This window comes from Procambarus clarkii, chromosome 17, assembly GCF_040958095.1.
Source record: "Procambarus clarkii isolate CNS0578487 chromosome 17, FALCON_Pclarkii_2.0, whole genome shotgun sequence".
Taxonomy (NCBI): Eukaryota; Metazoa; Arthropoda; class Malacostraca; order Decapoda; family Cambaridae; genus Procambarus; species Procambarus clarkii.
This window is the reverse complement of record NC_091166.1, coordinates 13214784-13286872: the sequence shown is the minus strand read 5'-3', so window position 1 is coordinate 13286872 and position 72089 is coordinate 13214784. Positions and strand designations below refer to the sequence as shown.

At 45.6% G+C, this 72089-nt stretch overlaps 1 protein-coding gene across 1 annotated transcript; it reads left to right on the top strand.

Annotated features, from left to right (window-relative positions):
* The first annotated feature begins 21497 nt into the window (after nucleotides 1-21497).
* Nucleotides 21498-49714, top strand: LOC138365739 (hematopoietic prostaglandin D synthase-like). The gene is made up of 3 exons (XM_069326218.1): nucleotides 21498-21647; nucleotides 46395-46587; nucleotides 49489-49714. Exons 1-3 carry the CDS (start codon nucleotides 21515-21517, stop codon nucleotides 49697-49699), a joined length of 537 nt encoding a protein of 178 aa, XP_069182319.1. The 5' UTR covers nucleotides 21498-21514; the 3' UTR covers nucleotides 49700-49714.
* Nucleotides 49715-72089: the final 22375 nt, after the last annotated feature.

Below are 72089 nucleotides of genomic sequence, written 5' to 3'. Positions count from 1 at the left end.
ATTCTGATGCTCACTGAAGGTGGCATCTCTGAGAGAGTCTTTGAAAGCCTTAAGGGGAGTACGGCACTTACGGCCGTAGAGCATCTCATAAGGAGATACTCCTAGGGACTCATTGGGGAGACTTCTGAAAATACACATTATTAGGTCAATCTGCTTTATCCCAATCCTTTGAGGTTTCACTACAAAACTTTTTCAAGAGTGCTTTGATGGTCTGATGACTACGTTCAAGAGAACCCTGTGAAGCAGGATGATAGGGCTGGACAATACCTGTTTGATGTTGAACTCCTCCAGTGTCCTTTTGAAGAGATCACTGGTGAAGTTGGTGCCACAGTCACTTTGAATCTCCCTGGGAAAATCCGTATTGAGTAAAGATCTTCAATAGATGTTTGATAACCGTAGCAGCCGTGATGTTCTTCACTGGAACTGCTATGGGAAATCTGGTGGTAGGACACAGGATGGTTAGGATGTAGGCGTTACCTGAACTGGTCCGAGGTAAAGGACCGACACAGTCTATTATGAGTCTGTGGAAAGGTTCCGCAGGCACCTGTATGGGAATCAGTGGTGCTCTGGGAATGGAGACGTTCGGTTTGCCTGCCATCTGACATGTATGACACTGTTTTACGTACTGTTTGACGTTATTTAACCATACCTGGCCAGTAGTAGTCTTGGCGAATCCCATGGTAAGTCTTGTTGAAGCCGTAGTGGGAGAATGCTCCATGGGCCAGGTGTAGAATAGTGGGCCGCAGGCTGGTGGGAATCACAGTTGTTCGGTGTTGGCCCAATCGTCCTCCTCCTTCAGTTTACTGGGTCTATATCGGCGGTAGAGCAAGTCGTTCTCTAGGAAGAACCCAGGAATACTGTCGGGTGAGTCTCAGCCTGGAAAAACAATGGTGTTAAAGTAAGATCTTCCCTCTGCAACTTACGGAACTCCAACTTGGTCAGATGCGGGGGTAGTTTCTGAGGGTCTTGAGGGACAGCGGTAGCAGTAGAGTCAGCTGGCTGTGGACGTGCGGCTTGTGCACGGGTGGTCACGAGAACCGGAGGAGAAACTTCACTCTCTTGAACCTCTGCTGGAACATACTCAAGAATAGGGTTACTTGGCACAGAGTTACACACCTGGGGTTTGTCCATGACGATCAGGTTGGTTGGTTGCAGGTCTTCTGCCAAGTCGTTGCCTAGGAGAAGTTGCACTCCAGGCATGGGAAAAGGCTTTCCCTGACGGCGACTTGGACTTCCCCGTTTCACGTAGGGGACAATCCAGGTGGACTCTGGCGAGAGGGTATGGAGTAGTAGCAGTGAGGTCAGTGATGAAGACCGTTTCCCCGGTGTAGACTATGTTGGGCACAGCCGACTTCAAGATGATCGATTGTAGAGCCGCTGTGTCCCTCAAGATCTTCAATTTGAAACGTCCCTCCGGATTTGAACCGTTGGCAGAGACAGTTCCAGTATACAGGTGGTTACTGAAAAGAGAAAGATCATTAACATCAACACCAACATTCATCACAGGCTTACCGGACTTAGGATGAGTTGGTTTGGGTCGTTGTTGGTCAGTGGATCCCTTGTATTGAGACTTACCACACTTGTCTATGGTATGTCCATAGAGTCTACAATACTTGCAGTACAGTTGTGAACCAGCTTGATCGGGGCTCACCTTCTCGTAACTGTACCACGACTTCTTACTGGAGGATGGTTCAGGTGTCAGCCGGTGGATGAGGCTGTAAGTGTCAGCCGACTTAGCACACTTCAGGTAGTCGGTTTCTTCTTTATCTGCTAAGTAGAGGCGGACAGGAGGCGGCACACGTCTCAAGAATTCTTCAACAAGCATCAGGTTCACGAGTTCTGTAAAAGTAGAGACATGTGCTGCTTCCAGCCATTTCATGAAATACCTCCGTTTCGTGTTAGCAAACTCGAGGAAGGTAGTGGTACTTGCCTTCAGGTGGTCACGGAATTTCCTTCTATAACTTTCGGTGGAAAGTAGGTAGGCGTCTAACACTGCTTGTTTCAGAGTGTAGTAGTCATTCTCAGACGCCAAAGTACTGAGTGTGACTGCAGCTCTACCTGTAAGATGGACTCTGAGAAGTGTTGCCCATTGGTCGACAGGCCAACTGAGTTGATTAGCAAGGGTTTCAAAGGTGGTAAAAAACACATCAACTTCTGCTTCTACAAAGGATGGCATTAACTTACTTGCATGTGATATATTAAAACTGACGGGAAGATTGGCAGTAGCTTGTTGGCGTTGAGTGAAGTGTGAAGTTTCCAAGGCGATTTCACGTTGACGACACTCTAGAGCCAGAGTTGCTTGTTGCTTGTCATGTTCGCGTTGTATTTCCAACTCGCGTTGTTTTGTTTCAAGCTGTACTCTCTCACGTTCATGGAGCAAGGCGACCTCACGTTCGTGTTCTTCTCTCCTCAAAGCGGCTTCGCGTTCGTGTTCTTCCCTTCGTATGGCAGCTGCTTCTCTTTGCTGCTCACGTTCAATCTTGGCCAGCTCTAGTTTAAGTTTCATCGCTGCCAAGTCAGTTTTCTCTGCAATATAGTAAGTTTCATGTGTTTCAGAGTCTATCTTACCTTGCTCTAAATAGTAATCCAGCAACAGGTTGTGTAGGTCATTTTTGTTGGCTTGGTAGGGAACTTCTAGTTGATACTCATGTGCAAGAGTTTGTAGTTCAGTCCTCTTGGCACGACTTAAAGTTCCTATTTCACCTGCTGGATTTGCACGGAAAGTTTGGAGACGAAACATGGTGAAATTAGCAAATAAAGGTACACGAATGTTCAATAATGAAATGTCAGAAACAGGACAACGTGGCAACTGGTACCTATCCTGTGTGATCTTTAACAATTAACGTTAAATGAAAGATATTAAATGATTAAATGAAATCAAGGGCGCAGGAAATCTTGTACCCGGTACTCATGTAAGAGAATAAGGGCAAGAAAATCCTACTAACAAATGAAACAAAGTTTCGAAAACAAATGAAACAGTTAAATGCTTCAAAAGTAAAATTGGTAGTCCAAGGATGTAGGCATACCTTGCCAAGTCTCTAAAGGACATAAAGCAAGTTTTTCCCACTGAATTTAATATGATACTTACAGAATTAGCGAACTTTTGTGCTCTGAAAAAATAAGCTAATTCCCTACCGTTGTATGTATCATCATCTCTGACTGACGTGTAGGGGTGCGAGGTGTCAACTGGTGACGAGAACTGCTGCTGAGGTCCCAATTCAGCAACTAAAGTTCGAGCTAGAGGAACTATGGCCCTCTTTGTCCTCCTACAGTCAGATTGCAGAAGATTGGGTACTCTTGACCCGGGGCAGACCACAGTACCAGGGTACCAATATGATGATCTGTCAGAATGAGAAATATTCAAGGGACATAGATGGTAAATACGAGTAATAACAAGGAGGGAGAGATGACCAATTAAGAGTATGACTGCGGCCTACAGTCACCACGTAATCCAAAGTTGTCTCACCTTCACTATATGTTACTCTCGTAATGCACAATACACCGCACCTTATAAAAAATGAAATTGAATGAAAAATAGTAAAGCTACGTTAACAAAGTTAAATACGCTTACCATAAATTACCACATGGCACCAGTACCTGAGTGAAGCTCCTAGGACAGGCCCCCATAAAACTTGTGACGGTAACGCGTTGGTGTTCGGCTGTTTAAGGCTAGGGGTATGGCCTCGTCACATAGTTATAAAAAAAAAATAGAAAAACTGGAACTTCGTCTGTGGTAAGGTAAGGAGAAGACACACCAAACACAAGTAAACTTTAACAATGAAATTTTAATTACGTTAAATAAATCAAAACATGAAAATAATGCACAAACAAATTCTTATAATAAAATCAATGAATCAAAATAATAAGAATACTTAAATGACAAAATGAAAAGTTACGTTAAGGCAAAATAACAAGAAGTGCAATACAACAGTAAGTGGGAGGTGCTGGAATATTGGCTTAAAGCCACCACCTCTCTCAGTACACTCTAGAGTCTAGCTGGGAGGTGTGCTGGCTACGAAAGCACGGAACATTCTGAAGACTGATGTTGGGGCGACCCCAGACATCGGGTAGTATTGGGGGGCGAGTGCAGGTGCAGCCAGACCGGCGACCAATCAGCGGAGCCGTAGCGATCAACGGGTAGTTTGGTGATTTGGGTCCGAACAGGTGGCGGGCTGCATACGTTTCTGCTCACCCTTGCAAGCCTTGCTGGTGTTTGTTGTCGTTGTTGGACATTCTTCCATAGTCTTTTATATAGTTGTGAAGACGTAATTTTGGAGGGAAGAGCAGGCTCAATCTCTTGAAGGAGATTATCGTCACAATATATAAAAGGCTAAACTATAATGCCAATCCTGATCTCAAAAGCTTCATAGAAGGTTGTAACAGAACCCATGAGCACCACACCAGAAATAAATACAGTTTTGATATTCCTAGAGTACGACTAAATCAAACCAGAAATGCTCTACAAATCAAGGGGCCCAGAATGTGGAATGACCTTCCCAACCATGTTAAAGACTGTACCTCTCTCAACCAGTTTAAGTTAAAAACGAAGCAATACCTAATAAATTCCATGTAACCCACCTTACCCCCCTGTTGTCAACCCATGTATATTTTTTGTTTTTTTGTTTTTCAAATCAACGCTGTTTGAATGTAATTTTCTGTAATAATTTGTAATTGTATTTGTGCTGCTTTTTCAACAATGTTCCCCCCTCTTTTACCTCTATTTTTTATATGTACTCATCACATCTTTTCTTTTTACCCATTAGTTTTAAGCTGTAGTCATTAATGTTTTTCCTGCCCGAAACGCTTTGCGTAATAGTGGCTTTAGGCATTGTATGTACTAGCTCTATCTATAAAGCCAACAAACTTTGTAAATCTCTTTATGTATGTACCTTACCTAAATAAAGATTATTATTATTATTATTATTAAGTTTGCTGACACCGTATGTGTACTCACCTATTTTTACTCACCTGTTTTAAATAATAATAGGGGTGTGTACCACCTCTGGTGCAATTGTAGGGACCCACAGCCTTGAAGAAAATAAAGAGTATTCAGAGAAGACCTTGTGGATTCTCACTGAACACTAATCTTTTCTTCTCCTACCACCCCTCTTATTTTGTTTTATGCTGTATTCTATTATATATCATATAAATACATAGCCAAATGGCAATATTTATTATGTCTATACAAAAAGAAGACATCCACTTTATTTTTTTTCTCTCCTTTGTTTCTATGTGGATTTTGTTGTGACTAATGATTCTCCTCCTTTCCCATCAACAGGTCTTCCTCACTGGGCTTGCTCGGCTTTTGTGTTACTGTGAGGGTGCCATCATCGTTTACCCTTCAAGACTGACTCATGCTGGCATTGCATTTGTGGACTTCCCTTCACAGTAAACAGTCCTTCTCCATATGGTGATTGTCCAGGGCAAGCAGGGTGTGACTGCCATCTTGGAGAAGCAGGGTCTTTTAATATGAAGAATCTTCCGTCTTCTCTACTTACGCCAGCTTGTGCCAGCCTTGCATTCTTGTTACTTCATGGCCCTTGGGCCATTTTTATTTATTTTACATAATAAATTTTGTTATTAATACCCGTGTTTCACAAGAGATCCTTAACATTTTTAGCACCAATTGTATTGACTAATGTACGTCTTGTAACCTTTAAGACAAAAATAGACAAGACATAGATAAATGAGTGAATAATACTGAGTGACTAGGTTAGGGCGAGGAACATAGTACAGTGTCTGACTTTGGAAGAATGCCTACTGTTTTAGAAACCTTATTGCCATGATCATAATCGTATGGGTTAAAAAGCATTTGTTGTCACTCCTACACTGTGGCTTGTTGAGCTTTAAACCTTTGCTCCTTGTTCGTGTTACATCTGACCTTTTGAAGAAATTGTATGAATCAATATCCTCCAAATTGTTCAGTATTTTAAAGGTTTCGCTCTATTACTCTCTCATTTGCATATATCTAAGCATATAGATTAGATATAGATTTAGATTAGATTTTTTATTCAGGTAAAGGTACATACATTGCAGATGAGTTACAAAGGGAAAGACAATGACTAGAGTTCACTAGCTCTATTGGAAGAGAAACGTCTGCAAGACAAGTGTGGGCAAAAATTCAGGTAGCAGCGGCTCACAACGACCCCCAACGGCTTCATTTTGTATCTTCTCCAACTTGCCCATCCTACCTTTACCAAAACAAGAAATGACAGGTGCAGCATAATCAATAAGAAATCTTACAGTACTCAAGTACATCATTCGTAGCACTTGGACTCCCACTCCTTTCCACAGCATGCCAAGGCCTTCAGAGGTTGTAATCTCTTCCGACATTGACTCAACAGTCTGTTCATCTCAGTTTCCAAACTCTCATGGGTATATCCAACATATATGCCTTAATATTTATATATATTAACTCTCTATATTTTTACCGTTTATTTCCAATATAATGGGCCTCCGACTTCTACATTCAAACTTTAGTTTTGTCTTCATTAACCACTAGTCCCATGTGGTGACACTGGTTTCCGAAATTGTCCAACACTGTTTGAACCTTTGAAATATCTTTGCCCTGAAACAAAATATCATCGGCATATATGATTGGAGTTACCCAATTTGAGTATTTCTCAGATGCTATCTTATTCATTAGTACATTAAACAGGGTGAGACTCAACATTCCTCCCTGAGGTGTGCAGAGTTCTTGACCTTGATACCTTGAACCTTGAACCATACAACCTTGATACCACACCTGAGCCTTCCTTTCCTGAAGATAATCCCCTATCCAGCGCAATAATCTCCCTTCAACACCAAGACCAGATAATTCATATAAAATAACCTCTTTGTTGGCTTTATCAAAAGCTCCTTATAAATCAATAAAAATTCTATAATAATCATTACCATAATAATAATAATAATAATAATAATAATTTTTATTTAGGTAAGGTACATACATAAAGAGATTTTACAAAGTTTGTTGGCTTTATAGATAGAGCTAGTACATACAATGCCTAAAGCCACTATTACGCAAAGCGTTTCGGGCAGAAACGCCCGAAACCATTAGCTAGACATTTAATAATACAGTCAGAGGTACTTTTTCCTCTGAGGAACCTGAAAAATTATTAGACAGCTGATCACCTATTATATACAAAAGTTTATTTAACATGATCCTCTCCATCATTTTACAAAAACACGAGGTTAAAGACACAGGTCTGTACTCTCCATTGGTTTTAGGGATAAGGATGATCATAGTTCTTTTTCATTTACTGGGAATTCTGCCCTCTTTATAACTAATATTAAAGAGGTCTAACAGCGGGCTTTTCGTCATAATGGCAAGTTCATTAAGTATTTCATAAGTTACTCCATCCTCCCCAGGGGCGGTAGATTTCCCAACTTTAATCGCCGTTATTAGTTCTTCTCTGGTAATACCTGTGCAAGTGACATCACCACTGTTACCTGCTGTAAGTATAAAATCCTTTCTTAGATCTTTCCAAGAATCAAACGACTCTCTCGTTACAGCGGGTAATTAAATGAACTAAGTTTGGCAGCTTCCGCCCATTTATTTACGGGACCTTTTGCAATTCCTTACGGGTCAGGATGTGCAACAAAATTATGCTTTTTACCCCTTATTTCATTTATGTCTTGCCAGATTTTCTTCAAGATTGTTACTCCTAACTTTCTCTGCAAACTCCTGCCAATACTTGCTCCAAATTTCCTTTCTCTTCTCCGCACACTTTTATGGGGGGGATGCTTTTCTATACCAGATGTTTTCCGGTTCAATGTTGCATTAAATACATCTACCTCCTTAATTAAATCTTAATAAAATGCTTCTGCCGAAACTGGCTTATAAGTATCATACCAAGACTTAATATGACCAACAAGGCCCCTTAATTCTCCCTTATTAAACTTTAAGCTTTTCCTCTGAAGGCAGGCATGCTTTTTATCTAGTTTAAGCTGTATTTGTAATGCAAAATTTCTTAGCATTTCATCCACAGTAAGACAATTCTCCTCTATGCCCTCAGCATTTATCAAACAAGCATAATCTAATCTCCCTCCCCTCAGATGAGTAGGAGAGGGCTCGCCCAGCAGTTGAACATCTTCATGTTCAACATGTTCATCTTCATGTTCAGAATGTTACCATCCCTATCCCCAGTTTCCTGGAGTGCTGCTATGTTAATATTCTCTCTAAGAGTATAATAGTGTACATCCACCACTCTAGTTTTTAATCCATTAACGTTCCAAGATAATATTATCAATCTACTTTCATCCATGATTAATAATAAAACTACCTTTGCCCTGTCCGTCACATTCCATGAGATACGAGAGTACCTTAGAAACTTCCTTCCAACTCCGTAATATTTTTTCTTTCTCCTCACTTGCACAACTACTCCTAACATCGAAGGTAATAGTATTCATATCTATTTTCTTTGTTATTTCTGTATACCTTTTTCCTTTAACGAAGGTACCCCCCAGGTGTAGGGAGGAATGATCTTTTCCAGGTATATTTTGAAAATCAGCATCGTTTTGCCACGTACCGCTTCGGTGGGTAGGCGGTTCCATGAGTTAATAACTCTGTGGGTGAAAAAGTATCTCCTGTAACTGGTAACTGGCTATTCAGACGAAGGACTTCGGGTAGATGTAGTTTACATGGACCTAAACAACGGTCGTAGTCTGCTGTCTGCTCTGTGTCGAGGCTGTAGCGTCTTGGGTCGATTAGAACTGTACACGCCGAGTGCTACATTCTTGACTGGAGATTGTACTGTGTGCTATTCGATTGATTGATGAAGATTAAGCCACCCAAGAGGTGACACGGGCATGAATACCCCGTAAGTGGTGGTCCTTTTGAGCCATTACCAGTATCAAAAGATGATACTGGAGATCTGTGGAGGCGCAACTGCACCCTGCGTGACGGGAGATGGCTCCCGGACCAAATGGTGTGTGCTATTCTGATTTATTTATAAAGATTAAGCCACCCAAGAGGTGGCACGGGCATGAATAGCCCGTAATGTGCTATTCTCAAGTCGCTTGCTTATGTACGGTGACGACACCTCACAGTAAGATATAGAAGGGTGGAAAACCGTTACCTGTAAATAGGGATAGGATTAATGCTTGTGTAATTAGTTATGCCATTATGATGATGAGATAATGGAGTATAAGGATTACTCGATCACTACATCACCTTCAACTATTACTAGGGGGAACTATTACATGGTCCAGCGATTTTCTGAAAAGGAGTTTCACTGGCAAGCATAGTGAATTGAGAGCATAAGAATAAAGGTAGCTGCAGAAGGCCTATTGGCCCATACGAGGCAGCTCCTATTCTATAACCACCCAAACCCACTCATATACATGTCCAACCCACGCTTGAAACAATCGAGGGACCCCACCTCCACCACGTTACGCGGTAATTGGTTCCACAAATCAACAACCCTGTTGCCAAACCAGTATTTACCCAAGTCTTTCCTAAATCTAAACTTATCCAATTTATACCCATTGTTTTGTGTTCTGTCTTGTGTTGATAGTTTTAATACCCTACTAATATCCCTTTTGTTATGTCCATTCATCCACTTGTAAACCTGTATCATATCACCCCTAACTCTTCGCTTTTCCAGTGAATGCAATTTAAGGTTTGTTAATCTTTCTTCATATAAAAGATTTCTATTTTTGGGAATTAACTTAGTCATCCTACTCTATACACGTTCAAGTGAATTTATATCCATTCTATAATATGGCGACCAAAACTGAACTGCATAATGTAAATGGGGCCTAACCAGAGCAAGATATAGCTTAAGAACCACACCAGGTGTCTTGTTACTAACGCTTCGATTAATAAATCCCAGTGTCCTATTTGCCTTATTACGAGCATTTATGCATTGATCCTTTTGTTTTAAATTCTTACTAATCATAACTCCCAGATCCATTTCACAATCCGACTTCGCAATCTCAACACCATCTAGCTCGTATCTTGTAACTATCATCATTACCTAGTCTCAAAACTTTACATTTATCAGCATTAAACTGCATCTATCAATCTTTTGACCATTTCAAAACCCTATTTAGATCAACTTGAAGTGATAGTGAGTCTTCTTCCGTGGTAATTTCCCTGCCTATTTTTGTATCATCTGCAAATTTGCAAATGTTGCTACTCAACATAAGAACACAAGAACACAAGAACAAAGGCAACTGCAGAAGGCCCACCGGCCCATACGAGGCAGCTCCTACCTACAACCACCCAATTAATTTGCCAGTTCCTTTACGACTTGGGACTTAAATCCATTTACACTTTGGGCTTCTGAGTCTTTTAGTTTGTCAATGCTCTTCCTGATTGTGTCGCGTGTAATTGGTATTTCTCTTAATTCATTCTCCTTACCTCCGACAAACATTTGTGTTGGTGATGGGATGTCATTCAAGCTTTCTAGTGTGAACACTGATGTTAGGTATTCATTGAGAGTGTTTGCCGCCCTTTTATGATACAACTTAAAATTGTTAGTCTCATCTTTTATGGGTCCTACGGAGTCAGTTCTTTGTTTGGGTTTTACTTCGTATATATTTGTCCGAAACGCTATGCGTATTAGTGGCTTTAGGTATTGTATTTTAAATTTTAAAATTTTGCCCCGAGGAGCGAGTTTATTGGGAGTACTTAGCTGTATAATTAGCAAGGTAATTAACTATAGTTTGCTGTGCTCCGTCCTTTAACAAATCCATTGACCCCTCCCCTAACCTGCCTATTTTGTGTAATAGTCGGTTTAGGATGATCCTTTCAAGCATCTTCCAAGTGCATTACATGAGACTGATAGGTCTGTAATTGCCAGGGTCATTGGGTTTCGGTATTGGGACCATTATTGCATGTTTCCATTGTGTGGGCAACACTCCACATAGGAATGACTTGTTAAACAGGTGGAGTAGTGGATTGCCAGACACTTCACACAGTGCATTGAGTATGTCGTAGGTGATGCCATCTTCACCAGGTGCTGTACTTTTACCCTTTTCATAGCCCCCTTTACTTCCTTGGCTGTGATTGGTTCCTCATACTCGTCATCACTAGATTGTGCTCTTGTTATCCTAATCCTTCTGTCATTATGTCGGAGGAGCTGTTCCCTGCTTACTTCTGCAGGGAGGGAGGAGGATGATGCTGCATCACTCCACTTGTGTATTAGTTCTTCAGCCTTACCCTGGGGGTCGTTGTGAGCCGCAGGCCAGGCTCTGCTCCCCTTAGCTACCTTAATTTTTGCCCACACTTGTCTTGCATACGTTTCTCTTCCAATAGAGCTAGTGAACTCTAGTCATTGTCTTTCCCTTTGTAACTCATCTGCAATGTATGTACTTTTACCTGAATAAAAAATCTAATCTAAATCTATATCTAATCTATATGCTTAGATATATGCAAATGAGAGAGTAATAGAGCGAAACCTTTAAAATACTGAACAATTTGGAGGATATTGATTCATACAATTTCTTCAAAAGGTCAGATGTAACACGAACAAGGAGCAAAGGTTTAAAGCTCAACAAGCCACAGTGTAGGAGTGACAACAAATGCTTTTTAACCCATACGATTATGATCATGGCAATAAGGTTTCTAAAACAGTAGGCATTCTTCCAAAGTCAGACACTGTACTATGTTCCTCGCCCTAACCTAGTCACTCAGTATTATTCACTCATTTATCTATGTCTTGTCTATTTTTGTCTTAAAGGTTACAAGACGTACATTAGTCAATACAATTGGTGCTAAAAATGTTAAGGATCTCTTGTGAAACACGGGTATTAATAAAAAAATTTATTATGTAAAATAAATAAAAATGGCCCAAGGGCCATGAAGTAACAAGAATGCAAGGCTGGCACAAGCTGGCGTAAGTAGAGAAGACGGAAGATTCTTCATATTAAAAGACCCTGCTTCTCCAAGATGGCAGTCACACCCTGCTTGCCCTGGACAATCACCATATGGAGAAGGACTGTTTACTGTGAAGGGAAGTCCACAAATGCAATGCCAGCATGAGTCAGTCTTGAAGGGTAAACGATGATGGCACCCTCACAGTAACACAAAAGCCGAGCAGGCCCAGTGAGGAAGACCTGTTGATGGGAAAGGAGGAGAATCATTAGTCACAACAAAATCCACATAGAAACAAAGGAGAGAAAAAAAATAAAGTGGATGTCTTCTTTTTGTATAGACAAAATAAATATTGCCATTTGGCTATGTATTTATATGATATATAATAGAATACAGCATAAAACAAAATAAGAGGGGTGATAGGAGAAGAAAAGATTAGTGTTCAGTGAGAATCCACAAGGTCTTCTCTGAATACTCTTTATTTTCTTCAAGGCTGTGGGTCCCTACAATTGCACCAGAGGTGGTACACACCCCTATTATTATTTAAACAGGTGAGTAAAAATAGGTGAGTACACATACGGTGTCAGCAAACTTAGCCTCCAAACACACACACACACATGGTATCAGCAAGCTTAGCCTCCAAACACACACACACACACATGGTATCAGCAAGCTTAATCTCCAAACACACACACACACATGGTATAAGCACGCTTAGCCTCCAAACACACACACACACACATGGTGTCAGCAAACTTAGCCTCCAAACACACACACACACACACACGGTATCAGCAAGCTTAGCCTCCAAACACACACACACACACATGGTATCAGCAAGCTTAGACTCCAAACACACACACACACACACACACGGTATCAGCAAGCTTAGCCTCCAAACACACACACACACACACACACACACGGTATCAACAAGCTTAGCCTCCAAACACACACACACACATGGTATCAGCAAGCTTAGCCTCCAAACACACACACACACATGGTATCAGCAAACTTAGCCTCCAAACACACACATACAGATGGAATCAGCAAGCTTAGCCTCCAAACACACACACACACATGGTATCAGCAAGCGTAGCCTCCAAATACACACACACACATGGTGTCAGCAAACTTAGCCTCCAAACACACACACACACACACACATGGTATCAGCAAGCGTAGCCTCCAAATACACACACACATGGTATCAGCAAGCTTAGCCTCCAAACACACACACACACACACATGGTATCAGCAAGCTTAGCCTCCAAATACACACACACATGGTATCAGCAAGCTTAGCCTCTAAACACACACACACACAAACGGTATCAGCAAGCTTAGCCTCCAAACACACACACACACACACACATGGAATCAGCAAGCTTAGCCTCCAAACACACACACACATGGTATCAGCAAGCGTAGCCTCCAAATACACACACACACACATGGTGTCAGCAAACTTAGCCTCCAAACACACACACACACACATGGTATCAGCAAGCGTAGCCTCCAAATACACACACACATGGTATCAGCAAGCTTAGCCTCCAAACACACACACACACACACATGGTATCAGCAAGCTTAGCCTCCAAACACACACACACACACACATGGTATCAGCAAGCTTAGCCTCCAAATACACACACACATGGTATCAGCAAGCTTAGCCTCTAAACACACACACACACACAAACGGTATCAGCAAGCTTAGCCTCCAAACACACACACACACACAAACGGTATCAGCAAGCTTAGCCTCCAAACACACACACATGGTGTCAGCAAACTTAGCCTCCAAACACACACACACACACACACATGGTGTCAGCAAACTTAGCCTCCAAACACACACACACACACATGGTATCAGCAAGCTTAGCCTCCAAACACACACACACACACACATGGTATCAGCAAGCTTAGCCTCCAAACACACACACACATGGTATCAGCAAGCTTAGCCTCCAAACACACACACACACAGAAAATGGGGACATTGAAACAGTTGATAAACTTGATTTCAAGAGAGAGAGACGTCACTATGGGGGAACTTCAAAATTTTTTTAATAAGTAATTAGGCAGACTTGTTGCTAGACAGGGAAGTAAATTAAATGTATGCCAAATTTTTCAAAATATACAATGAAGGCACACAAACATTCATACCAAAACAGAGATGCAGGGCCAGAAAACAGGATTGGTTCAACAGAAATTGAGAGAGGGCCACAGACCAAAAGACACAAAAATGGAATGAAAGACATTGAAAAACTACAAGCAGATGTCAACAAAGTTTTCGATTGGGCAGCAGAAAATAACATGATGTTTAACAGTGATAAATTTTAGGTATGGCAAAAATGAGGATCTGAAACATAATACAGGGTACAAAACACAATCAAATCTTCCCATAGTAGAAAAACAGCATGTCAAGGATTTGGGAATAATGATGTCCGACGATCTAATGTTTAGGGAGCATAACCAAGCAAATATTGCGTCGGCCAGAAAAATGATCGGATGGATTATGAGAACTTTCAAATCCAGGGATCCCATCACAATGGTTGTACTCTTCAAGTCACTTATGTTGTCCCGTCTCGAGTACTGCTCAGTATTCACTTCCTCCTTCAGAGCAGGAGAGATTGCTGAAATAGAGGGAATACAGAGAACATATACGGCACGCATAGACGAGATAAAACACCTAAATTATTGAGATCATCTCAAAGCTCTCCAAATGTACTCTCTAGAAAGGAGACGAGAGAGATACCAAATAATATACACATGGAAGATACTGGAGGGCCAGGTCCCAAATCTACACAGTAAAATAACAACGTACTGGAGTGAACAATATGGAAAAAAATGCAAGATTGAACCAGTGAAGAGCAGAGGTGCCACAGGCACAATCAGAGAGCACTGTATAAACATCAGAGGTCCGCGGTTGTTCAACGTCCTCCCAGCGACTATAAGAAATATTGCCGGAACAACCGTGGACATCTTCAGGAGAAAACTGGACTGTTTTCTAAGAGAAGTTCCGGATCAGCCGGGATGTGGTGGGTATGTGGCCCTGTGGGCCGCTCCAAGCAACAGCCTGGTGGACCAAACTCTCACAAGTCGAGCCTGGCCTCGGGCCGGGCTTGGGGAGTAGAAGAGCAGAACCCCATCAAGCAGGTATCAATATAGAAAGTAGCCAAACCCCCAATCATACCAGCGATACAAAGATGCGAGAAACAACTATACAGCAGTAAGGGAAGAGGCAGAAAGAAATTTTTAAAAAGGGATAATGGATAAATGTAAAACAGAACTGGGCCTATTCTACAAATTCATAAACAACAAATTGCAGGTAAAGGATAATATCCAGAGGTTGAAAATAGGAAACAGATTCACAGAAAATGATAATGCAATGTGTGAAACATTAAACCAAAAGTTCCAAAGTGTGTTTATACAAAATGAAATCTTAAGAGAACCAGACACAATAAGAATTTCTGAGAACATCATAGAGCGTATAGAGGTGTCTACAGATGAAGTGGAAAATATGCTAAAGGAGCTAAGTAAGAACAAAGCAGTTGGTCCAGATGGAGTTTCACCATGGGTTCTGAGAGAATGTGCATCTGAGCTCAGCCTTCCACTTCGCCTGATCTTTCAGGCATCCCTGTGTACAGGAGTCATAGCAAACATGTGGAAAAGGCTAACATAGTTCCAATCTACAAAAGTGGCAACAGGGAAGACCCCACCTCTCTCAGTTATAGACCTGAATCATTGACAAGTGTAACAGTGAAAAGATTGAAAAAAAAATAATAAAAACTAAATGGGTAGAACACCTGGAGAGAAATTATATGATATCACACAGACAGTATTGTTTTCGATCTGGAAGATCCTGTGTATCGAATTTACTCAGTTTCTATGATTGAGCCACAGAGATTTTAAAGGAAAAAGGTAGTTGGGTTGACTGCATCTATCTAGACATAAAAAAGGCTTTCGACAGAGTTCCACATAAGAGGTTGTTCTGGAAACTAGAAAATTTTGGATGGGTGACAGGTAAGCTTCTAACATGGATGAAAAATTTTCTGACTGATAGAAAAATGAGGGCAGTAATCAGAGGCAATCGGACTGGAGAAGTGTCACAAGTGGAGTACCACAGTACATGCACCAGAAATGTTCATTGTCTACATAAATGATCTACCAGTTGGAATACAGAATTATATAAACATGTTTGCTGATGATGCTAAGATAATGGGATGGATAAGAAATTTAGATGATTGTCATGCCCTTCAAGAAGACCTGGACAAAATAAGTATATGGAGCACCACTTGGCAAATGAAATTTAATGTGAATAAATGCCATGTTATGGAATGTGGAATAGAACACAGATCCCACACAACCTACAAATTATGTGAGAAATCTTTATATAATGCTTGCAAAATGTTCATTTTTAAAGCAGAAGATTAATTTCCTAGGTCATACAGTTACACCTTGAGGTATTACATTGAATGAATAAAAAATTATTGCTGCCCGTGATTTTCCAACACCTCGTACCGCAGAAGCCGTAAGACAGTTCACAGGTCTTGTAGGATTTTATCGTTCGTTTATTGCTGGATTCTCTATTATAGCCGCTCCGCTTTACAAGTTGCAAAGAAAAGATGAACCCTTTGTTTGGGAAGAGGCCCAGGATCAGTCATTCAAAAAACTCAAAGCAGCCTTGATTTCGTCACCTGTCCTTAGGTACCCAGATTTTTCTAAACCTTTTACGTTGGTTACAGATGCTAGTGACATAGGTCTAGGTGCTGCATTACTTCAAACAGAAGGTCACAGAGATCACGCAATAGCTTATGCTAGCCGCACATTATCTAAAGAAGAGAAAAATTATAGCGCAACAGAACGAGAAGCCTTGGCAGTTGTCTGGGCACTTAAACATTTCAAGGATACAATTTATAATTACCCAGTTCATGTTCTTACAGATCACCAACCATTAATTCCCTTGTTCAAAAATAAGAATCCAGTTGGAAAGTTTGCGAGATATTTGCTCACAATTCAAGAATTCAATCCCACATTTGGATATATTCCAGGGAAGCAAAATGTTGTAGCCGATGCGTTTTCTCGACACGTAGCTGCGATTCAGTTAAATTACCCAGCATTAGATGCTACAGTAGTAGAAACGGAACAAAGACAAGACCCCATATGGGCACCCGTCATTAAATTTTTGACTAAGCAAGACACTCGCCCGATTCATAAACCGCCAGTACCATTGAAAGAACTAGTTATGTTGGACAATTTACTGTGTAGAGTAGTAAAGCTAGGGACAGCCCCGAGGAAATGTTGTCAGTTAGTTGTTCCAGCTGTCTTGGTACCAACTGTGTTAAAAATTATCCATGATGCTCCTGCAAGTGCACATCCAGGAAAGGATCGTACACTCCAACAAGGTCAATTGAAGTATTTTTGGCCAAAAATGGCTAAGGAGATTGCTCATTATGTTGACAGATTTTTAACTTGTTTACAGCACAAAGGACATGTTTCAGGACCTAATCCAATTCAGGTGTACCCAGCAACTAAAGCTCCTTGGGAACGAATATCGATGGATTTATTGACAAATTTTGCGGAAACAGAGAAAGGGAACAAACATTTGCTTGTAATGGTCGATAATTTGTCACGGTTTTGCGAACTAGTTCCTATCCCGAACAAAACAGCAGAAACTATAGCCAGTGCATTCCATGACCAAATAATTTGTAGATATAGTATGCCTAAAGTAATCCTTTCAGATAATGGTCCAGAATTCAGTAATAGTATTTTAACTAGCTTGTGTGATTTATATAACATCAAAAAATGTAGCATCATGCCTTATAATCCAGCAAGTAATGGACTAGCCGAACGTACTAACAGGAAAGTGTTAGATGCCTTGAGAGTCACGTTGAATTTTGATAACAACAATTGGGATGATTTTATACCCTTAATTCAGTGTGCTATAAATTCTTCAATTAATGTTTCTACAGGTGACACACCTCACGCTATTCTTTATGGTACAGATAAGATCCTCCCTAATGAATTGATTAACGTACCTCCTACTCCCTTATATAACGTAGATGATTTTGTTCAGGTGAAGCGTAGACAGATGCAATTAGTATTCAAGAACAACGTGAACAACTGTCCAAAGCTACAGCCGAGTTCACTCTAGCAAGGAATGCACGAACTAAACCCAGTAAAATAACTATTGGATCTGTAGTAATGATACTTAACCAACACAGGTCTGGTCCTATGTATAAGTTAACTAAGAAATTTTTGGGTCCATATAAGGTAATCGAGCTTATTAAAGGTAACAAATACAGACTTAAGAACTTGTTAACAGGAGAGTATATAAATGAACATTTAGACCACATGAAGTTAGCTAAAATGACTGTTGACGAGACTGATGAGGAAGATGACAATGAACTTACCCAGACAGATCCTCCTATTGGGACACCACCTTCTGTGGTTGACAGACCACTTGATGTTCAGCAACCCCATACTAGCACTTATAATCTTAGATCTAGACCTCTCGTTTCAACCGTGCACTCACCACATGTCCATTGGCTAGATGTTAACGAGGATATCTCTCAAGATGATAGTTTGTCACATGAAGTTTCATCTGTTCCAGACCTTCAGTCAGAGCCAGAGTTGTATAGTGCTCTGGATGAGCTAGGTGTAGATATCCGCAGAATTTATAATTGAGTGCACTCTGCAGTTATTCTGTTTGTTTTGGAAAAAAAAAACTCATTTGCAGTATTTCTACCACATGTGTCTTATTATTACCAATACATATAAATATAGTATGATGTTTCTCAACTTTATTTTGATATAAATTAGATGCCATTGTTAAGTCTACTACCATTTGTATTTTTACAGTGCTTGTCATAAGAGTTATTATTGTTCTAGCAACCACATTGTGGCCAGTGAATCCTGACTGCTATCACGCAGATGTTAGTCTTCTTGTTCCAGGTCTTGTATATAGCTTGTAAATATATGGCACATTAGTCTTGTAAATATATTGTATATTTCAGTGTCAAAGAAAAAAAAGAAAAAAAATCATTATCTATCTTGAAATTCATTTGTGGTTGTTAGGTCAGAACTTTGTTCCATTAATGTAATAATTGTTTAATTTTGTATGGTTTTCAAGCACATGCCATTGACACATGTTAATAATTTTGTTTAGGCAATACCTTGAGTTGTATTGTTCATATCTGATCTGTAGACATACACATGTTCTTAATACTCTGGTTTAATCAAAGCATTGTTACCATGATTTTCACCTATTATGATGAATTTTTTTTTAGTGCATATATGCCGAGTTGTTTGTATTACGCACACCTGATCTTCTTTCAATGTTTTATTATGCAAAATTCACATGTAAGCCATTATTGAATGCCACCGAGGTCCTTCAGTATCATTGTAACTATATAGCTAGCCAGAGCTTGTCGACAAGGGACGTCGACTTGGTAGCGTGTCCGAGCGGTGTTATACTCAAATTCTATGGCAGTTGAAATGTAACCAATCACAGGCAAGTAGGCCTCTGACGTCATGCCAGACAGAGGAGCATCAGCCATTGCTCCCAGCAGCCTCAGTTCTCCTCACAGACTCAGAGTAGGTGGACCTCGGCTGGCTAGTTATACACCTGTTTGCCTCACTCAATAAATATACAGAAGCGACTACTGTGTCTACCTTCAACCCGAACAAGGCAAATGAATACTAGGTAACAGGGGCATAGGGTGGAAGAAACTCTGCCCATTGTTTCTCGCCGGCGCCCTGGATCGAACCCGGGACCACAGGAACACAAGTCCAGCGTGCTGTCCGTTCGGCCGACCGGCTCCCTCAAACCTGCACACCACCACGGGCTGATGTGCACATCACCACTGGCTGACGTGCACATCACCCCACAACCATCACGGGCTGACGTGCACCCCCCCCGCGCCCACAACCACCACGGGCTGACGTGCACACACCCCCCCCCGCGCCCACAACAACCACGGGCTGACGTGCACACACCCCCCCCACAACCACGGGCTGATGTGCACACACCCCCCCCCCCGCGCCCACAACAACCACGGGCTGACGTGCACACAACCCCCCCCCACAACCACGGGCTGATGTGCACCCCCCCCACCCACAACCACCACGGGCTGACGTGCACACACCCCCCCCCCCGCGCCCACAACCACCACGGGCTGACGTGCAGACCCCCCCCACCCACAACCACCACGAGCTGACGTGCACACCCCCCCCACCCACAACCACCACGGTCTGACGTGCACACCCCCCCCCACCCACAACCACCACGGTCTGACGTGCACACCCCCCCCCACCCACAACCACCACGGTCTGACGTGCACACCCCCCCCCCCCACCCACAACCACCACGGTCTGACGTGCACACCCCCCCCCACCCACAACCACCACGGTCTGACGTGCACACCCCCCCCCCACCCACAACCACCACGGTCTGACGTGCACACCCCCCCCCACCCACAACCACCACGGGCTGACGTGCAGACCCCCCCCCCCCCCACCCACAACCACCACGGTCTGACGTGCACACCCCCCCCCCCACCCACAACCACCACGGTCTGACGTGCACACCCCCCCCCCCACCCACAACCACCACGGTCTGACGTGCACACCCCCCCCCCCCACAACCACCACGGGCTGACGTGCACACAACCCCCCCAACCCACAACCACCATGGGCTGACGTGCAGACCCCCCCCCACCCACAATCACCACGGGCTGACGTGCAGACCCCCCCACCCACAACCACCACGGGCTGACGTGCACACCCCCCCCCACAACCACCACGGGCTGACGTGCACACCCCCCCCCCCCCACAACCACCACGGGCTGACGTGCAGACCCCCCCCACCCACAACCACCACGGGCTGACGTGCACACAACCCCCCCCCCCACCCACAACCACCATGGGCTGACGTGCACACCCCCCCCCCACCCACAACCACCACGGGCTGACGTACACCCCCCCACCCACAACCACCATGGGCTGACGTGCACACCCCCCCCCCCCACCCACAACCACCACGGGCTGACGTGCACCCCCCCCACCCACAACCACCACGGGCTGACGTGCACAACCCCCCCCCACAACCACCACGGGCTGACGTGCAGACCCCCCCCCCACCCACAACCACCATGGTCTGACGTGCACACCCCCCCCACAACCACCACGGGCTGACGTGCACACCCCCCCACCCACAACCACCATGGGCTGACGTGCACACCCCCCCACCCACAACCACCACGGGCTGACGTGCACACAACCCCCCCCCACCCACAACCACCATGGGCTGACGTGCACACCCCCCCCCACCCACAACCACCACGGGCTGACGTGCAGACCCCTCCACCCACAACCACCATGGGCTGACGTGCACACCCCCCCCACCCACAACCACCATGGGCTGACGTGCAGACCCCCCCCACCCACAACCACCACGGGCTGACGTGCAGACCCCCCCCACCCACAACCACCACGGGCTGACGTGCAGACCCCCCCCCACCCACAACCACCACGGTCTGACGTGCACCCCCCCCCCCCCCACAACCACCACGGGCTGACGTGCACCCCCCCCCCCCCCCCCCCACCCACAACCACCACGGGCTGACGTACAGACCCTCAACTGTTGTTCTCTCCCGTTAACAGGACCACAACAACACCACCATGCCAGAGTACAAACTGGTCTACTTCAACACCGCGGGCCGCGCCGAGCTGGTCAGGTGGAACTTCGCCTATGGCGGCATCCCCTTCACTGACGAGCGCATCGAGAAGGAGGACTGGCCGGAGAGGAAGAAAAGTAAGTTTTAATTTAGTATTTGTCATTAGTTTAGCAGCATTTAACTGAACTATGACAAACAAAATATATCCAACAAAAAGTTGAATTAAATATCTGAAAAGTTAGATGTTCCAGTACTATAAGACTCATGTTGAGTTCATTATGTTCATTTCAACCCTGTATCACAACCCTTTTATTTACCTTAAAATGATATTGACACTTTCTATATCCTGTGATCTATAACTCTGGATAATGAGCATGATCTAGAGAATTGTCAAACGTTATATCGAGAGCTGAACATGCATTTCCCAATCCTAGAATATCCATGAATTAAGTATACAGTTTAAATTTTTCCCTGTGGGGCGAATTTATTGGGCAGAGGCACTCATCCTGTGAGTGGACATTCAGTCATAGCAGCATGTTCAATACCCCCCAACTGCAAGAAAACTTGTTGGGTTGTCCATCCTGTCACTTGAACCAAGACTGGCACGAGCTTAAATATCTCAAGTGAACAGCTTCTCAAACAAGAAGATTGACATTGTCAACCTTTAAAAATCTTTCGTTATTGTGCTGGTACAAAAGGGGGGGAATCTCTTAGAACAGTTGCTATATTTGACAAATAGTGTTTTTCTAACTCAAACAATGTGGGGTTTATTATTATACCCATATTTCTGGGGTTTATTATTCTACCCATATTTCAAATGACTCTTAGATGTTCACATTCTCTCAGGTAGTGGTCAATGCGGTGTCCATCACTCTCGCTACAGATTCTGCAACTGCTCTGCTCAACTGTTGTTTCTATTCTGAATCTCCACGGATATTTGTATCCAAGACGAGTTCTTAATATTACTGATTCTCTCCCGTGGCCACCTCCTCTTCGTCCAAATAGATTGGAATTGCCAGCAGCAACCATATTGTTCCAGCGTACAGATTCACTGACTTGTTCTTCTATACTCCTTTCCTCAGTTACCTTGTCACGATGATATTGCCTGATAATACCTCTAATTAGTAGAAGAGTCTTGAATATGTAGTATTCCATATGGTCTCCTTTAGCGCCTACAGCAGCCAGCACATCTGCTCGTTCATTTCCACAGATTCCAACATGGGAGGGAATCCACAGAAATTCTACGCCTTTTCCCTGATTGGTTAGTACTCTCACAACTCTCTTGATTTCAGCGACTATCGCAAAATTTTGTGCCCGTTTTTACTAAGGCTCTGTAGCGCTGCTTGTGTATCAGTGTAGATCACTGCATCATTAGTTCTTCGTTCAAGAAATACGAACGCCATAACAATGGCAGTTAGCTTCGCTTGCATTGAAGAGGCATAGTTCTCAATGCGAGCTTTTTCTTCGTTTTTGCGTTGGAAGACATTATTCCTATTTACATTGTATGCGGCACCAGCCATTCCATTTACAGGATTAGATGACCCATCAGTGTATATTAGATCTAATTCATTTCCGGCTTAATAAATTCTTTATAAATTCCCTTAAGATACCTGTGCCACATTTCCTTTGGTATCATGTTAGACTTTTTCGTTATCATTTAATTGATGATAATCCTACATGGGTCATTCTCCCAGGGAGGTAATCTCTCTCAAGCATAAGCTCACGGGCTTGCTCAAACAGGTAAAGTTCTTCGAGGCAGCAGACTGATCTGTGATGCCAGTTTTTTTATTTTCCTGTTTCCTTCTAAATAGCAAAGAACTCAGTTTTTTCTTGGCAATATCTTTGTAAGGGGGATCTCTGGCTATCTTAATGGCAAGCTCCGCATTCATTTCCTTAATTGTGCTTTTTAACAGTCGAGAGAGAGAGAACTCCTCCCGTAGATTAGATGTTTTGGCAGTTCTTGGGACTTCAAGAATGAGTGTCATGGCTTCCTTTTGGTTGCTTTCAAATTTGTTCATCACACTTTGGGAACGAGTCCACAAAACTGGTGTGCCATAGTTTACGAAGGAGCACACATTTCGTACATCATTTAAAAAACGGCAATAGATGCTCCATGGCCATTCCAGGTCACAGCTTTCAGTGCCCTAAGTCGAATTTTACATGTTACTATAAATTGGTTGAGGTGCTCTTTCTTCCCCTTGTTAGAGCCGACAGTGACACTAAGGCACCGATAATAGTCAACCCACTCAAGTTTTACATCATTAACTTGTAGTTCTTCATTATCTCCGCGCTTGTGATGAGACTATGCTTTTGTCTTGTTTATGAAGAGAGAGTGAAACCAAGTTCAACACATTTCCTTACAAGGAGATCAATGGACTGTTTAATTTTTCCCAAGGTTTGGCCTGTATTAGGACATCATCTGCATACCCCACTTGTTGTGTTCCTTCCGGAATTTCAATATTTGCAATGGAGTTCATAAGTATGTCAAATAGTGTGGAGCTTAAGACTCCTTCTTGAGGGGGTCCAGAGTGCCACACTCTCTGTGGCTCATTTGGGTACTCAGCTTCATCCTGTGTCCCCTTGTGCGTGTGCCACCCGTGTTAAATAATCCATCCTTGTCCACCCTGTCAATTCCCCTGAGAATTTTGTATGTGGTGATCATGTCTCCCCTAGCTCTTCTGTCTTCTAGCGACGTGAGGTGCAGTTTACGTAGTCTGTTCTCATATCTCATGCCTCTTAGTTCTGGGACTAGCCTAGTGGCATACCTCTGAACTTTTTCCAGCTTCGTCTTGTGCTTGACTAGATACGGGCTCCATGCTGGGGGACACATACTCCAGGATTGGCCTTACATATGTGGTATACAAGGTTCTGAAGGATTCCTTACTCAGGTTTCTGAAAGCAGTTCTGATGTTAGCCAGCCTCGCATAGGCCACTGATGTTATTCTTTTGATGTGGGCTTCGGGAGACAGGTTTGGTGTGATATCAACTCCCAGATCTTTCTCTCTGTCCGTTTCGTGAAGGACTTCATCTCCCATTCGGTATCCAGTGACTGGCCTCTTAGTTCCTCCTCCTAGTTTCATTACCTTACATTTACTTGGGTTGAACTTTAGTAGCCATTTGTCGGACCATTCCTTCAGTTCGTCTAGGTCATCTTGTAACCTAATACTATCCTCCTCTGTCCTGATCCTCCTCATAATTTTTGCATCATCAGCAAACATCGAGAGGAAGGAGTCAATTCCTTCTGGGAGATCATTTACATATATCAGAAACAGTATTGGTCCAAGGACTGATCCCTGTGGGACTCCACTGGTGACTCCCCGCCACTCCGAGACCTCACCCCTCACGGTGACTCGCTGTGTCCTGTTGCTTAGGTACTCTCTTACCCAGTGGAATACCTTCCCTTTCACTCCTGCCTGCATCTCTAGTTTGTGCACTAGTCTCTTATGTGGTACTGTGTCAAAAGCTTTCTGGCAGTCCAGAAATATGCAGTCTGCCCAGCCCTCTCTCTCTTGCCTGATCTTTGTTGCCTGGTCATAAAACTCAATTATTCCTGTTAGGCATGATTTGCCATCTCTGAACCCATGCTCATGTTGTGTTACAAAGTTCCTTTGCTCCAGATGTTCCACTAGCTTTTTTCGCACAATCTTTTCCATCATCTTGCATGGAATGCAAGTTAGGGACACTGGCCTGTAGCTCAGTGCCTCCTGCCTATCACCTTTCTTGTATATTGGGACCACATTGGCCGTCTTCCAAATTTTTGGCAGTTCACCTGTTACCAGTGACTTCTTGTACACTATGGAGAGTGGTAGGCACAGAGCTTCTGCTCCTTCCTTTAGAATCCATTGTGAGATTCCATCCGGGCCTATAGCCTTTGTCACGTCCAAATCTAGCAGGTGCTTCCTCACCTCCTCACTGGTAATCACAAACTCCTCTAGTGGTGTCTGGGTTGATGTTCCCTTCCTTATCTCTGAGACTTCTCCTTGCTCAGGTGTGAAGACTTCCTGGAATTTCTTATTGAGTTCCTCACACACTTCCTTGTCATTTGCAGTGAATCTTTCTGCCCCTATCCTCAGTTTCATTACCTGTTCCTTCACTGTTGTTTTCCTCCTGATGTGGCTATGCAGCAGTTTGGGTTGATTCTTTGCCCTGCTTGCTAAGTCATTTTCATATTGCCTCTCTACCTCTCTTCTCACCCTGATGTATTCATTCCTGGCGCTCTGGTATCTTTCTCTGCTCTCTAGTGTTCTGTTGTTTCTATAGTTTCTCCATGCCCTTTTACTCAGCTGCTTTGCTAGCTTGCAACTCTGATTAAACCATGGGCTTCTCATCTCCATTTCGTGTTTTTCCTTTTGGACTGGGACGAACTTGTCTGCTGCCTCCATACACTTCTGTGTGATGTAGTCCATCATGTCTTGAACCGTTTTTCCTCTGAGCTCTGTTTCCCAAGCTATTTCAGTTAGGAATTTTCTCATCTCTTCATAGTTTCCCTTCCGGAATGCCGGCCTCTTGCTTTCTGATCCCTTCCTTGAGTATATTAACCCTTCTTCGACCTGATACTCAGAAAACAGTACACTGTGATCACTCATACCCACGGGGGCTTCAAGATCAATTTTCCTTATGTTTGAATCGTTCAGAGTGAATACTAAGTCGAGTCTTGCTGGTTCATCATTGCCTCTCATTCTCGTGAGACCCTTGACATGCTGACTTAAAAAGTTTCTAGTCGTCACCTCCAGCAGTTTCGCTCTCCATGTTTCCTCACCTCCATGTGGTTCTTTGTTTTTCCCAGTCTATCCTTCCATGATTAAAGTCCCCCATGATGAGCAGATGGGATCGATTTCTACAGGCAGCAGCGGCTACTCTCTCAATGATAATGTTAACTGCTATGTTGTTTCTGTCATACTCTTGCCTGGGTCTTCTTTCATTTGGTGGTGGGTTATATATCACTGCTACTACTACTCTTGGTCCTCCCATCGTCATGGTGCCTGTGATGAAGTCTCTGAACCCTTCGCAGCCTGGAATAATCATCTCCTCGAAACTCCATTCCTTTCTCATCAGTAGAGCCACTCCGCCTCCTCCCCTTCATTCCCTCTCTTTTCTTATTACAGTGTAGTCCTGGTGAAACCCCCCCCCCCCTTCGTTATGATTTCTGAGAGTTTTGTTTCTGTGAGTCTAATTACATCTGGGTTTACATCTTGTGTTCTTTCCCTAAGTTCACTGGCCTTGTTTGTAATCCCATCTATGTTCGAGTACATGACCTTCAAGCTGACTTTCTTCTGTCCATACTCAGTTTCTGTTGATTCCACTGGAGTTGGGGGGCAAGGGATGTCTGGGATGGGTGAACCTAGGAAGGAGAACCTGGGGGGTCTGGGGTGTGAGGGGGGCTGGGAGGATCTGGAACAGGGGGGAATAGGGGGGTCTGACGTGATGTGGCTAAGGGGATCCAGGGTTGGGGGTTAGTTGGGGCATGGGATGGGGGACCTGGAGGGGCATGTGGTGGGTTGTCACGGGTTGGGGTATGCAGAGTAGACTGGGGTGGGTTGACAGGGAGGTTAGGGGTTGGGGAGGGGAGGGAGGGGGTGGGGTAGGGAGGAGAGCTTGTGGTGGGGAAACTGGGAAGGGCACAGGTTGGAGAAACAGGGAAGGGCATGAGGTGTAGGAACAGCGAGGGTCTGCGGTAGGGGTTGGAGAAGAAAAGGGGTATGGGGGGGGGGAACATGGGGGGTCTGCTGTCAGGGAACTTGGGGGCATGGTCTGAAGGGGGACTTTACTGTCTGCGGAGGTGCAGGTGGTTGGTGGGGGATGGCTGAGGGGTTTGTTGGTGGGAGGCTTCTGTTACAATCTTCCCTGGGGGTGCTGGCCTGCTGGTGGGGGGATTCCCACTCCCTTCTGAGGTTCCTTGAGACACTGAGCTGAGTCCTGTGGCTCCCATATCCCCACCCCTTTCTCTGCATCTCCTTCTTGCTTCTGCAGCTTTCCTTCTCTCCTCCCTTGTCATGTCCATTTGCAGAAAGACGTCCTCGTATCCCCCCCTAGCCTCACAAGTCTGCTCTTCCTGGATAGGATTTTCTCCTTTGTTGCCTCGTTCGTGAGCACTACCTTTATCAATCGTTTCCTTTCCTTCTTGTTGATGCCCAGCCTGAAAACCTTCTCTATGTTGCCATTTGGATCTTCCATATCCAGTCCCTCCAAGATCTCTGTCATAGTTGTTCGGTCCCTCCTTCTCCACTCCTCCCGCTTGGATCCCTCTGGTTCCTGTACTCCTACAACTATAATTGCTCGTTTCCTTTCCAGCATTTGTTCAGTGCATTTTGCAGCTTCCTGTGAGGTAGCTGCTATCATAGCTGCTGCATCTAAAGCGGCCTTGGCACTTGGGCTGTTCTACAGTATTCTGCAAAAGAGAGTCCCCCCTGGAAGGAGCCTTCCATCAGCTTCGTTCCCTGTTTCCAGGAGGTTGCATACCCTATACTGGTTTGAATTCTGATTTTCCCTGAGTCCCTTTATCTTCTCTCTGGCTTCCTCTAACTCACTCCTTTGGATCTGTATTAATAATTGCATTTATGCAGGTCTCTGCCGAATCCCCCTAATGTCTGGTTGAGCCATTTAAAGGTAGTATCCACCATTCTCCCCTGTCCATGTGTGTAGTGATGTCCCTCCATCATTTTCCCTGGCTGAGGAAAAAAAACGTCCTGATTTTTCTTGTGCGTTTGTTTGTTTATATGTAAGTGTGTTTGCTGTATGTGTACTCACCTGTTTGTGCTTGCGGGGGTTGAGCTTTGGCTCTTTGGTCCTGCCCCTCAACAGTCAATCAATTGGTGTACAGATTCCTGAGCCTACTGGGCTCTATCATATCTACATTTGAAACTGTGTATAGAGTCAGCCTCCACCACATCACTGACTAATGCATTCCATGCGTTAACAACTCTGACACTGAAAAAGTTCCTTCTAACGTCCCTGTGGCTCGTGTGGGTACTCAGTTTCCACCTGTGTCCCCTTATTCGCGTACCACGAGTGTTGAATAGTGTATCCTTGTTTACCCGGTCGATTCCCCTGAGGATTTTGTAGGTTGTGATCATGTCTCCCCTTACTCTTCTGTCTTCCAGTGTCGTAAAGTGCATTTCCCGCAGCCTTTCCTCGTAACCCATGCCTTTTAGTTCTGGGACTAGTCTAGTAGCATACCTCTGAACTTTTTCCAGCTTTGTCGTGTGCTTGACAAGGTACGGGCTCCATGCTGGGGCCGCATGCTCTAGGATTCGTCTTACATATGTGGTGTACAAGATTCTGAATAATTCCTTACACAGGTTCCTGAACGCTGTTCTGATGTTAGCCAGCCCCGCATATGCCGCAGACGTTATTCTTTTTATGTGGGCTTCAGGAGACAGGTTTGGTGTGATATCAACTCCTAGATCTTTCTCTCTGTCCGTTTCATTAAGTACTTCATCTCCTATTCTGTATCCTGTGTCTGGCCTCCTGTTTCCACTGCCTAGTTTCATTACTTTGCATTTACTCGGGTTGAACTTCAACAGCCATTTGTTGGACCATTCACTCAGTCTATCTAGGTCATCTTGTAGCCTCCTACTATCATTCTTTGTTTCAATCCTCCTCATAATTTTTGTATCATCAGCAAACATTGAGAGAAACGAGTCTATACCCTCTGGGAGATCATTTACATATATCAGAAACAGTATAGGTCCAAGGACTGACCCCTGCGGGACTCCACTTGTAACGTCTCGCTAATCTGAGACCTCACCCCTCACACTGACTCGTTGTCTCCTGTTGCTTAGGTAGTCCATTATCAAATGGAGTACCTTCCCTTTCACTCCAGCCTGCATCTCCAACTTTTTTACTAGCCTCTTGTGTGGCACTGTATCAAAGGCTTTCTGACAATCCAAAAATATGCAATCTGCCCACCCTTCTATTTCTTGCCTGGTCGTAGAATTCAAGTAACCCTGTGAGGCAGGACCTGCCATTCTTGAACCCATGTTGATGCTGTGTTACAAAGTTCTTTCGCTCCAGATGTTCCACTAGCTTCCTTCGCACAAACTTCTCCATCAGCTTGCATGGTATGCAGGTTAGGAACACTGGCCTGTAGTTCAGTGCCTCCTGTCTATCCCCTTTCTTGTCTATCGGGACTACGTTAGCTGCTTTAAAAATTTCTGCCAGTTCCCCTGTTGCTAGTGATTTGTTATACACTATGGAGAGTGGCAGGCACAGTTCTTCTGCTCCTTCCTTTAGTATCCAAGGAGAGATTCCATCTGGACTTATATCCTTTGTCACATCCAACTCTAGTAAACACTTCCGTACTTCCCCGCTGGTAATCTCAAACTCATACAGTGGTTCCTGGTTAACTATTCCCTCTCTTATCTCTGGAATTTCTCCTTGCTCTAAGGTGAAGACCTGGAAATTCTTATTCAGTTCCTCACACACTTCCTTGTCGTTTGTAGTGAATCCTTCTGCCCCTATCCTTAATTTCATAACCTGTTCCTTTACTGTTGTTTTTCTCCTGATGTGGCTATGCAGCAATTTAGGCTGAGTCTTTGCCTTGCTTGCGATGTCATTTTCGTATTGTCTTTCTGCCTCTCTTCTCATCCTGACATATTCATTCCTTGCACTCTGGTATCTTTCTCTGCTCTCCAGTGTCCTGTTATTCCTATAGTTTCTCCATGCACTTTTACTTTGCTGCTTAGCTAGCCTACATCTCTGATTAAACCATGGGTTTCTCATCTTCATCTCACTGTTTTCCTTTTGGACTGGGACAAACTTGTTTGCTGCTTCCTTGCATTTCTGCGTGATGTAGTCCATCATGCCTTGGGCCATCTTTCCCCTGAGCTCTGTTTCCCATGCTATATCTGTTAGGAATTTTCTTATCCCGTCATAGTTTCCCTTTCGGTATGGCAACCTTTTGTTTTCGGTATCCCTCCTCGAGTTCAATAATCCTTCTTCAATCAGGTACTCAAACACCAGGACACTGTGGTCGCTCATTCCTACTGGGTCCTCAAAACCGATTTCTCTTATAATGGAGTCGTTCAGAGTGAAGACTAGGTCGAGTCTCGCTGGTTCGTCATTTCCTCTCATCCTTGTGGGTTCTCTGATATGCTGGGTTAAAAAGTTTCTAGTCACCACCTCCAATAGTTTGGCTCTCCATGTATCCTTGCCTCCATGCGGTTCCTTGTTCTCCCAGTCAATCATTCCGTGATTTAAGTCGCCCATGATGAGCAGGTGGGATCAATTTCTACATGCAGCAGAGGCTGCCTTCTCAATTATAGTGTTAACTGCCATGTTGTTGTTTTCATACTCTTGACTGGGTCTTCTGTCATTTGGTGGAGGGTTGTATATTACTGCTACTACTATTCTTGGTCCTCCCATTGTTATGGTGCCTGCTATGTAGTCTCTGAAATCCTCACAGCCAAGGATAGCTATCTTCTTAAAACTGCATTCCTGTCTCATGAGTAGGGCCACTCTGCCTCCTCCCCTACCTTCCCTCTCCTTATTACTGTGTACTCCTGGGGAAACACGGCATTCGTTATGATTCCTGCGAGTTTGGTTTCAGCGAGTCCGATTACATCTGGGTTCACTTCCTGTGCTCTTTCTCTTAGTTCACTTGCCTAGCTTGTGATCCCATCTATGTTCGAGTACATTACCTTGAAACTGACTCTCTTCTGTATCTCCTCAGGGGTGGGGGGATATCTGTGGGATCTAGGGTGATCGGGAGCTGGGAGGATGTGGTGCAGGGAGACTGGTGGAGGAGGAAGGGCTTGGGGGGTGGGTAAAAGGGGGAGGGTAGGGGGGTGAGAGGGGGAAAGTAGGGGGGGTGAGAGGGGGAGAGTAAGAGGGGGAGAGTTGGGGGGAGAGTGAGAAGGGGAGGGTTTGGGGGGGGGGTGAGAGGGGGAGGGTTGGGGGAGCATGGGGGAAGGAGAGGCTTGGGGGGATCGGGGAGAAAGGGGGGCTTGGGGAGGCAGAAAAAGGGGAAAGGCTTGGGGGGCGTTGGGGGGGGGGAAGGGAAGGCTGAGGTGGGTGAGCAAGAGGGGAGGGTTTAGGGGAGTGGTGGAGAGGGGAAGGCTTAGGTGGGGTAGGGGAAAGTGGGGGGCTTAGGGGGGTGGGGGAGAACGGAGAGCTTGGAGGTGGGAGAGACGGGAGGGCATGTGGAAGAAGGGAGGGCTTGGGTGATGGGGGAGAATTGAGGTCCTGGGGAGAGGGGTGAGTTGGAGGAGGGGGTGATTGGGAGTAGGGGGTTGGGTGGGGGGGAGGGTGCCCTATGAGGGCACTTAGTGGGGGGGCTGACAGGGGATGGGGCAGGTTGGGTGTCTGTTGGGTAGAATGTGGGGGTGGTGCTCCGGCTGTTGCACTGTTTGAGGAGGGTTCCCCACTCTCCTCTGGGATTGTAGGGTTTGGGGTTGTGGTTCTCTGATCCCTTTCTCTCTCCCTGCGCTCTTTCCTTGTATCTGCTGCCTGCCTTCTCTCTTCCTTTGTCATATCCCTCTGCAGGAATACTTTTTTGAACTTCTGTACATTTACTAGACTGCTCTTCCTTGCTAACAGTTCCTCTTTTGTGATCTCGTTCATGAATACCACCTTTATCATTCGGTCTCTGTCCTTGTTGTACTTTCCAAACCTGGAAACCTTTTCAACATTTTGGTCAGTTCCCTCCATCCTTACCTCTTTAAGGATCTCGGTAACTATGTTTTTGTCCTAGTCTCTCCACTCCTTTGGGCTGGTCACTGTTTGCTCTTTAATGCCTGCTACTACTACTGCTCTTTTTCTCTCTATCAGCCGACTAGTACATCTTGCTGCTTCCTGAGAGGAAGCCACTTCCATGGCAACTTCCCTAACTGCGGACCTAGCTTCAGGGATCTTTTTAAGAGCCCTGAAGCATTTCAGCAAATGAGAGCTGTGTTGTGGAGGTCCCTTCCACAGTAGCATTCCCATCTCCCTGAGATACGGTTTGTGCCTGGTATTGCGGAGGAGTCTCCTTCAGGCATCTTATCTCCTCCTTTGCTGCCCTTAGATCATCTTGCAGGTTGGCTACTGTCTCCCTCATGTGACGGAGTTCCCCCCCTTGTAATTCTCCCACGCCTGCAGTAAGAGTCATGTCTACTTTTCCCAAACGTTCTCTACGTTGCAGGCTACAATTTGATATATGGGAGAGAGTGAAGTGTTCTCGAAGAGCCGAGAAATTTGTGAAATAGTGATATTTTGGCCTGTGGTTTAGGCCCTTTAGGGAGCCAAAATGGCGCTGGCTTCCCTGATCTCCCGCCAAAACCGTGTGACGTCAGTGGCACCGGATTGGTCACCGACAGCAATGTGGCACCGGGAGCCAATGAAAACTTCCCGTAGCGAAAGTGACGTCACGAAGGAAGGGGGTCCGGCCAGCGCGCCGGGCTGGCGCGAGAGTCAGACACGACACGTCATAGAGGTCGGACGTGCGACGAGTGGTCCTGTCTGTCGGACAGCTGTTTCCCACTACCGTGGATTTACGCGTCACCTGAAGTCCGCCAGTACTCTGAGAAGTCTTCCCTAGTTCATGTGTTGAACCAGAAGAGGGAATTGACGGTTATTTGAGCAACAAGTGCTCCAGTCAGGTACTGTGCCAGTAGCAGTGAAGCCGTGCAGTGACGTATGTTGACGCCTGTGGCAATTCACCAGTTCGTGACAGCGTAGTGGCTGACAGAGCCACTGGGTAGCTGAGGAAGAGAGGACTATTTGGGGAAACCGAACGACTGTAGCTGAGACGTAGGCGACAGCCGTTGCTGGGAGAAGACGACGGCCAGGAGACCGACTCCAACCTTCAAGAAGTCAAGGAGGAGGACGGACCTGCAGTGAGGAGGCACGGAGACGACGCGCTAAACGGTGGGACGACGAGAGGCTCTGGTAGGACACGACGACGCGTAGTGTGGGGGCGTTCCCGACACGAGGACCAGGAGCTACATCTCGACTCTCATCGGAGGATAGGGTGAAGTAGGTGGTTCTAGTTCCCTCCCCATTCCCCTTTAGTTAGCTGTGTTATTTGGCTATATTATCTAGCCTGAAGATTTTATATGTCGTGAGCAAGTCTCACCTATGTCACGGTAAAGCACCAGGGTGCTAGACAGTACTATCAAGAGTACTTGTATTATTTATGTTGATTATTGGTGTGTACAGGCACCAGGAACCAGTGATAAATTTACTGTGTTGTGTATATCTTTCTATAGATTTTGATATGAACATATAGTGGTAAAATATATATAAGATTATGCCAGTATGTGGAGGTTAGGCTATGTGCCCAGAAACTATTTATTTTCCATGTATTGATGATTGATTTATATACCATATATATGTCTATGTCCATTCAGTGAATAATCATTTGTGAGTACAGTGAATCATTGCGTTATCGCCCACGAGAGAAAGTACTGAAAACTCCCGTGTTAATATTTCATTATATATTGTTGGATAAATAACAGTGTAAGACCATTACAGTGAATCATTGTAGAATTGATTGTAGAAAAGACGGTTTGAGCCTGAGTACAGTGTAACTAAGTAATTCGGTTTATTTGTGCCAATATAGAGTGTGCGAGTTTCTAGTAATATTGGAGAATTTAAAGAAACCGCGCGCGTGAATCTAGCAAACAAGCAAATTTCGCGCGGAGTGACCATTGCGATCAGCTGTTCTTGACACTTGATGAGGAGGGGGAGATTGTTGCCCTCTAGTGATCGCATAATATCCGTGGGAATTACCGGCCGAGTCAGGATCAGTTGATTTATCGATTATTGTGTGGCCTTGTGACATCTTTCATACATTTTAAGTAAAATACAAAACTATCTTAGTGTTTTTATCATCCCCTCCATTGATCTTGTGGCTATATGATACTGGTAAACATAGAGTGATAACAATAAGTACCTGCCTGATTCCTGATCTTTGAGTATGACCTTGCCAAGGCTACCACTGAATACACCAGTCCACTGATGGTGTTACTGGCCACCTTAAACACCAGTTGGCGATCTTGTGAATAACCGTAGAGCCCTATTGTTGGGGAGGGCACACGACAGTCGATGTGATCGAGTCGTGTTCTCACTCTTTCTTAATAAGAGGCCGTTAAGATTGACTGGGAGACTCTCCTGGCGTGCAGTGGCGCCGTGAGGATCGAGGGAAGACCCGCAGGGCTACGGTGAGTTACCTTGAGCATAACTATTGCTCACCCCAGACTAGAGAGAAGAGAGGTGAAACCCTCCAACATTGGCGACCTTGCCAGGATTTCGATCGGAGTAAAGGTTGCAGTGGTACTTGGCAGTGGTGTTAGAGATCAGGTGCAGGTTAACACTCGTAGCACAAGATGGAGGATGATAAAGTAGCGAGGTTTATTGACTCTAGAGACGAACAGGTGCTGGAAGAGTGCACCAAGGCACAGTTACAGGCTATAGCGGATCATTTTGGAATAAAGCTGAAATCTGCCCGAGTTGGTGAAAGAAGACTAGAGATAATGGCTCAGCTAAAGGCTCGAGACGAAGCTTTGGGGGAGGAACGGCCCCAAACACCTGCCAGTGAGGGTGAGCACCTGAGTATTGGTGGAAGCAGCAGGGGATCCAGCGGCAGCAGGCACAGCATTAAGCTGGAAATAATGAAGCTGCAGCTAGAGGCACAGCAGCGTAAAGAAGAGCGAGAGGCACAGCAGTGTAAAGAAGAGCGAGAAGCACAGCAGCGTAAAGAAGAGCGAGAAGCACAGCAGCGCAAAGAAGAGCGAGAAGCAGAAGCACAGCAGCGCAAAGAAGAGCGAGAAGCAGAAGCGCAGCTGAGGAGAGAAGAGGCACAACAGCGCAAAGAAGAGCAAGAGCGAGAAGCACAGCTGCGCCGGGAGGAACAGGAGCGAGAAGCACAGACGAAGCGTGAGGAACGAGAAGCACAGCTGCGCCGGGAAGAGCAAGAACGAGAAGCACAGCTGCGCAGGGAAGAACGAGAGCAAGAAGTTAGGCTGAGACAAATGGAAATAGAAGCCAACCAGGAGGTGGAGCTGAAGCGAGCTGAACTGGGACTAGGTGCCCCTGCCCCGCCACAGGAAGACCGACGAGTGAGGGAACGAGACCTGCCGGTCTTTGTGCCTAGTGAAGCCGAAAGTTTCTTCGATCACTTTGAGAGAGTTGCTGCTATGAAGAGGTGGCCGAGGGCGGAGTGGGCGGAGTTGGTCCAAGGAAGGCTCACAGGGGAAGCTCGCCAAGCCTTCACTATGCTCGACTTCCAAGAATGCACTAACTACGATGCGGTAAAACGAGCTGTGCTCCGTTCCTTTAAACTCACGCCGGAGTGTTACAGAAAGAGGTTTAGAGAATGTACCCGGTTGCCAGGAAAATCGTATGCGGAGACGGCGAGGGACATTGAAAGAAAGCTCCTTAAGTGGCTGGACTCTGAAGAAGCAAGGTCGGTCGAAGAGGTCAAGGAACTAATGGCCATGGAAAAGTTTATGTCCGTGCTCTCTCCTGAGATCAGGATGAGGATAAAGGAGGCGAACATAAAGGACCTGAGGGCCGCAGCCGACCGGGCCGACATGTTAGAAGAAGCCCTACGCCCACGCCGAGAGGGACAGAACCGACCACCCGCATACGTCGGAAACGATCGGAGTTATAGAAGGACGGATGGATGGAGGGCAGGAACGAGTTCTCCCAAGTCCCATTTCTCAAGTTGGAACACCCGAGGAACAAAAGGTGCTGTAGACCCGATAGAGGAGAACCAAGCTGAGAGCTCGGGAACTGTTACTGCAGGGAAAGAAACGACAAGTGAGGCGGGAAAGACACAGGGTGTGACGGTCTCTGGAGGCAGTGCTAAGACGAGCGGTGGTGGATGGTCTCCGCCGAAGGGCCGCTGCTACAACTGCGGAATACCCGGACACGTCGCGCGGGAATGCAGACGCCCTAAGCAGCGGGGACACGTCGCTTTAGCGATGTTCGAGGACCAGAGGGCCGAGGGAGTGCGGGATGAACCCGTGCTGAATGGGGAGAAGAAAGTTCACCCATTCATGTGTCAAGGAACCGTAAGGATGGGGGTCGCAGACCCCATCCCCGTGAAGATGCTAAGAGACACCGGGGCTGACTTTACCCTGGTAAGTGAAACCCTGTTCCCCGAGGGTTACGAAAGTACCAGTGTGGGGGTGGCACGGGTGGCCACTGTGGGAGGCCCAGTGAGGATGCCCCTACACCAGGTAACTTTAAATTCCGAATATGGCTGCCAGACCCTAGTGGTGGGAGTCTGTACATCAATGCCCAAGATGGAGGCACAGGTCATTTTGGGGAATGACGCATGTGGAGGATACGTCCTCCCGCATCTCGTGAAAGGCGAAGAGTGCCCAGAACAACACGAGGAGACAGGCGAAGATTTGAACGTCTGTGGGGACGAGAAGGGAATCGCACCGGTGGCGATCCCAGTTTGTACTGAGACACCGAGACAACGCGAAGAACCAGGAGGTTGTGGATCTGATGGGGCTGAGGAGTCGATTGACAGCCTGGGAACAGATCACCTCTGCGTAGGACCCGGAGGACGAGCGGAGGGCGAAAGTAGCCCGAATGGTGAGTTGCAGGTGACACTCACCAGTTCTCCAGGGGTAAACCGCACTCGTCTCGGAGAGTTACAGCAAGAGGAGTTCCCCGAATTGGTTAGTAAGGCCGAAGGAGGCCGTGTGGGTCCTGAGAAGGCTTACTTTCCGTTTATCTATATTATATGTGCCATGCTATTCATGATGAAGGAACGATGGACGCCAGGAGCGACCGTGAGAACGGTGAATAAATATGTCCAAAAGTTCAAAGAACGTCTCACTAGAGCGAAGGGACTGGCTAGGAAACTCCTGAAGAAGGCGCAACGTAAGATGTCGGAGTGGTGCGACAGGAGAGCTGCGCAGAGGGATTTTCAGGCCGGATCACAAGTAATGGTTGTGCTGCCAGGTAAAGGTAGAGTGACCAAGTCGCGGTTCAAGAGACCATATCGAGTGCTGCGACGGTTGGGTCCAGTGTCGTACGAGATTGGGAAGCCGGATGGACCCCGAAAGAAACAGGTGTGTCACGCAGGCCGCCTGAGACCTTTCTTCACTGTGGAAGGTAGAGCCGCCAAGCAGGACGGAACGATGTCCCGAGAAACCCAGCGGAAGACGGGTCTGAGTGTACCGAGGGACCGAGAACTCCCGGAGGAGGAAAGTAAGTGGTCCAGGGCAGACGGCACCAGTCTCACCCGCACTGAGAGTCTGACAAGGATCAAGGTCAAGCACATCAAGGGGAAGGACGGCGTAGTGGCGGACGCCCTATCCCGCATACACTAACGAGACATGACTCTTATTTTAAGGGGAGGGGTATGTGACGGAGTTCCCCCCCTTGTAATTCTCCCACGCCTGCAGTAAGAGTCATGTCTACTTTTCCCAAACGTTCTCTACGTTGCAGGCTACAATTTGATATATGGGAGAGAGTGAAGTGTTCTCGAAGAGCCGAGAAATTTGTGAAATAGTGATATTTTGGCCTGTGGTTTAGGCCCTTTAGGGAGCCAAAATGGCGCTGGCTTCCCTGATCTCCCGCCAAAACCGTGTGACGTCAGTGGCACCGGATTGGTCACCGACAGCAATGTGGCACCGGGAGCCAATGAAAACTTCCCGTAGCGAAAGTGACGTCACGAAGGAAGGGGGTCCGGCCAGCGCGCCGGGCTGGCGCGAGAGTCAGACACGACACGTCATAGAGGTCGGACGTGCGACGAGTGGTCCTGTCTGTCGGACAGCTGTTTCCCACTACCGTGGATTTACGCGTCACCTGAAGTCCGCCAGTACTCTGAGAAGTCTTCCCTAGTTCATGTGTTGAACCAGAAGAGGGAATTGACGGTTATTTGAGCAACAAGTGCTCCAGTCAGGTACTGTGCCAGTAGCAGTGAAGCCGTGCAGTGACGTATGTTGACGCCTGTGGCAATTCACCAGTTCGTGACAGCGTAGTGGCTGACAGAGCCACTGGGTAGCTGAGGAAGAGAGGACTATTTGGGGAAACCGAACGACTGTAGCTGAGACGTAGGCGACAGCCGTTGCTGGGAGAAGACGACGGCCAGGAGACCGACTCCAACCTTCAAGAAGTCAAGGAGGAGGACGGACCTGCAGTGAGGAGGCACGGAGACGACGCGCTAAACGGTGGGACGACGAGAGGCTCTGGTAGGACACGACGACGCGTAGTGTGGGGGCGTTCCCGACACGAGGACCAGGAGCTACATCTCGACTCTCATCGGAGGATAGGGTGAAGTAGGTGGTTCTAGTTCCCTCCCCATTCCCCTTTAGTTAGCTGTGTTATTTGGCTATATTATCTAGCCTGAAGATTTTATATGTCGTGAGCAAGTCTCACCTATGTCACGGTAAAGCACCAGGGTGCTAGACAGTACTATCAAGAGTACTTGTATTATTTATGTTGATTATTGGTGTGTACAGGCACCAGGAACCAGTGATAAATTTACTGTGTTGTGTATATCTTTCTATAGATTTTGATATGAACATATAGTGGTAAAATATATATAAGATTATGCCAGTATGTGGAGGTTAGGCTATGTGCCCAGAAACTATTTATTTTCCATGTATTGATGATTGATTTATATACCATATATATGTCTATGTCCATTCAGTGAATAATCATTTGTGAGTACAGTGAATCATTGCGTTATCGCCCACGAGAGAAAGTACTGAAAACTCCCGTGTTAATATTTCATTATATATTGTTGGATAAATAACAGTGTAAGACCATTACAGTGAATCATTGTAGAATTGATTGTAGAAAAGACGGTTTGAGCCTGAGTACAGTGTAACTAAGTAATTCGGTTTATTTGTGCCAATATAGAGTGTGCGAGTTTCTAGTAATATTGGAGAATTTAAAGAAACCGCGCGCGTGAATCTAGCAAACAAGCAAATTTCGCGCGGAGTGACCATTGCGATCAGCTGTTCTTGACACTTGATGAGGAGGGGGAGAGTGTTGCCCTCTAGTGATCGCATAATATCCGTGGGAATTACCGGCCGAGTCAGGATCAGTTGATTTATCGATTATTGTGTGGCCTTGTGACATCTTTCATACATTTTAAGTAAAATACAAAACTATCTTAGTGTTTTTATCATCCCCTCCATTGATCTTGTGGCTATATGATACTGGTAAACATAGAGTGATAACAATAAGTACCTGCCTGATTCCTGATCTTTGAGTATGACCTTGCCAAGGCTACCACTGAATACACCAGTCCACTGATGGTGTTACTGGCCACCTTAAACACCAGTTGGCGATCTTGTGAATAACCGTAGAGCCCTATTGTTGGGGAGGGCACACGACAGTCGATGTGATCGAGTCGTGTTCTCACTCTTTCTTAATAAGAGGCCGTTAAGATTGACTGGGAGACTCTCCTGGCGTGCAGTGGCGCCGTGAGGATCGAGGGAAGACCCGCAGGGCTACGGTGAGTTACCTTGAGCATAACTATTGCTCACCCCAGACTTGAGAGAAGAGAGGTGAAACCCCCCAACACTCATTACCCTCAGTCCTTCACTTAATTCATTCCACATGTGCTGGAATACTCCCTTCATCCAGGCTTCCTGTTCCACTCCATCCTCTGAGTTTGTTCCAGCCGTGATAGTCCTCCTGCGTTTGTCACCCCGAGTTTGTGTCCCTGCCATGTTTTCCCTATGAGAGAGAGAGAGAGAGAGAGAGAGAGAGAGAGAGAAAGAGAGAGAGAGAGAGAGAAAGAGAGAGAGAGATAGAGAGAGAAGGAGGAAAGAGAGAAGGAGGAAAGAGAGAGAGAGAGAGAGAGAGAGAGAGAGAGAGAGAGAGAGAGAGAGAGAGAGAGAGAGAGAGAGAGAGAGAGAGAGAGAGAGAGAGAGAGAGAGAGAGAGAGAGAGAGGCTGTGTGTGTACTGTTGGTGCTATGGTGGGGGGTGGTGGGGGGGCGAGAGAAGGGGGGTAGTTCTCAGGTGTAGGGCGTAGTGTTTTTTTTCACACTTGGGTGCCAGAAACTAGTTCCCACATGAGCCAAATATTTCCCTTGAGGTTCGTTTCCATTTGTTAACTTATATCCAGAAGTGTGTGGATATATATGTGGTTGTGTGTGTGTGTGTGTGTGTGTGTGTGTGTGTGTGTGTGTGTGTGTGTGTGTGTGTGTGTGTGTGTGTGTGTGTGTGTGTGTGTGTGTGTGTGTGTGTGTGTGTGTGTACTCACCTAGTTGTGTTTGGAGGGGTTGAGCTCTGGCTCTTTGGTCCCGCCTCTCAACCGTCAATCAACAGGTGTACAGATTCCTGAGCCTATTGGGCTCTATCATATCTACACTTGAAACTGTGTATGGAGTCAGCCTCCACCACATCACTTTCTAATGCATTCCATTTGTCAACCACTCTGACACTAAAAATGTTCTTTCTAATATCTCTGAGGCTCATTTGGGCACTCAGTTTCCACCTGTGTCCCCTTGTGTTAAATAGCCTGTCTTTATCTACCCTATCAATTCCCTTCAGAATCTTGAATGTGGTGATCATGTTCCCCCTAACTCTTCTGTCTTCCAGCGAAGTGAGGTTTAATTTCGCTTGATATGAGCTTCAGGGGACAGGTCTGGCGAGATATCAACCCCCAGGTCTTTCTCTCTCTCTGACTCCTGAAATATTTCATCTCCCAAATGATAACTTGTATCTGGTCTCCTGCTTCCTACCCCTATCTTCATTACATTACATTTGCTTGGATTAAACTCTAACAGCCATTTGTTCGACCATTCCTGCAGCTTGTCCAGGTCTTCTTGAAGCCTCAAGCTGTCCTCTTCTGTCTTAATCCTTCTCATAATTTTGGTGTCGTCAGCAAACATTGAGAGGAATGAGTCTATACCCTCTGGGAGATCATTTACGTATATCAGAAACAGGATAGGTCCAAGTACAGAGCCCTGTGGGACTCCACTGGTGACTTCACGCCAGTCTGAGGTCTCTCCCTTCACTGTAACTCTCTGCTTCCTATTGTTCAGGTACTCCCTTATCCACTGGAGCGCCCTACCAGTTACTCCTGCCTGTTTCTCCAGCTTATGCATCAACCTTTTATGGGGTACTGTGTCAAAGGCTTCCCAAAAGTCCAAAAAAATGCAGTCCACCCACCCTTCTCTTTCTTGTTTAATCTTTGTCACCTGATCGTAGAATTCTATCAAGCCTGTAAGGCAAGATTTACCCTCCCTGAACCCATGTTGATGGGTTGTCACGAAGTCTCTTCTCTCCAGATGTGTTACTAGGTTTTTTCTCACAATCTTCTCCATCACCTTGCATGGTATACAAGTTAGGGACACTGGCCTGTAGTTCAGTGCCTCTTGTCTGTCACCCTTTTTGTATATTGGTACTACATTAGCAGTCTTCCATATTTCTGGTAGGTCCCCCGTTTCCAGTGACCTACTATACACTATGGAGAGTGGTAGGCAAAGTGCTCCTGCACACTCTTTCAATACCCATGGCGAGATTCCATCTGGCCCAACAGCGTTTCTCACATCCAGCTCCAATAGGTGCTTCTTGACCTCATCTCTTGTAATTTCGAACCTATCCAAGGTCACCTGGTTTGCTGCCACCTTTTCTAGCGCCGCGACATCTCCCTGTTCTATTGTAAAGACCTCCTGGAACCTTTTGTTGAGTTCTTCACACACCTCTTTGTCATTCTCTGTGTACCTGTCCTCGCCCACCCTAAGTTTCATCACCTGTTCCTTCACTGTTGTCTTCCTCCTGATGTGACTGTGTAGTAACTTTGGTTCGGTCTTGGCTTTATTAGCTATATCATTTTCATACCTTTTCTCAGCTGCTCTTCTCACACTGACATACTCGTTCCTGGTTCTCTGGTATCTCTCTCTACTTTCTGGTGTTCTGTTATTACGGAAGTTCCTCCATGCCCTTTTGTTCAGCTCCTTTGCTTTCATACATTCCCCATTAAACCACGGATTTTTCCTTTGCTTCTCTGTGTTTTCCTGTTGGGCTGGGACAAACCTGCTTACAGCCTCCTGACATTTTTGGGTGACATAGTCCATCATTTCTTGTACGGACTTGGTTCCGAGTTCTGTGTCCCAGTGTATATCCCATAGGAATTTATTAATTTCCTCATAGTTTCCCTTTCGGTACGCCAGCCCTTTGGTTCCCAGTTCTTTTTTGGGGGGTGATAATTCCCAGCTCAACCAGGTACTCAAAGCTCAATACACTATGATCACTCATTCCCAAGGGGGCTTCCAACTTAACTTCCCTTATATCCGACTCATTTAGGGTAAATATCAGATCAAGCAAGGCTGGTTCATCCCCTCCTCTCATTCTTGTCGGTCCCTTGACGTGTTGACTTAGAAAGTTTCTTGTTGCCACATCCAGCAGCTTAGCTCTCCTGTGTCTGGGCCTCCATGTGGATCTCTGTTCCCCTAATCTATCTTCCCATGGTTGAAGTCTCCCATGATTAGAAGTCTGGATCCGTTCCTGCTAGCCACAGAAGCTGCTCTCTCTATTATATTGATGGTGGTCAAGTTGTTTCTATCATATTCCTGTCTGGGTCTTCTGACATTCGTTGGGGGGTTATATATCACTACTACTTTAATTTTCTGTCCTCCAGTTTCTATGGTGCCTGATATGTAGTCACTGAAACCTTCACAGTTCTGAATTACCATCTCTTCGAAACTCCAACCTTCCCTTAGTAGCAAAGCTACACCACCTCCTCCTCTCCCTTCTCTCTCTTTCCTCACTACATAGTAGCCCTGTGGAAACACTGCGTTTGTTATGATTTTCGTTAACTTAGTTTCTGTGAGTGCTATTATATCTGGGTTTTCTTCTAGTGCCCATTCTCCAAGTTCACTTGTTTTATTTGAAATCCCATCTATGTTAGTGTACATCGCCTTGAAGCTCACTTTCTTCTGTTCATTTTCATGTCCCTTTCTTGGCGAGCATTCTGCTAATGTGGGAAGCTGTTCCGTGGGTGAGAGGATCTGTGAGGTGGTTTGCAGGGTCTCAGAGGATTTTGGGATGGGGGTGGGGGTTTAAGGGAAGGGGGGACAGGTAGGGTGGGGGTTAAGGAGATACGGGGGGCATGGAGGATACGGGGTGAGGGGGGAGGAGGGATAGGGAGGGTATGGGATGAAGGGGGAGGGGGGATAGGGGGGAAAGGTGGGAGGGGGGACATGATGGGAATGGGGAAGGAGTGTCAGGGTCAGAATGGGGTGGGGGGGAGGGAGGGTTGGGTGGGGGCAGGTGTGTGTGTGTGTGTGTGTGTGTGTGTGTGTGTGTGTGTGTGTTTTGCATGTGCATGCGTGTGTGCATGCATACGTACGTGCGTTTGCGTGCATGTGTCACGAGGGTCCTGTAAGTGTCAACTTCTACCCGGAATGAGCCACTTTGAATTTTTAACTATATATGATATACTGAACAAGAATTTGATAATATTTTACCTCACTCTGTACACCAGAATAATTGACCAGAGAGGGTACCTACCAGTCAGCCTCCCGCTCACACAACCAGGTGAATAAGGACAATGTATGGATGACGGGGTGCCGTCGTCGCCTCCCACGTGGTGATTCACTAAGTTCCAGTAGATTGATGATGGCGGTTCTTCTCTGTCTAACACAAAGCTCTGGAGTCAGGAGATGTGTTGCATCATCTTGCACCAGACTCTGGCTTGCTGGACCTCCACTTGATGAACTCTGCTGTTGCAGGATTTTTAGGATTTGGTCCTGAGTCGTCTTAATCTGGCAGAGGGCTTTCTCAAGTTCCGTTTGTTTTTTGCAATATTTGGTGGACGACTGAGTGAGCTTGTATCATATGGTCTAATATTGCGTTGACACAAGCCAGAGTGACGGTCTCCTGGGGGTCAGGATGGTGGCCGGCTCTTTGGGAAGTGGTGTTGGCTGGAGTGCTTGGAAGGGAAGGGGAGGTAGATGGGAGACGGTGGAGAGGTCTTGTTCATTGGTACGGGGGAGGGGGGAGGGTGGCACCATGGGTAGGGTTTGAAGTGTGGGTGGGTGGGTTCCTGGCAAGGGAAAGAGGTGGGGTAGACCTCAGGGATAGGGAAGTGGTGGTGGTGATCTACACTGCTCATGCCAATGCCCCAGGCCTGATTGCCCTCCTAACCCTGGGTTCCTCTATTTACTGATTCACCTGGAACCTGAATCGGTTAATGTGTTGGGCAATGCCAAATAGGTCTCATTCTGCAATATCGATTCCAGGCATAGTGGGATTGCTTGAAGTTGACACATTTGGGTGTTTCAGGGACACCATCATTAGTCTTTTCCAGACATAGTTTAGTGTCGTGAAAGCTGTGCAACACCCTCACCTAATTTGGCCATCACATTGTAAGGTTCTGTGGATCTTCCGTTGGCATTTGCTGCATAAGAACGAGCTGCCAGATATATAGTTCCACTCTGCATGGCCCTATGCCCGGTACTGTAATCACGGAGCAATTGCTTGATTTTTTTGGCACTCTCCCAGGTCCCATGTTGCTCTTGGCCCAGATGGTCAGGGGAAGCTCTTGAATATACCTAACATCAGCATGAATACTGTAGTTCTTAATAATTTTGGTCCGTCTAATCTATTGACTTGCTTTCAACAGCTTTAAACTCTTACCTTCATACGCCTGCTCATTCTCTGTGATGAACTTCATGGCTCTGTCTCCACCCACCCGTACAATGACGCTGCTACCTGCAAATTTGCTCTTAATGCGGTGTTCTTTGTGGGTGCGGGCAGCCTAGATGATCCATTTAAACTTATCTGCTGATCTTATGTTTGTTTCAGAGAAGATTATGGTGTGTCATTCACTACCATCGGCTTGTTGTAGCTGTCATCGTTGTTGTTGTTGAATATTTGAATAAAATATCTCCAAAGTTAGATGATCCAGTACTGTAATCCTCATGCTGAGTTCATTACGTTCAATTCAACACTGAATCACAACTCTTCTATTTACCTTAATATGTTATTGACACTTTCATTATCCTGTGATCTAAGACTCTGAACAATGAACATGATCTTGAAATGTGTCAAACATTTTTTTTTTTTTTTTGCAGGGATATTCCTGCGCTTGCCCTAAGCCTCTGGCTGGCCCACTAAGTGTTGCTTGTTTCTGTTTTACTTGGGCGGAGTATGAGTATTTAAGACTCGTATGGTCGCTTCAGAAAGATTTTGCCATATGTGTTTAACAACTTCTTCTGATCTGTGGAATCTAAGTTGAAATCTTAATGGGTTTGTAACTGTGCACTGTGTTAAATAATGTTCCAGTGGTCTGTCAGGCATTTCTCCACAGTGTTGACATTTCCACTCATCTTCCGGAGCCTGTAAGCCTATTTCCCATACACATGGGTATCCAAGCCTGATGCGATGTAAGTGTACTTCTGTTGCTCTACTGCTCCCTTTCATCAAACTAAGGGGTTCGTAGTTGGTTGAATTTTTGTACCAACCCGCAGATCCTGATGTTACAACTGCTGTGTTGTGGTCACTGTACATCTTTTGCTTTGCTTTGTTTCTAATTACTTTCTTAATCTGTGATAGACTCTGTGGTATATAAATGTCTACATTTCTTCTCTTAGTTGCAAGTTTTGCAGCTTCGTCTGCAATGTCATTTCCTATTATTCCCACATGACTTGGCACCCAGTTGATAAGTACCCTTCGGCCTTGTCGTTTGAGTGTTTGCATTAATGATATGACATTTGTGATCAGATGTATGTTATCACATATGTGTTCTTGTTGCAAGGTTTCAATGGCGGTTCTCGAATCTGTATGTATGATAACATGTTGTCGGTGATGTGTCAAACGTTCTCTCAAGGGCTGAACATCTGCACTCCCCAAACATAAATACCCACGAAGTTATTTGTACTTTTATCTTAACTTAAGCTATTTATTTTAACGTTATACATTATATTTTACTGTTCACAATGATCTCCATAATGACCTTATCTTGCGTGTGTTTGTCCAGCTACGGAAGGAGGCAAATTGCCGGTACTGATTGTTGACGGTAAGACGCTGCCCCAGTCACTGGCCATCGCTCGCTTCGCTGCCAAGAAAGCCGGACTCGTGCCGGAAGATGACCTGGAAGCTGCTTTTTGTGACGCTCTTGCCGACACTGCCTTCGAACTGTTAATGGAGGCACACAGCATTTGGCACGGAGGGTATATTGCCTTTTATTGACTTTAAAAATGTCAAGAGTTGTGAAGTTAGGCTGGCTGAGGTTCACAAACTGTTGAGCCGAACTGTGCAGAGCTGGTAGTTGTACTCAATGTTTGTGGTGGGGTAGGTAGCAGCAGAGAGTGGGTGGGAGTAGGGAATAAGAGGAAGTGGGTGGGGTAGAGAGAGTGGGTTGCGGTAGGGAGTGAGCGGGAGTGGGTAGAGATAGGAAGTGGGTGAAGGTAAGGAGTGAGGGATAGATGGGGGTAGGAAGTGATGCAGATTTGGTGGGAGTAGGGAGTGAGGGGGGGAGTGGGTGGGGTAGAGAGTGAGGGGGAGTGGGTGGTGGTAAGGAGTGAGTGAGATTGTATGGGAGTAGGAAGTGAGGGGAAGCGGGTGAGGAGAGGGAGTGAGAGTGAATAGGTGGAGGTTGGCAGAGGGTTGGGGTTAGGAGTTAAAGGGAGAGGTCGGGTGTAGGGAGGGAGGGGGAGTGGGTGGGGTAGGTAGTGAGGTGGAGTGGGTTGGGGTAGGTGGTGAGGGGGGTAGGGAGTGAAGGGGGTAGTGGGTGGGGATAGAGAGCGAGGGGGGTAGTGGGTGGGGGTAGAGAGTGGGAAGAGTAGGTGGGGGATAGGTAGTGGGTGGGGGTAGAGAGTGAGTAAGAGTTGGTGGGAATAGGAAGGGAGGGGGTTGGTGAGAGTAGGGAGTGAGGGAGAGTAGGGAGTTGATGGGTGTAGGGAATGAGGGGATGGGCGGGGGTTTGCAATGAGGGAGAAGTAGGAGGGAGGAGGGAGTGGGATGGGTTAGGGAGATCATTTGTTGGGGCCATGTTAGCAACACAAATGCAAACAAGCTTGAATGATTCCCAAGCATATATGCAACCGAAAAGTCTGGGTTCGAATCCTTCTGGGGTGTGGAGTTTTCGGTTGTATATTTGGCTTGTGAACCATTCAGGCTGGTTTACATTTGTGTTGCTCACGTGGCCCCAACAAATGAGGTGATTTAATGAAATATCTGTGACCAAGTTGACCACCAAACACTGTCGGGTGTTGGAGAAATCGTCCACGACTACCAACACTTTTGAACAGTCAGTTGTGGTCTAGCGGCTAAAGTACTTGATATGCCACAGTGGAATTCGATCCTCTTTTTCTGGGTTTAAATCCCTCTAAGGTGTGCATATTGGCTTGGGAACCATTCAAGTTTGTTCGCATATATAAATAAATGAATAAATGGTCAACTATGCAAGGTCCGATTTGTCTAATAGACCACGTTTCCTGAATTTTATATATTTTTCTAATTTTTTTCTTATGAAATGATAAAGCTATCCATTTTATTTCATATGAGTTCATTTTGTTTAATTTAAGTTTAAACTAACGTAGATATATAACCTAACCTAACCTAACTTATCTTACCCAAACCTAAACTAACATAACTAAGGCAATAATTTATGTTCCTAGTATAATATAATAATAATAATTCAAATACACCAATTGAATTTTTTGGGGGGAAATAAAGAAAATCACTTGGCCTAATAGGCAAATCGAGCCTTGCATAATAGGCCGAGAAGTGCGTTCTGGCTACTAGGTACGACACACACACACACACACACATAGGGGGCCTCGTAGCCTGGTGGATAGTGCGCAGGACTCGTAATTCTGTGGCGCGGGTTCGATTCCCGCACGAGGCAGAAACAAATGGGCAAAGTTTCTTTCACCCTAAGTGCCCCTGTTACCTAGCAGTAAATAGGTACCTGGGAGTTAGTCAGCTTTCACGGGCTGCTTCCTGGGGTGTGTGTGTGTGGTGTGGGGAAAAAAAAAAAAAAAAAAAAAAAAGTAGTTAGTAAACAGTTGATTGACAGTTGAGAGGCGGGCCGAAAGAGCAAAGCTCAACCCCGTAAAAACACAACTAGTAAACACACACACACACACACACACATATATATATATATATATATATATATATATATATATATATATATATATACATATATATATATATGTCGTACCTAGTAGCCAGAACGCACTTCTCACCCTACTATGCAAGGCCCGATTTGCCTAATAAGCCAAGTTTTCCTGAATTAATATATTTTCTCAATTTTTTTTCTTATGAAATGATAAACCTACCCATTTCATTATGTATGAGGTCAATTTTTTTTATTTGAGTTAAAATTAACGTAGATATATGACCGAACCTAACCAACCCTACCTAATCTAACCTAACCTATCTTTATAGGTTAGGTAGCCGAAAAAGTTAGGTTAGGTTAGGTTAGGTAGGTTAGGTAGTCGAGAAATATTTAATTCATGAAAACTTGGCTTATTAGGCAAATCGGGCCTTGCATAGTAGGCTGAGAAGTGCGTTCTGGCTACTAGGTACGACATATATATATATATATATATATATATATATATATATATATATATATATATATATATATATATATATATATTTAAACTTTAGACACACAACACCCACCAGGGGACTTGAACCCTGGCCACCAAGATGGCAGGTACGCACTTATACCCACTGCACCATACTCAGAGCCCTAAAGAGATGGGAATTCTAGGGTATTTAACTCCCAAACAAAGGTGTTCTCCCATATAACAGGGCTTAATGGAAAACGTCAATGGCCCCTCACTATACCATTGCCTGGAGAGGATGGGTTGTTTGGGAGTTAAATACCCCAGAATTCCCACCTCTTTAGGGCTCTGAGTATGGTGCAGTGGGTATAATTGCGTACCTGCCATCTTGGTGGCCAGGGTTCAAGTCCCCTGGTGGGTGTTGTGTGTCTAAAGTTTTTATATATATATATATATATATATATATATATATATATATATATATATATATATATATATATATATATATATATATATATTATTAAGTAAAACAAATTATGGTTGGTGTGGCAGCTCCCCAGACAAGAGTGACGAGCAGAAGCAGCTGAAGGATGATTACTTCTCTAACAACATTGATCCCTTCATGACGCGCCTTGAAAAGCGGCTGAGCGAGAAACAATGGTTTGTCTCTGATAAGGTGAGTACCCACCACACGTATACTCTCTTTCTTATTTTAGGTAAAGTACCTGGGGTTTACCGCCCACAGGTATACGCTCTACCTTAGTTTGGGTAAGGTCAGTACCTACCACAAGTTACTTTACCTTAGTTTAGGTAAAGTACCTGTGGTTTATCTACCACAGGTATACTCTCTACCTTAGTTTAAGTAAGGTCCGTACCCACTACAGGTATACTCTGTGCCTTAATTTAGGTAAGGTTCGTAACCACTACAGGTATATTCTGTGCCTTAGTTTAGGAAAGGTTCGTACCCACTACAGGTATACTCTGTGCCTTAGTATAGGTAAGGTTCGTAACCACTACAGGTATACTCTGTGCCTTAGTTTAGGTAAGGTCAGGACCCACTACAGGTATACTCTGTGGCTTAGTTTAGGTAAGGTCCGTACCCACTACAGGTATACTCTGTGCCTTAGTTTATAGGTAAGGTCAGGACCCACTACAGGTATACTCTGTACCTTAGATTAGGGATGTTAGTTACATTTTCTACCATAGTTTTCCTGCGTTATGGAAAAAAGGAAAATGTTAACACTGAAACCATATATAAAAACGGAATTAAATCACTCTATTGAAAGAAAAATCAATATATAGGATCAAGGAGTAATCATGTCAAAAACCTTACCTCTAAAGAGCACAATAAAGTAATTGTCACGACTGCAAGAAAAATGACAGGTTGGATTAAAAGGACCGTTCAAACAGGGCATGCCATACCAATGATACTTTTCAAGACACGATCGCGTGCTCTCTAGGGTGGAATATTGTTGCACATCGACATCCTCATTCAGAGGCAGAGAAATGGCTGACCTGGAAAGCGTACAGAAATCATTTACTGTTGGATCCACTCTATAAGTCATCTAAATTATTGGGACCGATTCAAAGTTCTAAATCTGTATTCTCTAGAGCGCAGACAAGAGATACATAATAATCAACACGTGGAATATTTTAAAGGGACTGGCTCCAAATCTGAATACGGTGATTATATCACATCAAAACCAGAAGGCATGGCAGGATGTGTAAAATACCCTCGTTGAAAAGCAGAGGTGCAATACGTACTCTGAGAGAGAACTCTATCAATAACGGAGGCCCGAGACTGTTCAACACTCTACCACTACACATAAGGACCATATCTGGCCGGCCTCTCACAGTCTTTAAGCGAAAACTCGACAAACACCTCCAAGTAATATCTGATCAACCAGGCTGTGATTCATACGTCAGGCTGTGAGCAGCCGGTATCCAACAGCCAGGTTGACCTGACGACCAACCGGGAGTCCTGGTCGGAGACCGGGCCACGGGGCCATTGATCCCGGAACCATCAAAAGGTAGCCGCAAGGTAGGTATGTAAGGTCAGTACCTGCCACAGGTATACTCTGTGCCTTAGTTTAGGTAAGGTCAGTACCTGCCACAGGTATACTCTGTGCCTTAGTTTAGGTAAGGTCAGTACCTGCCACAGGTATACTCTGTACCTTAGTTTAGGTAAGGTCAGTACCTGCCACAGGTATACTCTGTACCTTAGTTTAGGTAAGGTCAGTACCTGCCACAGGTATACTCTGTACCTTAGTTTAGGTAAGGTCAGTACCTGCCACAGGTATACTCTGTACCTTAGTTTAGGTAAGGTCAGTACCTGCCACAGGTATACTCTGTACCTTAGTTTAGGTAAGGTCAGTACCCACTATAGGTAGACTCTGCAGCTTAATTAAGATTAGGTCAGTACCCATTACAGGTATACTCAATATCTTGGTTTAGGTAAGGTCAGCACCCACCACAAGGTACTCTCTACGTTAGTAAAGGTTAAGGTCATCACCCATTACAGGTACACTCTGTATCCTCGTTTAGGTAAAAAAAAATTCTTATGAAATGATTAAGCTTCCATTATATTATAAATGATTTTTGTTAATAATTTTAGTTAAAAACTAACGAAGAAATAGAACCAAATCTAACCTACATATGCTATCTTAACTTACCCTAACCTAACATTAACTAAAGTAACTAAGTCAGTAATTCATGTTCTTAATATAATATACTAATATTAATTCTAGTAACTCAAATGGAATTTTTTTTTTTGAGTTGGGGTGGCGACTTAAAGACTTATCAGGGTAAAGTGCCTAGCCATTACGACTATATAGGACTGGGAAGGCTCTAGATACGGAATTGGGATGGGACAGTGGGAAGAAATTGTGCTCAACCACTTGGACGGTCGGGTATTGAACGCCGACCTGCATGTAGCGAGACCGTCGATCTACCCTCCAGTGCAAATGTTTAGGCTTGAGGGGCGGGGCAGAAATAAAGAAAATCACTCTGCATATTTGGCAAGTCGGGCCTTGCATAGTAGGCCGAGAAGTGCGTTCTGGCTATTAGGTACGACATATATATATATGACATATATATATAGGTACGACATATATATATATATGTCGTACCTAGTAGCCAGAACGCACTTCTCGGCCTACTATGCAAGGCCTGATTTGCCTAATAAGCCAAGTTTTCCTGAATTAATATATTTTCTCTATATTTTCTTATGAAATGATAAAGCTACTCATTTCATTATGTATGAGGTCAATTTTTTTTATTGGAGTTAAAATTAACGTAGATATATGACCGAACATAACCAACCCTACCTAACCTAACCTAACCTATCTTTATAGGTTAGGTTAGGTAGCCGAAAAAGTTAGGTTAGGTTAGGTAGGTTAGGTAGTCGAAAAAACATTAGTTCAAGAAAACTTGGCTTATTAGGCAAATCGGGCCTGGCATAGTAGGCTGAAAAGTGCGTTCTGGCTACTAGGTACGACATATATATATATATATATATATATATATATATATATATTATTAAATATGACCGAAAAAGTAAGATTAATAATTCTAACACGAATTTTCTCAATCTTTCGTACATTACGCTTCACTGTTGGAGGTAAATAAAAAATCACTTCTCCAAAATTCATTTTTATTTCTAGTCTGACGCAACACGGGCGCGTTTCGTAAAACTTATTACATTTTCAAAGACTTCACAAATACACAACTGATTAGAACTTACGTATCTCTGATTTTATATCTACATTTGAGTGAGGTGGGAGGGGTGATGTGGCATTAACACAAGACAGAACAAGAGGGGATATTAATAGGGTATTAAAAGTATCAACACAAGACAGAACAGAAACAATGGGTATTGAATAGAAGTGTTTGTAGAAAGCCTATTGGTCCATATTTCTTGATGCTTCTATATTGGAGCGGAGTCTTGAGGTGGGTAGAATATAGTTGTGCAATAATTGGCTGTTGATTGCTGGTGTTGACTTCTTGATGTGTAGTGCCTCGCAAACGTCAAGCCGCCTGCAATCGCTGTATCTATCGATGATTTCTGTGTTGTTTACTAGGATTTCTCTGGCGATGGTTTGGTTATGGGAAGAGATTATATGTTCCTTAATGGAGCCCTGTTGCTTATGCATCGTTAAACGCCTAGAAAGAGATCTTGTTGTCTTGCCTATATACTGGGTTTTTTGGAGCTTACAGTCCCCAAGTGGGCACTTGAAGGCATAGACGACGTTAGTCTCTTTTAAAGCGTTCTGTTTTGTGTCTGGAGTGTTTCTCATGAGTAGGCTGGCCGTTTTTCTGGTTTTATAGTAAATCGTCAGTTGTATCCTCTGATTTTTGTCTGTAGGGATAACGTTTCTATTAACAATATCTTTCAGGACCCTTTCCTCCGTTTTATGAGCTGTGGAAAAGAAGTTCCTGTAAAATAGTCTAATAGGGGGTATAGGTGTTGTGTTAGTTGTCTCTTCAGAGGTTGCATGGCTTTTCACTTTCCTTCTTATGATGTCTTCGATGAAACCATTGGAGAAGCCGTTATTGACTAGGACCTGCCTTACCCTACAGAGTTCTTCGTCGACTTGCTTCCATTCTGAGCTGTGGCTGAGAGCACGGTCGACGTATGCGTTAACAACACTCCTCTTGTACCTGTCAGGGCAGTCGCTGTTGGCATTAAGGCACATTCCTATGTTTGTTTCCTTAGTGTAGACTGCAGTGTGGAAACCTCCGCCCTTTTCCATGACTGTTACATCTAGAAAAGGCAGCTTCCCATCCTTTTCCGTCTCGTAAGTGAAACGCAGCACGGAACTCTGCTCAAATGCCTCCTTCAGCTCCTGCAGATGTCTGACATCAGGTACCTGTGTAAAAATGTCGTCAACATACCTGCAGTATATGGCCGGTTTCAAGTTCATGTCGACTAAGACTTTTTGCTCGATGGTACCCATGTAGAAGTTTGCAAACAGGACACCTAGGAGAGAACCCATGGCGACCCCATCTACTTGCTTATACATGTGCCCATCCGGGCTCAAGAAGGGTGCCTCTTTAGTACAAGCTTGGAGTAGTTTCCTCAGAATACTTTCTGGCATGTCAAGAGGAGTACAGGCTGGATCACGATACACTCTGTCGGCTATCATTCCGATTGTCTCGTCCACAGGTACGTTGGTAAACAGCGATTCTACGTCCAACGAGGCTCTTATCCCTGTGGCCCATGTGCCCCGCAGTAAGTCCACAAATTCCTTTGGAGACTTCAGGCTGAAGGCGCAAGGAACATAAGGAGTCAGCAGGCCGTTGAGTCGCTTCGCCAGTCTGTACGTGGGTGTGGGTATCTGGCTAATGATTGGCCGAAGTGGGTTTCCAGGCTTGTGCGTCTTGACATTTCCATATGCATATCCAGGTTTATATTCCCCAATGATCTTTGGCAGGTGGAGTCCGGATTTCTTGGCGTTCACAGTTTCGATCAGTTTGTTGACCTTTGCTTTTAATTCGGCTGTAGTGTCCTTCGTTACCCTTTGGAACTTAGTTTGGTCAGAGAGTATGATGTTCATTTCCTTTATATATATATATATATATATATATATATATATATATATATATATATATATATATATATATATATATATATATATATATATATATATATGATGTATCCATTACGCTATACTTCAAAGCCATAAAGAGAGGTAGGAATTCTGGGGTATTTAACCAACCAGAATTCCAATCCTCTCCCAGGCGATGAGATAGTGTGGGACCTCGGATATATATATATATATATATATATATATATATATATATATATATATAAATATATATTTATATATATATATGCAATTGACAAACACAAAACACTGATCATTTTATGCGGAAAATCCACCGAGAAATATGAAATGAGGTGAACGTTTCGGCTTTGTTAAAGCCTTTGTCAACACCAGACTGACTAAGGAGAAGATTGATTGATGATTGACGAAGATTAAGCCACCCAAAATGTGGCACGGGCATGAATAGCCCGTAAGTGGTGGCCCTTTTAAGCCATTACCAGTATCAAGAGCTGATACTGGAGATCTGTGGAGGTGCGAATGCACCCTGCATGACGGGAGATGTCTCCCTTATGAATGTGTTAAGATGAAGATGAAGCAACCCAAAAGGTGGCACGGGCATAAATAGCCCGTAAGTGGTGGCCATTTTAAGCCATTACCAGTATCAAGAACTGATACTGGAGATCTGTGGAGGTGCGAATGCACCCTGCATGACGGGAGATGTCTCCCTTGTGAATGAGTTAAGATGACGATGAAGCCACCCAAAAGGTGGCACGGGCATAAATAGCCCGTAAGTGGTGGCCATTTTAAGCTATTACCAGTATCAGGAGCTGATACTGGAGATCTGTGGAGGTGCGAATGCACCCTGCATGACGGTCTCCCTTGTGAATGTGTTAAAGATGAAGATGAAGCCACCCAAAAGGTGGCACAGGCATGAATAGCTCGTAAGTGGTGGCCCTTTTGAGCCATCACCAGTATTAATAGATGATACTGGAGATCTGTGGAGGTGCGACTGAACCCTGCGTGACGGGAGATGTCTCTCGGACCAAATGGTGACCAGATGGTGGGGTAAGGAGAAGGGAGAAGGGGGAGGATATATAGGCCGACACCTGACCAACCCATCCCTAGGGTTGGTCAGGTGTAATTAACCAATAACAGGTATAGCTTAGCTTAGAATGGTCAAAGAGGATTAAGCGGTCAGAGAATAAGGATGAAAGATTAAAGAAAAGCCTCATGAACACACAATATATGAATATACAATTATAATGAGACATTGTAAGCCTCTCTATCAGAGTTGTTTCTTAAATTGTTGTGCAATATTATAACTTAAAAATGGATCAAGTTTGTACATTCCAGTACTAACATTAAGAAGATTTGGACACTGACTGATTAGAGCAGACTCAATTAAATTCCGTTCCACGAAATCCTCACAATTGGTAATGCTTTTAGCCCCATTCCAGTTAATATTGTGATCGCATAAACTCGTATGTAGATACAATGCATTAGACGTTTGGGCAGTTCTAATACTATAAGCATGTTGTGACAACAGCAATTGTAAGGACTTTCCTGTTTGTCCAAGGTACACAGAATCACAATCATTGCAGGGAATCGAATACACACAACCTGCTGTATCAGGGGAGTTTTTTATTAAAATGGATTTGATCGTACTATTAGTGAACACCAAATTTATATTAAGTTTCTTAAAAATCAGAGACAATTTTTCAAGTCCACTCGCATAAGGTACCACCAATGAGTTAATAATTTTTGGTTTCGCCTTAGGGACGTGATTATAAAACGTACGCTTGGCTTGTACAAACGAGAAATCCAAAAACCTCTTAGGATATTGTAAACTCTTCCCAATTTCATATATTTTAGCAATCTCTTCATCAAAAAACTCAGGGTTGCAAATCCTCAAAGCTCGTAGAAACATTCCTGAAAATACTGCCTGTTTAACTTTACTATGATGATTCGAATAAAGTTGGTCAGGTGTCGGCCTATATATCCTCCCCTTTCTCCCTTCTCCTTAGTCAGTCTGGTGTTGACAAAGGCGTTAACAAAGCCGAAACGTTCACCTCATTTCATATTTCTCTGTGGATTTTCCGCATATATATATATATATATATATATATATATATATATATATATATATATATATATATATATATATATATATATATATATATATACATATGTCGTACCTAGTAGCCAGAACGCACTTCTCAGCCTACTATGCAAGGCCCAATTTGCCTAATAAGCCAAGTTTTCCTGAATTAATATATTTTCTCTAATTTTTTTCTTATGAAATGATAAAGCTTCCCATTTCATTATGTAAGAGGTCAATTTTATTTTATTGGAGTTAAAATTAACGTAGATATATGACCGAACCTAACCAACCCTACCTAACCTAACCTAACCTATCTTTATAGGTTAGGTTAGGTTAAGTGGCCGAAAAAGTTAGGTTAGGTTAGGTTAGGTAGGTTAGGTAATCGAAAAATCATTAATTCATGAAAACTTGGCTTATTAGGCAATTATATTATAATTAGGCAATAATTATAATTAGGCAATAATATATATATATATGTCGTACCTAGTAGCCAGAACGCACTTCTCAGCCTACTATGCAAGGCCCAATTTGCCTAATAAACCAAGTTTTCATGAATTAATTATTTTTCGACTACCTAACCTACCTAACCTAACCTAATCTAACATTTTCGGCTACCTAACCTAACCTAACCTATAAAGATAGGTTAGGTTAGATCAGGTAGGGTTGGTTAGGTTCGGTCATATATCTACGTTAATTTTAACTCTAATAAAAAAAAAATTGACCTCATACATAATGAAATGGGTAGCTTTATCATTTCATAATAAAAAAATTAGAGAAAATATATTAATTCAGGAAAACTTGGCTTATTAGGCAAATCGGGCCTTGCATAGTAGGCTGAGAAGTGCGTTCTGGCTACTAGGTACGACATATATATATATATGCGAACAAGCCTGAATGGTCCCCAGGACTATATGCGACTGAAAACTCACACCCCAGAAGTGACTCGAACCCATACTCCCAGGAGCAACGCAACTGGTAACTACAGGGCGCCTTAATCCGCTTGACCATCACGACCGGACAAAAGGAAGTGATAGCCGAAGCTATATGAACCACTTCCCCGCCGGCAAAGCATGAGGTGATTTGGTAAAATGCTATGCCCAAGATTACCATCCAAGTTGCCGGCGGGGAAGTGGTTCATATAGCTTCGGCTATTACTTCCTTTTGTCCGGCCGTGATGGTCAAGCGGATTAAGGCGCCCTGTAGTTACCAGTTGCATTGCTCCTGGGAGTATGGGTTCGAGTCACTTCTGGGGTGTGAGTTTTCAGTCATATATATATATATATATGCGAACAAGCCTGAATGGTCCCCAGGACAATATGCAACTGAAAACTCACACCCCAGAAGTGACTCGAACCCATACTCCCAGGCGCAACGCAACTGGTATGTACAAGACGCCTTAATCCACTTGACCATCACGACCGGACAAAATGAGGTGATAGCCGAGGCTATTTGAACCACCCCACCGCCGGCACTCGGATAGTAATCTTGGGCATAGCATTTTACCAAATCACCTCATTCTTTGGGGCACACGTGAGGAACATAAATGCGAACAAGCCTGAATGGTCCCCAGGACAATATGCAACTGAAAACTCACACCCCAGAAGTGACTCGAACCCATACTCCCAGGCGCAACGCAACTGGTATGTACAAGACGCCTTAATCCACTTGACCATCACGACCGGACAAAATGAGGTGATAGCAGAGGCTATTTGAACCACCCCACCGCCGGCACTCGGATAGTAATCTTGGGCATAGCATTTCACCAAATCACCTCATTCTTTGGGGCACACGTGAGGAACACAAATGCGAACAAGCCTGAATGGTCCCCAGGACAATATGCAACTGAAAACTCACACCCCAGAAGTGACTCGAACCCATACTCCCAGGCGCAACGCAACTGGTATGTACAAGACGCCTTAATCCACTTGACCATCACGACCGGACAAAATGAGGTGATAGCCGAGGCTATTTGAACCACCCCAACGCCGGCACTCGGATAGTAATCTTGGGCATAGCATTTTACCAAATCACCTCATTCTTTGGGGCACACGTGAGGAACACAAATGCGAACAAGCCTGAATGGTCCCCAGGACAATATGCAACTGAAAACTCACACCCCAGAAGTGACTCGAACCCATACTCCCAGGCGCAACGCAACTGGTATGTACAAGACGCCTTAATCCACTTGACCATCACGACCGGACAAAATGAGGTGATAGCCGAGGCTATTTGAACCACCCCACCGCCGGCACTCGGATAGTAATCTTGGGCATAGCATTTTACCAACATTTATTCATAGCATTTTACGTGTGCCCCAAAGAATGATTTGGTAAAATGCTATGCCCAAGATTACTGAATAGAGCTTAAACATCTTCGAGTTTTTTATACCTACATTTGGATGAGGTGACATGTTACAATAGTTTTGGATGAGGTGAAAATAAACTTTTTACACAAGACAGAACACGAAACAATGGGTATTAAAGGTAGGTAACTGCAGAAGACCTATTTTTATTGGCCCATATTTCTTGATGCTTCTATATTGGAGCGGAATCTTGAAGTGGGTAGAATATAGTTGTGCATTAATTGGCTGTTGATTGCTGGTGTTGACTTCTTGATGTGTAGTGCCTCATAGACGTCAAGCCGCCTGCTATCGCTGTATCTATCGATGATTTCTGTGTTGTTTGCTAAGATTTCTCTGGTGATAGTTTGGTTGTGGGAAGAGACTATATGTTCCTTAATGGAGCCCTGTTGCTTATGCATCGTTAAACGCCTGGAAAGAGATGTTGTTGTCTTGCCTATATACGGAGTTTTTTGAGGCTTACAGTCCCCAAGAGGGCATTTGAAGGCATAGACGACGTTGGTCTCTTTTAAAGCGTTCTGCTTTGTGTCTGGAGAGTTTCTCATGAGTAGGCTGGCCGTTTTTTTGGTTTTATAGTAAATTGTCAGTTGTATCTTCTGATTTTTGTCTGAAGGGATAACGTTTCTACTAACAATATCTTTCAGGACCCTTTCCTCCGTTTTATGGGCTGTGGAAAAGAAGTTTCTGTAAATAGTCTAATAGGGGGTATAGGTGTTGTGTTAGTTGTCTCTTTAGAGGTTGCATGGCGTTTCACTTTCCTTCTTATGATGTCTTCCACGAAACCATTGGAGAAGCCGTTGTTGACTAGGACCTGCCTTACCCTACAGAGTTCTTCGTCGACTTGCTTCCATTCTGAGCTGTGGCTGAGAGCACGGTCGACATAAGCGTTAACAACACTCCTCTTGTACCTGTCTGGGCAGTCACTGTTGGCATTCAAGCACATTCCTATGTTTGTTTCCTTAGTGTAGACTGCAGTGTGGAAAACTCCGCTCCTTTCCATGACTGTTACATCTAGAAAGGGCAGCTTCCCATCCTTCTCCATCTCGTAAGTGAAACGCAACACAGAATTCTGCTCAAATGCCTCCTTCAGCTCCTGCAGATGTCTGACATCAGGTACCTGTGTAAAAATGTCGTCAACATACCTGCAGTATATGGCCGGTTTCAAGTTCATGTCGACTAAGACTTTTTGCTCGATGGTACCCATGTAGAAGTTTGCAAACAGAACACCTAGGGGAGAACCCATGACGACCCCATCTACTTGCTTATACATGTGTCCATCCGAGCTCAAGAAGGGTGCCTCTTTAGTACAAGCTTGGAGTAGTTTCCTTAGAATATTTTCTGGTATGTCAAGAGGAGTACAGGCCAGATCACGATACACTCTGTCGGCTATCATCCCGATTGTTTCATCCACAGGTACGTTGGTAAACAGTGATTCTACGTCCAACGAGGCTTTTATCCCTGTGGCCCGTCTTCCCCGCAGTAAGTCAACAAATTCCTTTGGAGACTTCAGGCTGGAGGCGCAAGGAACATAAGGAGTCAGCAAGCCGTTGAGTCATTTCGCCAGTCTGTACGTGGGTGTGGGTATCTGGCTGATGATTGGCCGAAGTGGGTTTCCAGGCTTGTGTGTCTTGACATTTCCATACGCATATCCAGGTTTATATTCCCCAATAATCTTTGGCAGGTGGAGTCCGGATTTCTTGGCGTTCACAGTTTTGATCAATTTGTTGACCTTTGCTTTCAATTCGGCTGTAGTGTCGTTCGTTACCCTTTGGAATTTAGTTTTGTCAGAGAGTATTAGGTTCATTTTCCTCATACATCGAGAGTATGAGGTTCATCGAATATGTCGTCCAACAGAATCTCCAACTCCACTTTCCGGGCCATCTCACTCTGTCTGGACATAACGTGACATATACATAACGTGATATATATATATATATATATATATATATATATATATATATATATATATATATATATATATATATATATATATATATATATATATATATATATATATATATATATATGAGTATATTTTGGTAGCAGTCTTTCCTGTAGACATATATTAATAAATATGACCGAAAAAGTAAGATTAATAATTCTAACACGAATTTTCTCAATCTTTCGTACATTTCTTTTCACTGATCGAGGTAATTCAAAAATCAATTCTCCAAAATTCATTTTTATTTCTAGTCTGACGCGACACTTGAGCACGTTTCGTAAAACTTATTACATTTTCAAAGACTTTACACATACACAACTGAATAGAACTTACGATTGATTGATTGATGAAGATTAAGCCACCCAAGAGGTGGCAAGGGCATGCATAGGCCGTAAGTGGCGGCCCAGTTGAGCCAATACCAGTATCAAGATCTGATACTGGAGATCTATGGAGGTGCGACTGCACCCTGCGTGACGGGAGATGTCTCCCGTGATAGAACTTACATATCTCCGATTTGTTTATATCTACATTTGAGTGAGGTGGATGGGGTGAGGTGGTATTTAATAGGGTATTAATTTCATCAACACAAGACAGAACACGAAACAATGGGTATTGAAATGGAAGTGATTGTAGAAAGCCTATTGGTCCATATTTCTTGATGCTTCTATATTGGAGCGGAGTCTTGAGGTGGGTAGAATATAGTTGTGCATTAATTGGCTGTTGATTGCTGGTGTTGACTTCTTAATGTGCAGTGCCTCGCAAACGTCAAGCCGTCTGCTATCGCTGTATCTATCGATGATTTCTGTGTTGTTTACTAGGATTTCTCTGGCGATGGTTTGGTTGTGGGAAGAGATTATATGTTCCTTAATGGAGCCCTGTTGCTTATGCATCGTTAAACGCCTATAAAGAGATGTTGTTGTCTTGCCTATATATATATATATATATATATATATATATATATATATATATATATATATATATATATATATATATATATATATATATATGTATATATATATATATGTATATATATATATATATATATATATATATATATATATATATATATATATATATATATATATATATATATATATATATATATATATATATATACGTGATACATAATATTCCCAAGGTTCCCAAGACTCCCTCCTGGAGGACATCAGAAAAATCCAGGAGCAAGGTGCAGTTTTAGGCCTCACCCTGAACCCTTCTAAATGTGAAATAATATGTTCCAACCAGGGCATCGTAGAGAGAATAGAGGGTCTTCTGCCAAATATCCATAAAACTAAACCTGAAGACAGCACACTCCTAGGAGCTCCCCTGGGGTTGAAAGCCATCGATGAGGTCCTTGATAAGAAAATCGCCGACCTTAAGAGGATGGATGGGAGGATTGAGGATATTGATGCTCATGATTCACTCTACCTCATCACCAGATGTCTGTCCCTCCCCAGGTTAACCTACTTTCTGAGGTGTTCACCATCTTACAGTAGCCAAAAACTAAGTGAGTATGACCGGTTACTGAAATCAATGCTAGAAAAAGCCCTTAACCTCTCTCTCGATGACCTACAGTGGAAACAAGCCTCTCTTCCCGTAAGACTTGGGGGCCTCGGAGTTCGAACAGCAACGCAAATCGCTGTTCCAGCCTTCCTGTCCTCCTTATCAGCATCCGACGACCTTGTGAAGGAAATTCTACCTGCCCACTTACATCAGCTGGCAGGTGTACATGATCCCAATTTTACACGCTGTGCCACAGAGTGGGCCTCTCGTGCAGGCCAATCACCTCAACCACCATCCCCAAAAGCCCACAAGCAATCCAGCTGGGATGGTCCCATTGTAGACCAAGTTGCTGCAGAGCGCCTGGGTGCTGCAACAACACAACACGACATTGCTCGCCTCACAGCAGTAGCAGCACCACATGCAGGGGATTTCCTGTTAGCAACCCCAATGTCGGCAACTGGCACGCGTCTCACACCACACGCCCTCCGAATTGCTGTGGCCCTCCACCTTGCTGCCCCAATCCACACCAGATATAGGTGTATTTGCGGCGAGGTGGTGGCTGACAGGTACGGCCACCATGGCCTACTCTGCCAAAGCACAGGGGGATGGCACTCGAGGCACAGTGAAGTTAACGACATCATCAAGAGGAGCCTCACCACAGCTGGATGCCCAGCTGAAAGAGAGCCCCGTTACCTAACGCCCCGTAACTCTGATGCTCTTATTGGTCGCCCGGATGGTATCACAGTGAACCCCTGGAAGAATGGCAAGCAGTTGGTATGGGACTACACGTGCGTATCAACCCTGGCTAACACCTACATTAACCTCAGTGTTGCACAACCAGGTGGCGCTGCCACCCACAGGGAAGCAGCCAAATCCCGTAAGTATAGAGAACTGGATCACCACTACAATTTTGTCCCCATTGCTTCTGAGACACTCGGCGCCTGGGGTAAAAGTGCTACCAGTTTTTTGAAGGAACTGGGTTCTAGGCTCATTGAAACAACAAGGGACCCGAGAGCTGCAAGCTTTCTTTTCCAGCGCCTCAGTGTGGCGATACAGAGGGGAAATGCGCACTGCATCCAGGGTTCCTGCCCGCCATCTGAGGAGCTGGAGGAACTCGACAACCTATGACAACCATCTTTGTAACCCATATGTAACTCCTTTTTTGTAACAAAGTTCAGATAAAGTAAATATATGTGTGTACATACAAAAGAATGGGGGTGGTAGGAGAAGATAATATTGGTGTTCGGTGAGAGACCACAGGGTCTCCTCTGAATACTTTTTGTTTTCTTCTCCGAGGCTATGGGTCCCCACATTGGCACCAGAGGTGATACCCTCACAAACAAAAAAAAAAAATAAAATATATATATATATATATATATATATATATATATATATAATATATATATATATATATATATATATATGTATATATATATATATATATATATATATATATATATATATATATATATATATATATATATATATATATATATATATATTAAATAAGACGGAAAAAGTAAGATAAATAATTCTAACACGAATTTTCTCAATATTTCTTATGTTTCTTTTACACTGTTGAAAAATCAGTTCTCCAAATTTCATTTTTATTTTTAGTCTGAGGCGACACTTGAACGCGTTTCGTAATAACTTATTACATTTTCAAAGACTTTAGTTTACACACACACAACTATAACCTGCAAACACTAAACATATTTCTTACAATGCTATAATTCAAACTGCATTTCATTTTATATACCTGCATTTGGGAGAGGTGATATGTTACAACAGTTTTGGATGAGGTGATAACAAACTTTCAACACAAGATAGAACACGAAATATTGGGTAATATTGGGTAAAGTTAAAGGGAAGAATGGAATTTAATGCAAAGGGCCTATTGGCCCATATTTCTTGATGCTTCTATATTGGTGCGGAGTCATGAAGTGGGTAGAATATAGTTGTGCATTAATTGGCTGTTGATTGCTGGTGTTGACTTCTTAATGTGTAGTGCCTCGCAGATAACTAGCCGCCTGCTATCGCTGTATCCATCGATGATTTCCGTGTTTTTTGTTAAGACTTCTCTGGTGATGGTCTGGTTGTGGGAAGAGATTATATGTTCCTTAATGGAGCCCTGTTGCTTATGCATCATTAATTGCCTGGAAAGAGATGTTGTTGTCTTGCCTATATACTGAGTTCTTTGAGGCTTACAGTCCCCAAGAGGGCATTTGAAGGCATAGACGACATTGGTCTCTTTCGAATCGTTCTGCTTTGTGTCTGGAGAGATTCTCATGAGTAGGTTGGCAGTTTTCTTGGTTTTATAGTAAATCGTCAATTGTATCTTCTGATTTTTGTCTGTAGGGATAACGTTTCTATTAACAATATACCTTACCCCCTATTGGACTATTTTACAGGAACTTCTTTTCCACAGCACATAAAACGGAGGAAAGGGTCCTGAAAGATATATTTTATGTGTTTTTACTCCACCACACCCTATACCACCACGACCTCTACCACCACCACCACACAATACCACCACCACACTCTACCACCACGCACTCTACCACCACCCACTCTACCACCACACACTCTACCACCACACACTCTACCACCACGCCCTCTATCACTCCACACTCTACCACCACCACACACTACCACCACGCACTCTACCACCACCCTCTCTACCACCACACACTCTACCCCTACACACTCTACCACCACGCCCTCTACCACCACACACACTGTCACCATGCACTCTACCACCACGCCCTCTACCACCACCACACTCTACCACAACCACACTCTACCACCACACACTCTACCACCACGCCCTCTACCACCACACACACTGTCACCACGCACTCTACCACCACACTCTACCACCACGCACTCTACCACCACCCACTCTACCACCACGCCCTCTACCACCACGCACTCTACCACCACCCACTCTACCACCACGCCCTCTACCACCACACACTCTACCACCACGCCCTCTACCACCACGCCCTCTACCACCACACACTCTACCACCACACTCTACAAACACGCCCTCTACCACCACACACTCTACTTCCACGCACTCTACCGCCAGCACACTCTACAACCACCACACACTCTACCACCACCACGCTCTCTACCACCACGCTCTCTACCACCACCACGCTCTCTACCACCATGCACTCTACCACCACGCTCTCTACCACCACGCTCTCTACACCACGTTCTCTACCACCACGCACTCCACCAACACGCACTCTACCACCACCCACTCTACCACAACGCCCTCTACCACCACGCACTCTACCACCACCCACTCTACCACCACGCCCTCTACCACCACACACTCTACCACCACCCACTCTACCACCACGCCCTCTACCACCACACACTCTACCACCACGCCCTCTACCACCACGCCCTCTACCACCACACACTCTACCACCACGCCCTCTACCACCACACACACTGTCACCACGCACTCTACCACCTCGCCCTCTACCACCACCACACTCAACTACCACGCACTCTACCACCACCCACTCTACCACCACGCCCTCTATCACCACGCACTCTACCACCACCCACTCAACCACCACGCCCTCTACCACCACACACTCTACCACCACGCCCTCTACCACCACACACTCTACCACCACGCCCTCTACCACCACACACTCTACCACTACACTCTACAACCACGCCCTCTACCACCACACACTCTACTTCCACGCACTCTACCACCACCACACTCTACAACCACCACACACTCTACCACCACCACGCTCTCTACCACCACGCTCTATACCACCACCACGCTCTCTACCACCACGCACTCTACCACCACGCTAGCTCTCTACCACCACGCTCTCTACACCACGTTCTCTACCACCACGCACTCTACCACCACGCACTCTACCACCACGCACTCTACCACCACACACTCTACCACCACGCCCTCTACCACCACACACACTGTCACCACGCACTCTACAACCACACACATTGTCACCACGCCCTCTGTCACCACGCACTGTCACCACGCACTCTACCACCACGCACTCTACCACCACCAAGCACTCTACTGCCACGCACTCTACCACCTTGCACTCTACCACCATCACGCTCTCTACCACCACGCACTTTACCATCACACACTCTACTGCCACGCACTCTACCACTACGCCCTCTACCACCACCACGCTCTCTACCACCACGCACTCTACCACCACGCACTCTACCATCACGCCCTCTACCACCACACACTCTACCACCACGCACTCTACCACCACCACACTCTACCACCACGACACTCTACCACCGCACACACTGTCACCACGCACTCTACCACCACGAACTCTACCACCACGCCCTCTGTCACCACGCCCTCTGTCACCACGCACTCTATCACCACGCACTCTATCACCACGCCCTCTGTCACCACACACACTGTCACCACGAACTCTGTCATCACGCACTCTATCACCACGCCCTCTGTCACAACACACACTGTCACCACGAACTCTGTCACCACGAACTCTACCACCACGCACTCTACCACCACACACACTGTCACCACGCACTCTACCACCACGCACTCTACCACCACCCACTCTACCGCCACGCCCTCTACCACCACGCACTCTACCACCACCCACTCTACCACCACGCCCTCTACCACCACCACACTCTACCACCACCACACTCTAACACCACGCCTTTTACCACCACGCACTCTACCACCACACACTCTACCACCACGCTCTCTACCACCACACACTCTACCACCACGCCCTCTACCACCACGCCCTCTACCACCACACACTCTACCACCACACTCTCCAACCACGCCCTCTGCCACCACACACTCTACCACCACCACGCTCTCTACCACTACGCTCTCTACCACCACCACGCTCTCTACCACCACGCACTCTACAACCACGCTCTCTACACCACGTTCTCTACCACCACGCACTCCACCAACACGCACTCTACCACCACCCACTCTACCACCACACCCTCTACCACCACGCACTCTACCACCACCCACTCTACCACCACGCCCTCTACCACCACGCACTCTACCACCACCCACTCTACCACCACGCACTCTACCACCACGCACTCTACCACCATGCCCGCTACCACCATGCACTCTACCACCACCCACTCTACCACCACGCCCTCTACCTCCACACACTCTACCACCACGCCCTCTACCACCACACACTCTACCACCACGCCCTCTACCACCACACACTCTACCACCACACTCTACAACCACGCCCTCTACCACCACACACTCTACTTCCACGCACTCTACCACCACCACACTCTACAACCACCACACACTCTACCACCACCACACTCTCTACCACCACGCTCTATACCACCACCAAGCTCTCTACCACCACGCACTCTACCACCACGCTCTCTACCACCACGCTCTCTACACCACGTTCTCTACCACCACGCACTCTACCACCACGCACTCAACCACCACGCACTCTTCCACCACGCCCTCTACCACCACACACACTGTCACCACGCCCTCTGTCACCACGCACTGTCACCACGCACTCTACCACCACGCACTCTACAACCACCAAGCACTCTACTGCCACGCACTCTACCACCATGCACTCTACCACCACACACTCTACCACCACACTCTACAACCACGCCCTCTACCACCACACACTCTACTTCCACGCACTCTACCACCACCACACTCTACAACCACCACACACTCTACCACCACCACGCTCTCTACCACCACGCTCTATACCACCACCAAGCTCTCTACCACCACGCACTCTACCACCACGCTCTCTACCACCACGCTCTCTACGCCACGTTCTCTACCACCACGCACTCTACCACCACGCACTCAACCACCACGCACTCTACCACCACGCCCTCTACCACCACACACACTGTCACCACGCCCTCTGTCACCACGCACTGTCACCACGCACTCTTCCACCACGCACTCTACAACCACCAAGCACTCTACTGCCACGCACTCTACCACCATGCACTCTACCACCATCACGCTCTCTACCACCACGCACTTTACCACCACACACTCTACTGCCACGCACTCTACCACCACGCCCCTTACCACCACCACACTCTCTACCACCACGCACTCAACCACCACGCACTCTACCATCACGCCCTCTACCACCACACACTCTACCACCACGCACTCTACCACCACCACACTCTACCACCACGACACTCTACCACCACACACACTGTCACCACACACTCTACCACCACGCCCTCTACCACCACACACACTGTCACCACACACTCTACCACCACGCACTCTACCACCACCACACTCTACCACCACGACACTCTACCACCACACACACTGTCACCACACACTCTACCACCTCGCCCTCTACCACCACCACACTCTACCACCACGCACTCTACCACCACCCACTCTACCACCACGCCCTCTACCACCACGCACTCTACCACCACAGACTCTACCACCACGCCCTCTACCACCACACACTCTACCACCACGCCCTCTATCACCACACACTCTACCACCACGCCCTCTATCACCACACTCTACAACCACGCCCTCTACCACCACACACTCTACTTCCATGCACTCTACCACCACCACACTCTACAACCACCACACACTCTACCACCACCACGCTCTCTACCACCACGCACTCTACCACCACGCTCTCTACCACCACGCTCTCTACACCACGTTCTCTACCACCACGCACTCTATCACCACACACTCTACCACCACGCCCTCTATCACCACACTCTACAACCACACCCTCTACCACCACACACTCTACTTCCATGCACTCTACCACCACCACACTCTACAACCACCACACACTCTACCACCACCACGCTCTCTACCATCACGCACTCTACCACCACGCGCTCTACCACCACGCCCTCTACCACCACACACACTGTCACCACGCACTCTACCACCACACACACTGTCACCACGCCCTCTGTCACCACGCACTCTACCACCACGCACTCTACCACTACCAAGCACTCTACTGCCACGCACTCTACCACCATGCACTCTACCACCATCACGCTCTCTACCACCACGCACTTTACCACCACACACTCTACAGCCACGCACTCTACCACCACGCCCTCTACAACCACCACGCTCTCTACCACCACGCACTCTACCACCACGCACTCTACCATCACGCCCTCTACCACCACACACTCTACCACCACGCACTCTACCACTACCACACTCTACCACCATACCACCACGCACTCTACCACTACCACACTCTACCACCACGACACTCTACCACCACACACACTGTCACCACGCACTCTACCACCACGAACTCTACCACCACGCCCTCTGTCACCACGCCCTCTGTCACCACGCACTCTATCACCACGCACTCTATCACCACGCCCTCTGTCACCACACACACTGTCACCACGAACTCTGTCATCACGCACTCTATCACCACGCCCTCTGTCACCACACACACTGTCACCACGAACTCTGTCACCACGAACTCTACCACCACGCCCTCTACCACCACGCACTCTACCAACACACACACTGTCACAACGCACTCTACTACCGCGCACTCTACCACTACGCACTCTACCACCATAACGCACTCTACAGCCACGCCCTCTACCACCACACACTCTACCACCACACACTTTACCATCACACTCTACCACCACACACTCTACCACCACACACTCTACCACCATGCACTCTACGACCACGCACTCTACCACCACGTCCTCTACCAAAACGCCCTCTACCACTACCACACTCTACCACTACCACACTCTACCACCACCACACTCTACCACCACGCACTCTACCACCACCCACTCCACCACCACACACTCTACCACTACACACTCTACTGCCACGCACTCTACCACCACGCCTCTTACCACCACCACACTCTCTACCACCACGCACTCAACCACCACGCACTCTACCATCACGCCCTCTACCACCACACACTCTACCACCACGCACTCTACCACCACCACACTCTACCACCACGACACTCTACCACCACACACACTGTCACCACACACTCTACCACCACGCCCTCTACCACCACACACACTGTCACCACACACTCTACCACCACGCACTCTACCACCACCACACTCTACCACCACGACACTCTACCACCACACACACTGTCACCACACACTCTACCACCTCGCCCTCTACCACCACCACACTCTACCACCACGCACTCTACCACCACCCACTCTACCACCACGCCCTCTACCACCACGCACTCTACCACCACAGACTCTACCACCACGCCCTCTACCACCACACACTCTACCACCACGCCCTCTATCACCACACACTCTACCACCACGCCCTCTATCACCACACTCTACAACCACGCCCTCTACCACCACACACTCTACTTCCACGCACTCTACCACCACCATACTCTACAACCACCACACACTCTACCACCACCACGCTCTCTACCACCACGCACTCTACCACCACGCTCTCTACCACCACGCTCTCTACACCACGTTCTCTACCACCACGCACTCTACCATCACGCACTCTACCACCACGCACTCTACCACCACGCCCTCTACCACCACACACACTGTCACCACGCACTCTACCACCACACACACTGTCACCACGCCCTCTGTCACCACGCACTCTACCACCACGCACTCTACCACTACCAAGCACTCTACTGCCACGCACTCTACCACCATGCACTCTACCACCATCACGCTCTCTACCACCACGCACTTTACCACCACACACTCTACAGCCACGCACTCTACCACCACGCCCTCTACCACCACCACGCTCTCTACCACCACGCACTCTACCACCACGCACTCTACCACCACGCACTCTACCATCACGCCCTCTACCACCACACACTCTACCACCACGCACTCTACCACTACCACACTCTACCACCACGACACTCTACCACCACACACACTGTCACCACGCACTCTACCACCACGAACTCTACCACCACGCCCTCTGTCACCACGCCCTCTGTCACCACGCACTCTATCACCACGCACTCTATCACCACGCCCTCTGTCACCACACACACTGTCACCACGAACTCTGTCATCACGCACTCTATCACCACGCCCTATGTCACCACACACACTGTCACCACGAACTCTGTCACCACGAACTCTACCACCACGCCCTCTACCACCACGCACTCTACCAACACACACACTGTCACAACGCACTCTACTACCGCGCACTCTACCACTACGCACTCTACCACCATAACGCACTCTACAGCCACGCCCTCTACCACCACACACTCTACCACCACACACTTTACCATCACACTCTACCACCACACACTCTACCACCACACACTCTACCACCATGCACTCTACGACCACGCACTCTACCACCACGTCCTCTACCAAAACGCCCTCTACCACTACCACACTCTACCACTACCACACTCTACCACCACCACACTCTACCACCACGCACTCTACCACCACCCACTCCACCACCACACACTCTACCACCACACACTCTACCACCACCAGACTCTACCACCAACAACACTCTACCACAACCACACTCTACCACCACGCCCTCTACCACCACACACACTGTCACCACGCACTCTACCACCACACACTCTACCACCACACTCT

Coding starts and splice junctions, on each gene's coding strand:
- LOC138365739 (XM_069326218.1), top strand. CDS start 21,515: ATGCCAGAGTACAAACTGGTCTACTTCAACACCGCGGGCCGCGCCGAG. Junction 21,648..46,394: donor CTGGCCGGAGAGGAAGAAAA/GTAAGTTTTAAT, acceptor GTGTTTGTCCAG/CTACGGAAGGAGGCAAATTG. Junction 46,588..49,488: donor CACAGCATTTGGCACGGAGG/GTATATTGCCTT, acceptor TTGGTGTGGCAG/CTCCCCAGACAAGAGTGACG.